The sequence below is a fragment of the Jaculus jaculus genome, chromosome 6 (genome assembly GCF_020740685.1).
Source record: "Jaculus jaculus isolate mJacJac1 chromosome 6, mJacJac1.mat.Y.cur, whole genome shotgun sequence".
In the NCBI taxonomy this organism is placed as follows: Eukaryota; Metazoa; Chordata; class Mammalia; order Rodentia; family Dipodidae; genus Jaculus; species Jaculus jaculus.
In genome coordinates, this window is record NC_059107.1 from 95505319 (window position 1) to 95575750 (window position 70432).

At 48.4% G+C, this 70432-nt stretch overlaps 3 protein-coding genes across 5 annotated transcripts in view; all 3 read right to left on the reverse strand.

The window, feature by feature from the left end:
* Positions 1–3511, reverse strand: part of LOC101595185 (keratin, type II cytoskeletal 72) — a 12605-nt gene extending 9094 nt beyond the window's left edge. For both annotated transcript variants that reach the window (XM_004649867.2, XM_004649866.2), the window contains exons 1-2: positions 3053–3511; positions 887–1101 (exon numbers count right to left, since the gene is read on the reverse strand). In XM_004649867.2, the coding sequence (XP_004649924.2) occupies positions 887–1101; positions 3053–3511 (674 nt within the window). The remainder of the gene's footprint in view (positions 1–886; positions 1102–3052) is intronic.
* Positions 3512–10382: 6871 nt separating this feature from the next.
* LOC101595676 (keratin, type II cytoskeletal 73) lies at positions 10383–21039 on the reverse strand. Its single transcript, XM_004649868.2, has 9 exons — positions 20593–21039; positions 18924–19138; positions 18080–18140; positions 17468–17563; positions 16731–16895; positions 15068–15193; positions 14494–14714; positions 12933–12967; positions 10383–10639 (listed from the first exon to the last, which is right to left on the reverse strand). The coding sequence occupies exons 1-9, from the start codon at positions 21037–21039 to the stop codon at positions 10383–10385; spliced, it is 1623 nt and encodes a 540-aa protein (XP_004649925.2).
* Positions 21040–33409: 12370 nt separating this feature from the next.
* Positions 33410–41039, reverse strand: LOC101595974 (keratin, type II cytoskeletal 2 epidermal). 2 transcript variants are annotated; one of them, XM_045152490.1, is made up of 10 exons: positions 40410–41039; positions 39151–39365; positions 38745–38805; positions 37892–37987; positions 37096–37260; positions 36718–36843; positions 35751–35971; positions 34118–34152; positions 33814–34017; positions 33410–33663 (listed from the first exon to the last, which is right to left on the reverse strand). In XM_045152490.1, exons 1-10 carry the CDS (start codon positions 41037–41039, stop codon positions 33410–33412), a joined length of 2007 nt encoding a protein of 668 aa, XP_045008425.1. The 2 variants fall into 2 exon arrangements, with proteins under 2 accessions (XP_045008425.1, XP_045008424.1); XM_045152489.1 differs by having other exon boundaries at positions 33410–34017.
* Positions 41040–70432: the final 29393 nt, after the last annotated feature.

Below are 70432 nucleotides of genomic sequence, written 5' to 3' on the forward strand. Positions count from 1 at the left end.
CCGAATGTGGAACTTGAGAACGAACTCAACTCTGACTATGTCCACCTTCTAGCATTATGGAAGAAGTCACCTGTCCCCAGAGACCTGACACCTAGAAGCAAACTTTCAAAAAGCCTGAGGCTAGACTCCTTATCCATCCTTGAGGGAGCACCTCTAACCACAGGGCCACCACCCCAACCCCTCCTTACTCTCCATCCGGATTCAAAAATATTCTCAATATTTTTTTTAAACATGGGGTTCCAGGGCTGGACAGATGGCTTAATGGTTAAGTGCTTGCCTGTGAAGCCCGAGGACCCCGGTTTGAGGCTCGATTCCCCAGGACCCATGTTAGCCAGATGCATAAGGGGGCGCACACGTCTGGAGTTCATTTGCAGAGGGTGAGGACCCTGGTATGTCCATTCTCTCTCTGTCTGTCTGTCTCTCTCTCTCTGCCTCTTTCTCTCTCTGTCACTCTCAAATAAATAAACAAAAAATCTTTAAAAGTGGGGTTCCATAGCACAGATACACTTCAACACAAAAGAAGTTTTGAAGATTCACTTTTACTTGTAAAGGTTGTTCTGGAATTGGTTAGATGTTTTACTTTCTGAGAACTGCCATGGAAAACCGCACTCTGTAGGAACAAAGCCACGGGGGCTGTCCAGTTGATTTCAGCCAGTTCTCTTTGCCTGGTTCCACCACTCCCAATGTTAAAAAAAATTGAGCAAGTGTTTCCTAGGCAATGTGGAGCACCATTCCCAGTAGATGTCATCTGTCTAGGTGTCTCCCCCATGACACAGGAAGCAGTAATGGTCTCGGCAAAGGATCTAAGGCAAAACAGGCTGGTTTGAACTTGAAACCTCATCTACAGTCACACCCTCCAATGACACTTTCTCTGCCTTCCACTCACCTCTTCTTGCAGTCCTCCACCACTTCCCGCATGGTCCTCAGCTCCGAGTCCAGCCTCACCCGGTCCCCGGACAGAATTTCCAGCTGCTTCCGCATGTTGCTGATGTGGCCCTCATAAACGGGCTCCAGGTTGTTCCTACCATTGTTCAGGTCCAGCTGCTGCAGCAGCTCCCACTTGGTTTCCAGCACCTGGTTCTGCTGCTCCAGGAAGCGCACCTGGAACCCAAAGGTGGTCATGGTCCGGAGCCCCCCTTCAACTGCCTCTCTCGAGAGTGGGGCAGGAAGGAGTGAGGCGCAGCAGAAGGTGGATTCAGTCAGGGCATGCCATCTGCACCCCCAAGATAAGACACTGTCTAAAAGAAATCAGAAGGTCAGCTTAAGCAAGAGCAATGTCACAGCTGCCTTGGCCATCTGAGTAGCCATGTGACTGGGCAGCTTCTCTTGCTAGAGATGCTGGGATCGGAAAGCAGGCATTCAGTAAGGAGGACATTCCCTTTTTCATGAAGCCTGAATTGGTCTTGGCTGGCAGAGAGACAGAGAGAGAGAGAGAGAGAGAGAGAGAGATTGAGAGAGAGAGGGGGAGAGAGGGAATAATAATGGATGCAGCCAGAGACTTCAGCCACCACAGACGAACTCCAGACGCTCGTGCCACTGTGGGCGATGGAGCCCAAATGGTTAGGCTTTGCAGGCAAGCGCCTTAACCACTGGGCCATCTCTCCAGCCCCGGCTTTTATTCTTGTTCAAAGCAAGTTCTTACATCTTTACAGGGTTCTTCCTATTTCCAGCCCTCCAACATTTCCCTTCTCACCTATCTCTAAACCTGGGGAGCAACACACTTAGAAAGAGGAAGAGGCAAGCTGGGCATGGTGGCACACGCTTTAATCTCAGCACTTGGGAGGCAGACACAGGAGGATCTCTGTGAGTTTGAGGCCACCTGGAGACTACATGGTGAATTCCAGGTCAGCCTGAGCTACAGTGAGACCCTACCTCAACCCCCCCCCCCAAAAAAATTAAGAGGAAGAGGCTGGGTCCTGTCCCGGGAATGAGGGCTGCGTTTCTCATGCTCAGCCTCTCCCCTGAGCCTCAGGCTCCCCTTTTCTCCCCCACTGCAGCAGCCAGGCACAGCCCACATGGACCCGTTCCATCACCTTGGGTTCCTCCCTGACCCACCTGTGCCTCAGGTCCTTGCCTGAGAAAGGCAGTATCCTAACAGAACCCGAAGTTGTGCATTGATAAGTGAGTCACCAGAGCAGCTCCAGGTGTGGCACAACGTCTCCGTCAATGCCAGCAGCTGTTCTTATGTCCGTTATGATGAAACCCATGGCTCAGACGCGCTAGCCCAGCGGTGATGAGAGAAGCCCGTCCCTTCTCTCCTCCCCACTCGCTGGGGTCACTGCTGCTGACTCCAGAAACAAGTTCCCGGTTCCGGTTCCCTTCATTTCTGAGTACACTGGCCTAGTCCACACTGACATGCCTCCCCTCCACGTGTCCCCCACCGCCTGGCTCTTTGATTTTCTGGCTCTCTTCTCTCTCCTCCTCTGGAAACCTGCCTGACCTGCATGACTGCCCACTTGTTCCCTTTTACTTCCTACCACATTGGCTAAGCCTTGTAATATTCCCTGGCCTACGGGCCTTAGGTTCCCCGGCCCTAGATCTGTGTCCCCATATCCTTGTGTGACACTGGGCGCCCTCAAAGGACCCATTCCACAAGTATCCTGCCTCTGGGGCACCACTTCCTTCCCACGGTTTTGTTCCACAAGGAGGAAGGAGGCTTTCCTGGGAGAATGTGCCAGGCACACTGAAAATCCCACATGGGGGGCTGGAGCGATGGCTCAGTGGTTAAGGCGCTTGCCCGCAAAGCCAAAGGATCCAGGTTGGATTCCCCAGGACCCACGTAAGCCAGGTGCGCAGGGGAGCGCATGTGTTTGGAGTTCATCTGCAGTGGCTGGAGGCCCTGGAGCACCCATTCTCTCCCTCTCTCTTTCTCATAAATAAATAAATAATTGAAAGTCCCACATGGCCCTCCTGACCACCCGCTGGGATAAGATCATCACTGTGCCAACTTGACAGCAGATGCAGGAAGGGATTCTCGTTCCTGATTCGCACACAGCTCATCCGTGGTACCCGCCACCCCGAGACGCCAGTACAGATGCTCCACAGGACCCACCTTGTCGATGAAGGAGGCGAACTTGTTGTTCAGAGCCTTGATCTGCTCCCGCTCCTGGGCGCGCACCTTCTGGATCTCGGGGTCCACCTCCACGTTGAGCGGGGCCAGCAGGCTCTTGTTGACGGTGACCTGAGGGATGCCGCCCGGCGGGCACACCGACGGATACGTGGGCCCCAGCCCCGCGCTGCCGAAGACCGTGCCCACGAAGCCTCCGGGCCGCCCGCCGCCCGCGCCCCCGAGGCCCTGCGCCAAGCCTCCGCTGCGCCCCGAGGCCGCGCTGAGCGCCAGGCGCCGGCCGCCCCCGGCGCAGAACAGGCTCCTGCTGCTGAAGGCCAAAGCGCCCTTGGCCCCGGCCCGGAAGGAGGCCGGGCCCCGGCTGAACCGGCCCGAGATGATGGCCGAGCAGCCGCTGAAGCCCAAGCGTTCTGCACCGGGGTACAGGGCCAACTGGCGACTCATAGCTGGCGAGGATCAGGACCGCCGGGGGACAACAGCGGGGCGGCACGGTCAGGCCTGCGACAGACTCAACTGCCCTGCTGGCCCGCTTGCCCCTTAAATAGTCCGGCCTGGACAGACAGGCTGCAATCTGCTAATTTGTATGTCGCTGATCCCTCTTGGGTCACTTGGAACCTCTAGAGGCCTTCATTTAGAAAATTACCATCCGCTCTCCAAGATTTTTGTCTCTGGCATTTGAACTCTCCACAAATCCCCTATAAAATGGCCAAGAACCCAGCATTTCCTTTGCTCACCTCCTGCATCATAATAATTTGAGCACCTTATCTCCACGTGCTTCCTTCCAATTACACAGGTCATCCCTAGCAAAGATCTTCAGTGGAAAATTCCAATGAGACTGGCCGTTGGGCAGGAGACAGGGCACCAAGTGACACAGACCTCCAGGCTGGTTCTGCTCTTGGCTCTTGGCTGAGATGTCTGGATTAACCCTTCCCTCCCCTGCTCCTCAGTGGCTTTCAGGATGACTTTGAAAGAGGCTTGGGACAGGGCTTGGTGTTGGGCTCTTGGCCATGCCATGGAGGTGGGCTCCCTGGCACGGTCACAGGCTGTGGTAACAGTCAAGTTGTCTGCCTGGGTTGCACAATGTGATGGTGCATCTGAGTGCTGACCATGGACTCGGGCACAGAAGGACAAACAGAGAGACTTGAAGTGTTCTCCTAAGGGAAAGATTGGCTCTCCATGCTGGATGAGGGTAGGTATGGGAACCAGGAGCTCCTTCTAGAAGCTTCAGGCTGTGCTTTGCATTATTTCATGAGATCTCCCCAATGCCCCATAATTTTAGCTAGGTTTCCCCCCAACAAGATCAAGAAAGAACTTACCAGTTTTTGTCATTAAGAACAGAGAAGGAATAAAGGGATCTGAATTGAAAGAGGAGAATCTTTACATGGTATTGGCTTACAAAGGAAATCTTTAAAACATCCTCCCTTCCTTTTCCTTGAAAACCTCTAAGACACTGAGCCACCCATCCTTCTGGAACCGGTAAAATGACCCTTTCTTATCTTCCGGTAAAGGCTCCACTGCTGGGTGAATCAGGAGCTCCCTGGCCCTGACATCACCTTCATTACAGACAGTGGAGAGACAGAGGTGATACATGAGACTTCAGAGGTATCTGATACATGGGGATGTGGGCAGATCAAAGGTGGCTGAGCCCAGAAGGAGGGGATCTCCTGGCATCTCCCTCTGATTACAGCTTGCTGCGTCATTGCAGGCCCTAGTGACCACCTCTACCATCAGCACTTGAGCTAAATCAACCCCAAAGGTTGGCAGACTAAGCCAGAAACATTGTTCTTCAAAACTGGAACTCTACAACAAACAAAACAAGAACAAAAACAAAAAAAGATGAGGGCTGGAGGGATAGCTTAACAGTTAAGGTGCTTACCTGCAAAGCCAAAGGACCTAGGTTTGATTCTCCAGGATACACTTTAGCCAGATGCCCAAGGGGGCTTATGTGTCTGGAGTTCATTCATTTGCAGTGGCTGGAGGCCCTGGTGTGCCCATTCTCTCTCTCTCTGTTCTCTCCACACCCTCCCCCCCGTCAAATAAATAAATAAATAAAAATAAAAATAAACAAATGAAACTACTCTTAGCTAGTACTTGCCCTGGAAACATCATTCTTGGCAAACTAATAGGTATCATATGGGGAAGAAAGGTGTAAGGATAGATTCTGTACTGTTATTTCTTCTTTTTCTTTCTTTCTTTCTTTCTTTCTTTCTTTCTTTCTTTCTTTCTTTGTTGTTTTTTGAGATAGGGTTTCACTGTAGCCCAGCAGACCTGAAATTCACTATTCACTATGTAGTCACAGGGTGGCCTTGAACTCATGGCGATCCTCCTACCTATACCTCCCAAGTGCTGGCATTAAGTGTGCACCACCACGCCCGGGTCCCTGTTATTTCTTTTTAAGTTAAGAAGGTGTCTTATTCCAGGACTATCTATTAATATGCTTACTGCTAGAGGGTGTTTAGTGTAGTGAAATGAATGTATGATGTTATGGTGGCAGATTCATGATAGTTATGAATTTATTCAAGCCCATAGACTTTCCAACAGCAAGAGTGAACCTTCCTGGAAACTATGGACTGCAGAGGCTGGAGAGAGGGCTCAGTGAGCAAGAGTGCTTCCTACACAAGCATGAGGAAGCCCACATCTGCCTGAGTTTGATTCCCCAGTATCCACATAAACTGCTGGGCTTGGTCACACACACATGTCACCCCAGTCCTATGGAGAGCAGAGACCGCAGACTTGCTGGGGCTCATGAAAACAACAACCTCTGAAACCAGTAAGAGACTCTGTCTCAAGGAAACACATGGGTGAGCAATAGAGTGTGTGTGGGTGGGGAGCACCCAATGTTATTTTCTGGTCTTCATCTCATGCACAGAGGTGCACACATCTGCATATATATACATACATACACCACACATTACACACAGCTGCTCTGGACTGTGAGTGAGAAATTAGCCAACCCTTTGTATTAAGATAAGATACTCAGACTTCAGCATTTGTTCGTCGAGGCAGTCAGCATTAATTATTTGATCTAAGCATAGAAGTTAGAAGGCAGAAATGTCTTCTTCTCTTTTTTTTTTTTTTTGATGTGTATGTGTGTGATATGCATGGATATGCATGTGCAGGTTTGCATGTGTGCATGCATGGGTATGGGTGTGGAGGTCAGGGGTCAACATCAGGTGTCATCCTAAATCACTCTTCACCTTATTATTTATTTATTTTATAATATAAAAGTTATAGTCTTGACTTCCGGTCAAGATGGCGACTGCCTAACCGCACCACACCTCCTGGGGAAGGAAAGGCCTGACATTGAGGGTTTATTAGATCTTCTAGGGATGGACACAGATCCTGACAAGAGAATCAGCCCACTGTACCTCGCCAGTGCCCCAGTTGAAACCAAGAGTAATTAGGGAAATGAGCAAGAGTGCTGCTTAATTGGTGAACCTGGTGCCAGCTCAAGGGTGAAGGAGATGGACACAGAGAACACTCATCCCCGACCAAACCAGATATCCAGAGACACAGGGGCTCCTAAGACCTCATCACTGCAGTAGACCTAAAATGAACCCAATATGGCTCAGGGAAATTCGTGGAAGATGAGGCAGAAAGAATGTTTGAGCCATGCATCAGGACATGCACAGACATTGCCTCCTCCTCCTCATAACTGATGGCTACCCCCACAACACATGACCCACATTCCCCAACAAAGAGGGTCCCTGAGGAGGAGGGAGGACAGGGAGGAGGCTAATGATGGTACCAGCATGAGTGTATACACACTGTGTACATAACTAATAAGAAAAAAGAAAAAAAAAAAGTTATAGTCTTCCTACCTCCAAAAACCAAAAAGAGAGAGAGAGACTAATGGAGAGAGGGAGGGGACATGATGGAGAGTGCATTTGTGTAAGGGAAAATGGGGAAAGGGAGGGAATTATCATGCTTATTGTCTGTAAGTATGGAAGCTGTCAATAATAAATAAATAAGTTGAGCCAGGCGTGGTGGCACACGCCTTTAATCCCAGCACTCGGGAGGCAGAGTTGGGAGGATTGCCATGAGCTCAAGGCCACCCTGAGATGACAGAGTTAATTCCAGGTCAGCCTGGACCAGAGTGAGACCCTACCTCGAAAAACCAAAAAACAAAACAAAACAAAAATAAATAAATAAGTTGTAGTCTTATATTCCCCTCCCCACTTTCCCTGAGGGTTCTCAGTATGTTCAGTGTGGGGGTAATTAAGGCCTCAGTCAATGTCTGTGGATGGGGGTGGGCATCAGGAAATTTCTACCACTGCCTCTCCCACCTATGGGCTCTTACAAGGCATTCAGCACCCCGTGTGGTGGCGCACGCCTTTAATCCCAGCACTTGGGAGGCAGAGGTAGGAGGATCACTGTGAGTTTGAGGCCACCCTGAGAGTGAATAGTGAATTCCAGGTCAGCCTGGCCTAGAGTGAGACCCTACCTCAGAAAAAGGAAAAAAAAAAAAAAAAAAAAAAGCACTTAGCACTAAATCACACAGCTAACAGACTAGGCAAGGCTCACCTTCATTTTTGAGGCAGAGAATCTCATTGACCCTGGAGCTTACAGATTCAACTAGAATACCTGACTGCACATCTCAGGGATTCTCCTATCTCTGCATTCCTGGTACTGGTAGTACAGTTGCATACTGCCACACTTATTTTTTTGTATATATATATGCATTTATTTATTTATTTATTTGAAAGAGAGATAAAAGAGAAGAGAGGAAAGAGAGAATATGTGTACACCAGGGCCTCTTGACACTGCGAATGAACCCCAGATGTATGTGCCACTTCGTGCATCTGGCCTTATGTGGGCACTGGAGACTCAAACCCTTGCCAGTAAGCTTTGTGACCAAATGCCTTTAACCTCTGAGTCACCTCCCAGCCCCTGCTTCTACTTTGATGTCTCCTTTTGGGACCCACTGAGTTTAATAAGGTTGTGTGGGCATTGGTAGGAGAGTATTTCCTGGTAACTTACCAGTGGTTACATCATCGACTCAAATGTCTCCCCCCCCCCCCCCGCGCCTCCCCCCCCCCCCCGCCCAGCAAACAGTAACTTCCAAGAACGCCTCGGGGAGCAGTGGGGCCTCATGAGTTTCTCTACCATCCACAACCGAATATTTCTGAGCCCAGCTTCTACACGAGTTGTGTTTCCGAGTTCAAGGCTGAACAATCTCCCCAGTCCCCAGAATATCTTTTTTTAAATATTTTATTTATTTATTTATTTGAGAAAGAAAGAGGGAGAAAGAGAGAGAGAGTGGATGGGTGCGCCAGGGCCTCCAGCCACTGCAAATGAACTCCAGACACATGTGCCACCTTGTGTATCTAACTTACCTGGGTACTGGGGAATTGAACCTGGGTCCTTAGGCTTCAGAGGCAACTCTAAGCACATGAGGGTTTTTTGGAAAGAAAGTTGTGTGTTTAGTGGAGATGACTGTCTACTTAAACACACACACACATACACACACGTGCAGATGTGTTCATACATACACACAAATACATATATATACACACAACCATACTTGACTCAGAGAAAACCTTACTAAGGACCACAAGGACTTAGGTCATTACTTTAAATTTTTTTTGTTCATTTTTTATTTATTTATTTGAGAGCGACAGACATAGAGAGAAAGACAGATGGAGGGAGAGAGAGAGAATGGGCGTGCCAGGGCTTCCAGCCACTGCAAACGAACTCCAGACGCGTGCGCCCCCTTGTGCATCTGGCTAACGTGGGACCTGGAGAACCGAGCCTCGAACCGGGGTCCTTAGGCTTCACAGGCAAGCGCTTAACCGCTAAGCCATCTCTCCAGCCCAGGTCATTACTTTAAAGAGGAGGCTACCTTTGGGTGTTTTTTCAGAGTCTTAGACTTGCTAGAAGTGGCTATCTGCTGCCTCTGACCAGTTTTAAATCTTGCTACCAAACAAATGTTGATTCCCTCTCCCTCTCAATAACCCTAATGTTTCTAAAGATTGTACATTCCTTCACCATTCCCGGAGAAGAGCAGGACTTAGAAGCAGCCCCTGCTGTAGGGTAGAGAGAGGTGCATGCTGGGTATCACGATAGAGTGTCATGGGATCTTCTGGCCTGGGCAGTGTTCTTTTCAAACAGGTCAAAAGATACTCTGGGGACTAGAAAGCTGGTTTGGTTGGTAAATCTGTTGCAGTGCAAGCATGAAGACTTGAGTTCAGATCCCCAGTGCCCACATAAATGCTGGTGTGGTGGCACAGAGCTGAAGAGTCAGAGGAAAAGAGATTCTGGGGTTAGCTAGCTTGTTACACTAGCTCTGGGCTCAGTGACAGAACCTGAGTCAGGAAACGTGGGGAAGCTTGACTGAGGAAGGGACACAATGTTGACCTCTGGTCTCCACATGTAAACACGCATGCACCCACATATAAATATGTGTAAACACACCATAAACACACAAAACAGTTCATGAAAATAAAAATTTTTGCTGGGCACGATGGCATATGCCTTTAATCCTAGGACTCAGGAGGCAGGGGTAGGAGGATCGCTGAGAGTTCAAGGCCACCCTGTGACTATATAGTGAATTCCAGGTCAGCCTGGGCTAGGGTGAGAAAAACCAAAAGTAAATAAATAAATTGAAAGATACTTTGAGACTCTGGATCAGAGGCACCTCGGGGGCTCCACATTCCCGTTCAGCAACCATTCTGCACACAGAAGAAACACAGCCAGACATGAGGAGTCTCTCAGGAAAGAGGCAGCCTGACCCTGTATGAGTTTTATGAGTTTATTGGTGAGACATAGGAGGTGAGGCCAAAACAGGATCAAGAACTTACAGACTGAGAGCCACATTGAGACTGGATGGCAAGTCCCAGCTCTATTATGAACAGTGGTCAGGCCAGATGCAACCTGCGACCAGGCACTTGACCAGAGCTGGAGATGGTCTGACAGGGCACAGTGCTTACAGGACTATCTGTGAACACGCCTAAAGCCTTGGTAGCACGTGGCCAGGGTATGACAGGCAGCAGAATGATTGGGGTCACCCTAGAGAACCTTCCCCTGCAAGGGTATGTGCAAGCTGAGAAACGGTCAGGTCCTCGTGAGGGGAACGGAAGGCTGGGGTAAGAGATCCCTTTCCACGGGGGCAGAGGGATGCACAAAACTACTTGTGCCCTAGAATCCTGATGCTGGGTAAGAAAGGCCACGTCAGAGAGGTCTAAGAGAAGAAGGCAATTTCAGTAGCAGAGGAGAGCAAGAAGGAGGCAATGATGAATGGATTAGAAAACCTTCGTGAAGCAGAGAGTCCAGAACAAGTGAGGGCTGGACAGATGCTAGGAAGCCGGACGTCAGCTTATCTCATGGCTTTCTTGCTTGGTGAGCTCAGAGCCAAGCTCTTCCCTGGCGCATCCTTGAATTCGCTTGCGCTGCCCAGCTTGGTCTTGGTCTCCCCACGGGGGCTACAGTTCCCACTGCCAGTGACACAGCCCCCTGGCAGCATGCCATAGCCCCCACCAACAGAGCTGGGCCGGTAGCCATAGGTGCCAGTGCCACTGAACCCAAAGCCGGTCCCTGTTCCCGCTGTCCCAGCCGTGGAGCTGCTGATGACCGCTGTGAAGGATGGAGAGAAGAGGGGTCAATGTGTGTCCCAAGACAGGGGTGGCCCTACGTCTTCCAGTCCCCAACCCCGTGGAGGTCAAATGTCTCCCTCCTCAGCAAACCCTTCACCTTGACGGTGACCTTAAGTTTAGTGACACATGCTCAGTTTTCCAAATAAGCCAGCTCTCACAGGACCCTAACCAGGCACCTGCTGTTCCTGTGATGAGCAAGAGGAGCAGAGGCTTCTCCCAAAGACGGAGGGGGAGCAAGGACCAGATCAACCAAACGCTTAAACTGAACTTCAAACTCTGGGGTGTGTGTGAGAAAGAGAGAGAGAACGCATGTGTGTGTTCGCATGTGCAGGAACATGCATATATGTGTGTATATGAGACAGAGAGAGAATATATGAGTGTGTTGAAGTGTGCAGGAGCATGTACATATGTGTGTATGTGTGTGACAGAGAGTGCATGTGTGTGTTCACATGTGCAGAAGCATGCATATGTGTGTGTGTGTGTGTAAGAGTGAGAGAATGTATGTGTGTATATGTTTGTGAGAGCGAGTGTGTATGTGTAGATGTGTGCAGGAGCATGCACATATGTGTGTGTAAGAGAGAATTTATGCATGTGTTCATGTACACAGGAGCATTCATATATATATCTACATATGTGAGAAAGAAAATGGACATGTATGTAAACATGTGCAAGAGTATGCACACATGTGTGTGATAGAGAATGTATACATGTGTTTACATGTGCAGGAGCATGCATGTATGTGTGTGAGAGAATGTATATGTGTGTTAACACGTACAGGAGCATGCACATATGTGTATGAGAATGCATGTGTGTGTTTACATGTGTAGGAGTATGCACAAGTGTGTGTGAGAATGTTTGTGTGTGTTTACATGTGCAAAAGCATGCACCTGTGTGTGTGTGTGTGTGTAAGGAGAGAGAGATTCTATTCATATGTTCATGTGTGCAGGAGTATGTGCATGTGTGTGAGAGACAGAACGCATGTGTGTGTTCATGTGTGCAGGAGCATGCACGTGTGTGTGTGAGAGAAAACACATGTGTGTCTATGTGTGTCTGCGTGTGCAGGAGCATGCATGTGAGTGTAAGAGAATGCATGTGTGTGTCTGTGTGTGCAGGAGCATGCATGTGAGTGTAAGAGAATGCATGTGTGTGTTCGTGTGTGCGGGAGCATGCACGTGTGTGTGAGAGAAAACACATGTGTGTGTCTGTGTGTGCAGGAGCACACACATGAGTGTGAGAGAGAGAATGCATGTGTGTTCCTGTGTGCAGCAGCATGCACATATGTGTGTGAGAGAGAACACATATGTATGTTCGTGTGTGCACAGGAACATGCATGTGTGTGTGAGAGGGAGAACACATGTGTGTGTTCATGTGTGCAGGAGCATGCACGTGTGTGAGAGAGAGAACACGTGTGTGTCCATGTGTGCAGGAGCATGCACGTGTGTGTGTGAGAGAGAGAATGCACGTGTGTGTCCGTGTGTGCAGAAGCATGCACGTGTGTGTGTGAGAGAGAACGCATGTGTGTGCTTCTGTGCACAGGAGCATGCACGTGTGATGGGTAAGTGTGAAGGACAAGCTCAGGTCGCATTCCTCAGGCGCTGTGCACCTCTTTAGAGTCAGGGTGTATCACGGGCCTGGAACTCGCTGTGTAGACGAGATTGGCTGACCAGTGAGCCCCAGGGATCTTCCTGACTCCACCTTCCCAATACTAGAATCACAAACCTGTACCAGCACACTCACTTTTTTTTTTAACATGGGTTCTGGGGATAGAACTCAGATCCTCATGCTTGCAAAGTAACCACTGTAATGACTGAGCTATCTTCCCAGCCCTAGACTGCATTCTTGCTTCTTTTACTGATGTTCCTGGTGACTTGAGGTGAGGCGATTGGGTTGGTCCCTCTCTGACTGAACTGTGTGGGGCAGGACTAATACAACCTGTGCTCGGACCTCTGCTCACAGAAAGAAGGGCGACTCTGCCGCTTCCTTCATGAAGGAAAGCTAGGATTGGTGGCAGGAAGGGGAGTCGGGCTGATGAGAGCTTCATCCCAGAACAGGTGGGATTTCTGGAGAAGGGCCAGTGTGCAATGTCGTGACGTGGTAGGAATCTGTGGGAATTCGTGGGGGGGGGGGGCAGGACGGATGCAGCAGTGAATGGTGCAGGGAACAGGAGGCAGAACTCAGGCTGTTGTACGTGAATCCTGACGACAGACACCCACTCATTCACCTGTTTTTGTTGATTGCCTGGAAATATCCCCTCAAACGCATAAGATACTCACAAATGCTCACGGAGTTGGTGTATTCTCCAGACATCCTATGCAGAGAAAGCACAGGGGGATCTCTGTTACACATGGGCCCCCAGGTCTGCCCACCCTGGCTGGAATCATCAGGCAGCCCAGCTCGTCTTCCACAGTGCCCACCAGCCACCACCCAGCCAGAGGGCATCAACTGCCCTTGCTACCTCAAGGCATCTTCCACGCATCCGCAGCCGATTCCTCCCACTTCAGAACCACGCATGCTGCCACCTTGGGGCTCCCACAACAAAGTCAGTGGCAGCGCCACCCCTCCCCTCCTCCGGGGTTTCTCCTAAACCCATTGCTGCGAAGCTGCAGCCTGAATAAGTAGACAGATGAATGGGAAGATGGGCCAACAGAAGGAGCAACTGCTGTCGTGTTACTTTAAACCAGTAACTTCCCTCCTCTGTGTCACAGGATTGCCAAATGTCAATGTTTTGTGTACTATCCTTCCAACTACTTATGATTTAGTATTTTTTTTTTTCAAGGTAGGGTCTCACTCTAGCCCAGGCTGACCTGGAATTCACTATGGTGTCTCAGGGTGGCCTCGAACGCACGGCGATCCTCCTACCTCTGCCTCCCAAGTGCTGGGATTAAAGGCGTGCGCCACCACGCCCGGCTGATTTAGTATTTTTAGCTGCCCTCTATTAGAAAAATGCATTTCTCTGGGCTGGAGAGATGGCTTAGCAGTTAAGGTGCTTGCCTGCAAAGCCAAAGGACCCAGGTTTGAGTCCCCAGGACCCACATAAGCCAGATGCACAAGGTGAGCACATGCGTCTGGAGTTCATTTGCAGCGGCTAGAGGCCCCGGTGTGCTCATTCTCTCTCTTTCTCTCTCTCTCTTCCAAATAAATAAAAATAATAAAAAAGAAAAAATGCATTGCTCGTAAAAGAAAGTTTTGTATCTATAGATAAATGAAAAATCAATATAATAACCAAATAAGGAAAGAAGTATTACTAAAACTAAATATAATGGGGCCGGAGGGATGGCTTAGTGGTTAAGGCGCTTGCCTGCAAAGCCAGAGGACCCAGGTTCAGTTCCCCAGGACCCATGTTAGCCAGATGCACAAGGGGACACACGTGTCTGGAGTTCGTTTGCAGTGGCTGGAGGTCCTGGTACACCCATTCTCTCTTACACACACCTTCTCTCTCTCTCTCTCTCTCTCTATTTCTCCCTCTCTCTCTCTGACTCAAATAAATAAATAAAAATTTAAAAAAATCATTAAGAGGCACATGTTTAAAAACTAACTAAATACATATAATGAAAATAAGGCAATTTAATAGGAGAGGAAGAACTAGATGCTGCTAGCTACTGAAAGACTGTGAACTTGGGGGGCCACTGTCCCTACATTCACAGGAGCTGTTCTGCAAGTGTCTGGGAGGCTTTGAAGACAGCAGCACCGAGCTGAAGAATTTAAAGGAACGTGCTTTCACACTGGCTGGATTTAGTCCGGGCTATTTGCAGATGAACGGAAAAGCATCTGAAGCCCCTCCAATGGGCCCCCCACACTGTAGGAGACAGAGCCACAGTGTCCCCTGCCCCTCACCGGCACTCCTCGCCCTCCAGCAGCTTGCGGTAGGTGGCGATCTCGATGTCCAGGGCCAGCTTCACGCTCATCAGCTCCTGGTGTTCCCGCAGCATCCGGGCCAGCTCCTCCTTGGCCTGCTGCAGGGCACCCTCCAGCTCATCCAACTTGGCTCGAGCATCCTTGAGGGCACATTCACCTCGCTGCTCCGCATCGGCGATGGCTGTCTCCAGGTTGGAGCACTGGGGGAGCAAAAGGTAGTAACTCCCTGAATTCTAAGGCACCCAAGCCTCATTTCACCCACCATGTGCTCATGATGGTTAGACCGTGTCTGTTTGTCCTGTCCCACTTCCTGGAGCAGCCACCTGGCCATATATCTGGTGGGGGGGTCTTCAACCTGACCTGGGGTGGCGTGTTATTCTGAGCTCTGTGACTTTACAAAAAGACACTGTAATGGCTCAAGGCTTTCGCAGAATAGGAGAGGAGAGTGAGGGCTCTCTGAGGAAGGGACACTTCTGAGACCGAGGAGAGAAAGGCAAATGGCCCTAAGGAGTTCACACCTCCCTTGGGAGTGGTGGGAGCCCCGGCGGCCCACCTGCTTTTTTACGCTCTCGATCTCGGAGCGTAACCTCTGGATGAGCCGGGTCAGCTCGGAGATCTCATTCCTGGTGTGTTTCAGGTCATCTCCATGCCGGCCGGCTGCCAGCTGCAGCTCCTGGAACTGTGGAGAGTCAGAAGCAGGGTTGCGCCTTAGGGTCTGGGTTTAGCCCAGACTCAGAGTTAGTGCCATTCCTTGCCAACCAAACAAACATGGCAAATTCCCCAAATTTCTGGAGACCACGTTTTCATCAGAGAATAATTAAAACAATCCCTCATAATAATGCTGTGATTGGAACTCCAAGGACAGCATTCGATTCAGTCAGCCTGTTTCCCTAACTGGAGAGGTAGAGAACTACATATAGAGAACCAGCCGGGTGTGGCCACAACTTTCACCCCAGCACTCGGGAGGCAGCGGTAGGAGGATCACCGTGAGTTCAAGGACACCCTGAGACTCCATAGTGAATTCCAGGTCAGCCTGAGCCAGAGTGAGACCCTACCTCAAAAAAAAAAAAAAAAGTACAGATAAGCAGAAACAGGAAAGGATTCATAATCACATCTGTGCAGACCTGACCATTTCTTCTGAATACGGTGTGGAGGTGACAGCCTGGGGTGAAGCCACATGGCATTCCCATCCTTGTTTTGCCACAGTAATGGTAAAGGAACCGGAGATGGGCATGGAGTCAGAGACTTTATCAAGAAGCCCAGGCCTTGGATATCCATGACCTCACAGTGCCTGACACTACCTACACAAGACCATCAAAGAGGAGGAAAAGATCATGACATCAGAATAAAAGAGAGACTGATTGAGATGGGGAGGGCATATGATGTAGAATGGAGTTTCAAAGGGGAAAGTGGGGGGGGGGTGGTATTACCATGGGATACTTTTTATAATCATGGAAAATGTTAATAAAAATTGAGAAAAAATAAAAATAAAAAAAATAAAACTTTATACTTGGAAAAAAAAGAAGAAGTATAGGCCCTTAGATACCTCCTAGCCCTGAAGGCCTCTCTCCTTCCCCTATAGGCCAAATCTCCCCAGCCCAAGCTGGCAAAGAGACAGGAAGGAAAGATAAGATTTCCCAGGGTGCTATTCTCTAGAGAAAGAGGCTGATAACCAGCAAGGCACAATTAGAAAGTTGTCATCTTGATCTGAGAAACCAGATTCTCTAGTCACCTCCCACCCACACCCATTTGAGGAGCCAAGATCTAAGGGACTCCACACCCCCTTTCCCTTGTAGTTGGACTTGAACAAAAAGGTAAGAGTTGCCTTATCCCAGGGCACACTGAAGAGACCCCTAATTTATTATAATGAATGACAGCGGGGACGTTGACTATTCTGTTTCCCCACCCCCCCCCAACCCAGACATAAGTCAAAGCTCTCTGACTCCAGGAAGTCGGTCCTGCCCTGGCCTATGTGGTCTTTCACCCCTCCTCTGGCCTCTGTGTACCACATTTATTTGCACTCAGAGGTATGTGTCCTCTGATGACTGCCACTGCTCTAAGTAAATGCCAAGACAGAGCTGTGTCTACCCCTTCCTTCCAGCTCCTCCCAATAGGAAGGACAGTGCTATGGCCCAGCCGATCATGACCACAGGAGAGAAATGGCCACCATACCAGATGCCCTGTACATATAGCTGTGGAGAGGTGTGCAGCCCCACCTTGGTCTGGTACAGCGTCTCAGCCTCAGCCTTGCTCTTCAGGGCGATGTCCTCATACTGGGCACGGACCTCAGAGATGATACCATCCAGGTCCAGGTTACGGTTGTTGTCCATGGACAAGATGACTGATGTGTCACTGATGTGGGACTGCATCTGAGCAATCTCCTACAGGAGAGCAAGGAGGCATGAAATGGCTTATTGTGACCAGAGGAAGGACCCGAAGTGTTGGCCCTGTCCCTGTAAGATTACCCCAGACCATCCCAACCAGAGCAAGTTACACTTCCCCCAAATTGTTAAGGACAGAGCCCAAGGGCACCACAGGGAAAAACTGCCCAACAGGTTTGAAGTAAACCAAGAGAAGGAGGGTGTAAAAGGCAGAGGCAAACAACCTCACCACCACATGAGAACACGCAGCGTGTGAGCCACGCATGCTTGGCCAGTAGACTGAGGCTTGAAGCCAGACATTCACAGAGGAAGTACAGAGTATGGACAGTCTGCAGTGTCTTGGAGATCTCTGCCTAAGCCCCAGGAAACACCCCAAGCAACAGAACAAAGGCAAACAGGCACAAGAATATGCTCAGCTGAAGTTCAATGGGAGCCACTTGAGGACCCCTGACTTGCTGGAAGATACAGGCACAGGACAACCAGGGGACCCAGACAAGGACAGATGGACATCTTTCCATCATCACATGCCCAGCTTTCCAGAAGACAGAGGAAGAGGTGAGGGCAAGCCTTACCCCTTCGTACAGGCACTTGAGGAACTTGATCTCCCCATCCAAGGCGTCCACCTTGGCCTGAAGCTCCACCTTGCTCATGTACGCGGCATCCACATCCTAAGAAGAATGCAGAGGCTCCCTGATGGCCTCATTATGGAATGACACTCCACAGGTCTACCAAGTGGCTATGTGCCCCAGGACTAGACTCCAGACCCAGGGGCAGTAACCTGAGTTCCAGACAACAATCCCCACCAGACCTCAGGACAAGTTCCTTGGGCCTTCAAATGCCTTCTGCTGCTTTCTAAAGGGGAGGGCATGAGAGCCTACTCCCCCATGTAGCTAATCACTGGGGCAGCCACTGTGATTTTCCAGAGATGAACAGAGTAAGGGGGAGAAACTCCTGTCCTGTACCCCAGTGAGCATGAGATCCTGTCCTTTTACTCAACACCGCGGAAGCTGACCAAGTGATCCATGCTAGACAATCACCCACTATTCACGATGTTCTGTACAGCCAACCACCATCCCTCGGATTGCCAGCCCCAGGCCCTTCCCTGGGGTGTGCAAGCCTCAGTCCCCCCTCTGCTCTTACCCCTGAGTCCACCCTGGGAGAGCCAGGCCAGGTACCCTCCTCACCTTCTTAAGCACCACAAACTCATTCTCGGCAGTTGTACGCTTGTTTATTTCCTCTTCGTACCTGCAGGAGAAGCCCCAGTGAGCAGGGGTGGGTGGGTGTGTCTGTGTGTCTATGTCTGTGTGTCTGTGTGCCCTCACTGTGAAATGAGGCGAGATGTCCAGATGTGGACCTTTCAACGGGTTTGCTTTCACATCTTTGCAACTGAGCCACTTTGCTAGGACGGCTCATCTGGGTCGTGAGCACAGTCCCGTTCTGATGACTGGGGGGTGGGGGGGGGCGGGATAGATGTGGATCCCCTCTGATGCCTGAGGAATGAGAGCTGGTCCTGACTCTTCTCAGCATCCAAGTAACAGGGGCATGCCAGCAGAAACCCTGCTGCCCAAAGCCTCTACCAATACCTCCACTCCATCCTGAAAAGTGGGAACTGTCCCCAGAACAAGAAGAAGGAACATGAGTTAGATGTTCAGCATCCAGAGCAAATGAGAAAAGAAACCCAGTGGTGAATCCATCTGTGCCCTGCCAGGGTTTCCTTGGAACTTGAGGCACCCTGGGTGAGTTTAGCAACTGGGGCACACGATAAAGGCTCTCTGCTGGGGAGCAGGAAGGTGCCGGCCGGAGAGAGGACTGCCCGCAAGGACCTCCCTCACACTGCCCAAGAGGCTGAGCATCCACTGCCCAGCCCACCTGGTCATGCCCACAAAATCTCTCATTTTGCTTGGGCAGATGAACTCAGATACTTTGCTCTTCCCAAGTTTAGCCCTCTTGAGACCACAGACAAAAACCTCAGGGTCCACTGAGAAGCCCCACCCAGGAAACTACCGTTGGCACAGCATCCCCACTCACCTCTTCTTGCAGTCCTCCACCGCGTCCCGCATGGTCCTCAGCTCCGAGTCCAGCCTCACCCGGTCCCCGGACAGCGCCTCCAGCTGCTTCCGCAGGCTGCTGATGTGGCTCTCATAAATGGGCTCCAGGTTCTTCCTGCAGTTGTTCAGGTCCAGCTGCTGCAGCAGCTCCCACTTGGTCTCCAGCACCTGGTTCTGCTGCTCCAGGAAGCGCACCTGGAACCCGAATCAACAGCCCCCTGGAATCCACTCCATGGTGCACAGGGGTGAAAGAGACTTCCTTACCAGAGAAAAGGAATTGGATTGTCTACTGCTACTTGAGGCATTCAAGCACTCAGGCATTCCCCACCCACACACACACACACACCAAGCTCCCTTCACCTGGCAGAGGCACTTGCCCTGAGCTCTGAGAGCAGGAGGGTCCCAACACACTCATTTCCATCCATTCTATCAAGACCTCCATCCCATTTCCTGCTCCTGCTTAACCCTTCCAGGTCAATGTCCATGCAGAGTGTTGGAGGCCTCTTGCCAGGGAGACCTTTGATGAACAAGCAAGCCTGCCTGGCTTCTTGCTCTCTGCCCCTCTACTCAGGGCCTGGAGGCCTGAACTGTATGTGGCCTGCTCCCTGTGTCCATGTCCCTGTCCAGCTGGAAGGCAGATGCTCAGCTCATGGGGGCCCCGAGCTCCCCTCTGTGGCTTTCTACTCTCAATAAGCATTTTCCCAAGAGAAGAACAAGTACTGTCAACTGACAATTTACAAATGAGGCTGGAGAGATGGCTTCGCGGTCAAGGCGCTTGCCTGAGAAGCCTAAGGACCCAGGTTGGACTCTCCAGATCCCGCATAAGCCAGAGGCACAAAGGCGAGGCAAGTGCAAGGTTGCACATGCCCACTAGGTGGCGCAAGTGTCTGGAGTTCCATTGCAGTGGCTGAGGCCCTGGAGTGCTAATTCTTTCTCCCTCCCTCTCTCTCTCTCTCTCTCTCTCTCCCTCCCCCCCCTTTCTCTCTCTAAAAAAAAATCTATACATGGCAGTTCCATGTATTGATTCATGGTGTTCTTCACAATGTCCCTCCCTGCTTCCCAACACTCCCACAGACGGGAAGGCTCCTCATCCCCAGACAAGTTCTATATACAAGCTACATACACTCTATCTCCTGGGGTTGCCCTTGCCTACCTCCGCCTCTCAGTCTGGAAAAATCCTATTCAGACTTCATCACATGTACCCTGGTGAGTGAGTAGGCCATACTCATTAAGCTGTTCTCCAGATTCCCCTACCATTTGCACCTTGATGGTTCTCAATCTTTAGCCTGCATTAGCATTCTGAGATAGCTTGTTTGTGGGGTCCCGGCCATTTGGCCTCTCCTGCACCTGGCTTCTAAGTCTCATAGTCTCTCCCCGACTCTCTCACTTCACTTTCCCACCCACAGGTCACCTTCTCTGCCTCTTAGACACCTTCCAAACTCAGCTCTCTATTTCCTGTCACCTCTACGGTCCCATGCCTGGATTCTCATCTTCCCAGCATGACTTAGTTCCTTTCTGCTCTGTGCTGGGCTGTGTCTGCATCCAGGGAAAGGGTCCCACCCACCTCTCTCCGGACAGGGAGCCTCTCAAGAGCAGTGAAGGTGGAGGAAGGAGGGAGGCTCTGTGATCAGCTTTCTGCAGAGTCCCACCTTGTCGATGAAGGAGGCGAACTTGTTGTTCAGCGCCTTGATCTGCTCGCGCTCCTGGGCGCGCACCTTCTGGATCTCGGGGTCCAGCTCGACGTTGAGTGGGGCCAGCAGGCTCTTGTTGATGGTGACCTGGTGGATGCCCCCAGGGAGACACACAGCAGGGCTCGAGGTCCCCAGGGCCACACTGCCAAACATGCTGCCAGCAAAGCCACTGGTCCGGCTCCGGCCAAACCCAAAACCTCCTGCATGCCCACTGCCACCAGCTACATTGAAGGAGACATTCCTGGCGCCCCTCAGGCTGTAGAGGCTGCGACTGCTGAATCCTCCACCGAGCCCCTTGACCCCTGCCCGGTAGGAAGACGAGCTGCCCCCGGACAGCACCGCCGAGCAGCCGCTGAAGCCCCTGTTGGAGGCAGCTCCCGGTTTGCAGGTGAATTGGCGGCTCATGTTGGAGAAGCCCGAGAGCTGGGATGAGACAAATACCCGTGGCTGAGAGGAAGTTCACCAGCTTGTGATCTTGGCCTTCCCCTTTATAGGGCCCAGGAGAGAGTTATTGGCCATAATTGGTGGGTTTAGTTTGCCTGAGAGCAAGAAATTATTTTCTCCCAGCAAAATCAGAGACTCTGGCTAACTTGAAAAACCCTCAAAGTGCTGGGCTTGCAAGTCTGGCACATGTAATTGAGTCTTATCTTATTAGCATGGGATAATTAGCCAGGCCGTATTTTATCCACAGCAAGATCTTGGCTGGGAATTTTGTCACAGCCCCAATTGTCCTTGCCCGGGGAGTGGTGGATGCTGGAATAGTGGGGTGCTGAGGAGAGACCTCTAATTGACAGCATCATCAGTGAGTCTGGGCTGGTATCAGATAGTCTGGTTCAGGGATCCAGGCTGAACTGCCTTCATGTGGTTAAGAAGAGTCCCGAGGCCTGACTTCCCAGGGCTATTGGAGACGATTCTCATGGCTGGCTGGCCAGGGACTCAGGACAGAAGGAATCCAGACTCCGCCTTCTGGCTGCCAACCTCCTGCTGTACCCCTGTGCTTTCCTGTGCCAGCCACCTTCACCTGCACACACTGCCTTTGCCCCAACACCCGACTTTGAAATAATGGTCTTTGCCACCATTCACATGACTGACGCAGGAAGAGCATTCTTCAGCATTGGACGAGATCCTGGCACACAGAAGCTTAGTTCATCTATTTAGTTAGACTGCCTGGAGAGGAGTGTGACAGACTACATTTACAAATGGAGAAACTGAGGCTTGGAGAGTTGAAGACAGCATTCCTGTAACAAACATGTAATGATCCCTTTCTTTGTAAGACTCCCAGGGGATGAAACACCCCAGAAAAACATAGGCCTCCACCTTGAGAACTCCCTCCTGGTCTTCTTATTTCCCAGTCAGCGCCACACAGGCCTTATTAGTCATTTGCTCATCCAAGCAGCCAGTCAGCATCTTTTTCTTCATTCATTCATTCATGCAACTAGTTAGTAAACAAACTTCTGATGGCTGACTGCCCCTTGACATTGCGCTAGGTTCTGGAATCTTGAGCTAGGAGACCAAAACCTAGCCCAGAATTCTAGAATTCTTGAATTTCATTTGACTCCTGATATTGCCAAGAATTACACAATTTTCAGATCCTAGGTTTCCATAGTACATAATTCTCTCTATTTAAAGTACCAGTTCTTCAGGAAGATGAGCGTTAGACTGAAGCTTGTCAACTTCTTTTCCATTTCTGTGGTCATAGAGCTCACCCACCTCCTCACACTCTCTCTCTCTTTTATTTTCATGTAAAGCATCTCTATCTAGTTAAGAAGAATCATTTTCATCGAGGTCCCCAGCTTCAGCACAGGCAGTGGCATTTGGCAAACTTTTTCCATCTCTTTGTCCTTTTCCACTGATCACAAAAGTTCTAGTCCTTCGCTGGGTCCTCTATGAGAAAGGCAGGATAAGTGGGGTCCAGCCATGCTGTGATACAGGGCCATTGGCTTTGGTGTCCCTGAGCAGAAGCCCGGTCACTCATTGCCCTGAATTCCTCATTGCCCACATCAGAACTGCTGTCTCCAGAATCCCCAGCTTGAGATTTGGACCCTCAGGGAATATCAGTGTCCCCTAAGGGCCCTCCCAGCCCTGGACACAGGCAAGATGCAGCACAGCCCCCTTCTTACAAAGAGTGTCTGTCCCCAGAGCTAAAGCCAGGCTTGACGCCAGGGTGGAGACACAGAGACAGAGGGAGGTCTGGGGTAGCTCTGGGGCCCTGACTCCTCTCCTTGTCCCTGGACATCCACCTCACACACAGCACTGAAGTGTCCCATAAGGGAGCAAGGACCACTGGCATCAGATTTCCCCTCTATCCACCTGGGCCTCCTCTGCAACCCTCAGGCGGGTCCTGAGGCAGGGTCTCTTCTCCCTTCTGAAAGGAAACATGAAACTATCAATGCAAAGGAACCTTGGGAGTCCTCTACTGTAATCTCCACCAAGTGGCCACAGGACAAGAAGTGACTTATCTGGGGCCACACAGCCAGAACCTACAGACTGCACCAGGCAAAACTAAAGAAAGTAATGCCTCCTCTTTCCCTCATTCTCAATGGCTGGGAACCACCAACCCCACGTTGCCCTCCTGCCCACGAGGAAAATGTAGAGATGGGGAGGTCTACAGCACACAGGGCCAGGACCAGCGCTCACAGTCTGGACAGCCTTCTGAGTGAGGCTCAGCTGACATTTCAGGAGTGGATGAACTACTCTGTTCCTGCGTTAGAGGAACAGCACAGAGACCCTTCCGTGAGTATAGGAAGGACACTTGCCCAGCACGTGCCCTCTGAGTGATGCCTCTGCTCTTCCCCCCACCCCACCTTCAGCAACAATCAGACTAGAACATACCTCCACTGTGCCCTAGTAGCAATACACCGTGTCCAGTGGGAGGAAGTCGCCCACTGTTTTATGCATGGATCTAATTGTCACTTCTGCCACTGTATCACATTCTGCTAATGAGCAGTAGGGACGCCAGGCTTCCTAAAGATGTGCCTCCACAGATGAAGAGCATGTGAGGGTAGAAGGAAGCCACAGGTTGAAACATAAATCACCAAAGTGCTTGGAATGAAGAACTGACTGCACTAGGAGAAAGTCACTTGCTATCTCTCAATATGCCTGTTTGCAGAGTTGGCACCGCTCTCCTCTCAGAGGAGTGACAAGTTCCAAGGAAGCAAAACCCTAGTAATGTCCAGTAGCTGAACAGAGTTTTCATAGGTGATCCTCTTTCTGATCTCCAGAACAAGACACCCAAAGTCAAGTGATCCTAGTAACCGCAGAACAAATAGAGAACTCTTATAAGACAGTTTTCTGGAAGGGCTACAACTGAGCTAACTCTGCTCCCTTTCTCACTTGTGTTTCCCAAGAAGGACAGCAGAATGTTCTGTGAATGCAGACTGAGAAAGGGGTAATAACCCAGGCTCCTCAACCCACTCCACCCTATCCCCCCGCAAAAAAAAAAAAAAAAAGGGGGATGTCCTTCGGTGCTTTAACCCAGCAACTCCCATTGACTAGAAACAGGCAGTCCAAGTCTCACCCATAGTGGAATTGAGAATCCCTGCTGGCAGACAATAATGCCAGGAGATACCTACTTGGCACTGGCTCCCCAACTATCACACTGTGACAGAAGTGATTTAGCTCTGCTATTTGAAGAAATGTCAGGTATGTACATGTGGCCAATGGCAGAGCAATGATACTCCAGCTCTCAGGTGTTAAAATCAATTACATGGAAGATCGTAAAGAACACAGAGGTGCATGGGGTTGATTAAGGCCTGCATGTGGCTACCTATGGCCCAGTCAATTTTGATTCCCAGCAGCATTTGAGAACTAATGGCCTAGATTATGCAGGAAGAGGAAATGTTAAGAAGACACTTATCAATGATCCAGTGAAATAGCTCACTCAGAAATGCTCTATTGCCATTCATTCTGATAACAGAATGCTGTTATCACAGCCATAACTTTCTGATGTGAGCAAAATACTCCATCTCCTCATCCTTATCACTGTCTTCATGGCATTGTAAATGATTTCAAGCAATTTCTGGCAAACTAGAAGAGTGGAACAGGTTGCTTAAGCTTAGTTCTAACTAAAGAACTAACAGATAATGAACTTGTTGGCCATCTTCCTGATAAAGGCTATGAGGCATTTTCTTCCTACATGAATCTCTTCCCCTACCATTTCCAACACTCCCTTAGCCCCCATCTCTCCTCCTTAGAAGCTAACAAAGGATATAACACATCATTGCACAATACACTGGCAAGACTGCCCTAAGCCCAGAACTCTGGAAACACCCACCCACTCAATTGTACTGACTTCTCACTTGTGCCCAGCTCCAAACTCATGAAGAAGTACTAATTCATAGCTATTCCTCCCTGAAGAAGAGCACAGGAGTAAGGTGGGGATCAGTGGAAATCCAGCATTTCTCCATAGCAGTCTAGAGCATCCCACTGAAACAAACTCAAGATACAGCCTTTGACTGTATGTCTATGGCTTAATTGGTTAGTTGGAGCCACTGTTGACTGACTGAAAGATGCAGCCTTCTTGTCTCTTATCTTCCCCAGGGCCTATTCAGTAAGCTTTAATGCAAGGTTGGTTCAAGAGCAGGTCACTGAGCATGACCAATGTTAAAAAAAAAAAAAAAAGGGCTGGAGAGATGGCTTAGCGGTTAAGCACTTGCCTGTGAAGCTTAAGGACCCCGGTTCGAGGCTTGGTTCCCCAGGTCCCACGTTAGCCAGGTGCACAAGGGGGCGCATGCATCTGGAGTTCGTTTGCAGAGGCTGGAAGCCCTGGCACGCCCATTCTCTCTCTCTCCCTCTATCTGTCTTTCTCTCTGTGTCCGTCGCTCTCAAATAAATAAATAAATAATTAAAAAAAAAAAACTCATTGGTATTAAAGCTGGATGAGGTCTGAAGAACAGGATTCCTCCAGGCTATGAATCTAGCTTGTCACTCCTAGCCAGACCAAGAGTTTAAAAGACACCCAATCAAATAATTTGCATTGGTTCCACCCTCCTTTTCCAGAGCTTATTAACTGAAAAAACCTGATTTTGTTTTGAGGTCTCCATTCACTGGTCCAGGTAACAGAAGTACTAGCCAGTTCCACATGCCCTGAGTCCTGTCTTTGTAGACTCACATGGTGACTATGGAGGAATGAACGTTTTGCCAAGGTCTTAGTGTGTATGCTTAGGTAATGCTCACTGACTCGTCTGACTTCTTCCAACATGTTCCAATATCTGCAAACCTTCCCCATTCAATACAGCAGCCCTAGCCCATGTCCGTCTCTGCAGACAGACAAGGCTCAGTGCTCACCTTGGCAATCGAGGAGGCAAAGGTGCTCCTGTGCCTCTTGGTCTGTGCTCATTCCTGCAGCCTTCTCTTGGACCTCAGGGCAATCTTCCCTTCCAGAGGTTCCAACAAGCTTTACTTTCTGACAACTTCTTAGATGCTCCCAGGGTAGACCACAGGACCCACAGACCTGAGACCCCCTACCCCTGTCAAAATGCTGCCAAGCTCACCCTGCTGAGGCTACCCACCACAAAATATCCATGCCCATTTCTCCCCACACTGCATCCGTGCCCCATGCCAGCAGCTCCATGGCCCGGCAAAGCAACAGCCACCTTCCTATAACCCCTCTAGCACCCTCCTGGTAAGATGGCTGAGCTGTAGCTAGAATGTCTGCTCTAGTACCTCAGAATGCAGACCTGCCTGCTCGCAAGTCACTCAAGGGCCACGACCCCAAGCAGGTGGGAAGGAGGTGCTTCAGCGCTGTCCTCTGGGACGCTCAGGTCCCTTTATAACTCCCGGAGTTGGCCGCTGGCCAAGGGCAAACTCATGGGTTTGGATCTCTGAAGCTGAAGTGATAAGAAAGAAAAAAATGACATCTACTTGGGAAGAATTTATTAAATAATCATTGTGTAATTAGCAGATGTTTCTTAAGATTACTTATCTATCAGCTATCTATTGATTATTTATCTATCAGCTTTGCCGAGTTGCTGTCACTATCAGTTCCACGTTGCTGGGACAGACTTCCAACTAGACACACTTTAACAGAAAAAGGGATATTTTTTTTCAGCTTACAAATCCAGGGTAAGTTCTATCAATGGTAGAAGAAGCTGGCCCCCTTTCATAGATCCAAGCAGAGAGAAACCACCAAAACTCCAGCAAACAACAAAAAGCAGCAAGCACAAACCTCCCAGACTGGTTCTCTCTATACCTTTTGGCTGGAATCAGATCCACACCCAGTGTCATGCCCCCTCCAGCAGGCTTCTGGAGACTTAAGCAGAAAGTTTAACCTTAATTAAAAGAAAAGACCTTAGGCTATACATACATTCAGTTCAAAGTGACACTTGGGCAATAGGAAGTATATGCAATTACACCCCAAAAGTTCACAGATATGGTATTTTCTGAGACTCTCGGTAGTTTTAACTTTCAATTGCTTGGTGTTGAAGTTGAAGATATGTCTTCCGAAGGCTTTAGGACAGAGATACTGCTGAATTAGAAGCTACTGTCTAGAAGGTATGGTGATTCAGAGTCCCACCCAGTGAAGTTCTCTAGTGGTAAGAATTACTGCTATCTTCCTACCCAAACATTAAAACATAGATACTATGCATACATGTTTTCCAGGAAAGAGTTCAGAATCATTATCTATTTCCACCAATGGCATATTGTATAGATAATAAAATTCACAGTGTTTATACAAACATAAAAATCTATCTGAATATTAGGCAAGAAAAAGAGAACATTGAGATTAATTATCAGGATGAACATCAAATCTTAGACACCAAAAAGAAAGCCTAGGAGAGGGTTGAAGATACAGGGTGAACATAGCTATATATTTCTTAACCTACTGAAGCTGGATACTTTAGAAAACATGTTCAAAAAGAAAATATTGGAGCTGGGTGTGGTGGCACTCACCTTTAATCCCAGCAATTGGGAAGCAGAGGTAGGAGGATCACTGTGAGTTCAAGGCCACCCTGAGATGACATAGTGAATGTCAGGTAAGCCTGGGCTAGAGTGGGACCCTACCTTGAAAACCAAAAAAAAAAAAAAGAAAAGAAAATATTGGGGCTCAAGAGATAGCATAGTGGTTAAGACACTTGCCTGCAAAGCCTCATGCTTCACCCTCCAGATCCCATGTAGGCCAGACACACAAGGTGATGCAAGCACACAAGATTGTACATGTGCACAAGGTGGCCCACACATCTGGAGTTTGATTACAGTGGCTGGAAGCTCTGACGCACCAATTCTCTCTCTCTCTCTCTCTCTCTCTCTCTCTCATAAAATAAAATATGACTTTAAGAAAAAAGTGACTGACTGGTTTCCTAGACAGAGGCAGAGCACAGCTGTGTAATTCCATCTATTTTTTTTTCTTCCTACTTTTCAGATAAGGAAAAATGTACAGTTATAGTAGTTTGAATTGAATGAGATGTCTTCCATAGCCTCATGTGTTTTCAATGCTTGGTGCCTAGCTGGTGGAATTTGGGAGGTGGAGCCTTGCTATGCTGTGCTGTGCCGTGCTGTGTTGTGTTGTGTTGTGTATGTTGTTGAGGTGGGCTTTGGGTGTTATATCCCAGTTCCCCTTGCCAGCAGCAGCTCAGTTCTCTCTGATGCAGTTTCCTACCAGGTGCTGTGGCAGGGTGGGGTGTCCAACCTCTGCTTGACCTTCCTTTCCCTGCCATCATGAAGCTTTCCCTCGAGACTGCAAGCCAAAATAAACGCTTTCCTCCCATCAGCTGCTTTAAGTCAGGTATTTTGTCTTGACAACATGAAAGTAACTATAACAAAAGTCATTGCTTTAAAAAACAAAAGTCTGGGCTGGAGAGAAGGCTTAGCGGTTAAGAGCTTGCCTGTGAAGCCAAAGGGCCCTGGTTCGAGGCTTGATTCTCCAGGACCCACGTTAGCCAGATGCACAAGAGGGTGCACGCATCTGACCCAAGAAGTGGCACGGGAGTGTTCAGCACTAAGTGAGACATCTCCATCACACTCTCCAAGGCTCGGGGACCATTGGAGAAGAGGGTGGAAAGAAGGGAAGAGCCAAAGGAAGGGGCGGAGTGCTTACAATGCTGTCATCTAGACACAAAGTGGCCTTGAAATTCATGACCTCTCAGTGACTGATGATACCTACACAAGACCTGCATCATAGGAGGGGGAAAAAATGATGCCATCAAAATTGAAGAGAGACTAGAAAGAAGAAGGAATTCAGTGGATGGGGGCTGGGGAGGGGGAAAAGGAAGCATTGGGAGGGGATTATGATCCTGGTATATTGTCGATATTTATGGAGATTAAAAATTAAAGTGAATTAATTAATTAAGAAAATATCTAATCTAAGAGATGAAAAAGCTGGCTGCAAAGATTAAGCTGGCAAGCCCTCCCTGCTCCCAAGTACCACCGTGCGCCCGGAGCCCCTCTTCTAAGCCTCTCTGCTCCAGCCGCCCTGAGGCCTCCAGCGTCCACTCCCTGCAGCCCCAGCACAGAATCTTGTCATGGTCCCTTGTACTCTGCCACAGTGGATATTTGGAAAATGTGAATGTCCATTCACACTTAACTGTGCTCCATAATAAAGTTTAATTCACTGGAGTTCAAAAATACATGCAATTAATAATTCAATTCAATTAATAAGTTCTTTAGACTTTGAGCTGAAGCTTCTCCTGTCACATCTCTGTCAGTGAAAAGTAATCAGACCTTTCAGTACCACTGAGGTACAATCATCATTACCATTTGTATCTGTGAAGATTTTCTTAAGACAGTGTACTATACATAAAAATACAGGAATGCTTCGGATAGCCAGAATGGAGGGATTTTGTAAATACAAAATTACTGAAGATATAAATTTTATTTCCTCTTTCCAACATGTATTTGATATTTCTCTTCCTTATGCTGTTTAGGAATCCCAGTGTATAGTGAACTGAGTCAGTGCACATTTGCTCCCAATCCTATGAGGAAAGCATTAAGACTTTCAGTATTTAATGTTAGTTTTGGGGTTTTATAGATGTCCTTCATAAGGAAAGTTCTCTCGCCCCCTCTCTCAGAACCGGCTCACATGACTGTAGACCCCAAATCTGACAGGGAGATGACAGGCTAGAACAAGCAGTTTGGGTACAGTCTGCAAGGAGCTGAAGTTCAAATTTCTTGTACCAGAGAATTCCCGTCTCCTCTCGGTCATTTAGTTAGCTAGTTTGGTTTAACCATGAGTGTGTGGTCAGCTTTGTCAAATGTCTCGCATCGGTTCAGAGGGTCATGTGTTCTCTTCTACAAGACGGCAAATAATGTAAGTGATTTTTTTTCACTTTTGGAGACTGAACCAAGAAATTGATTCTGAAGCCTTCCACTTCTGGGTAAATCTCATATGGCATAGTACATTATCCATTCTGTATATATCTCAGTCACATTTGCTCATCTTAAAAAAAAATTTAGGCCAGGTGTGTGGCACGTGCCTTTAATCCCAGCACTCGGGAAGCAGAGGTAGGAGGATCTCTGTGAGTTCGAGGCCGCCCTGAGACTACATAGTGAATTCCAGGTCATTGTTTGAAAAACAAACAAACAAACAAAAAAACATTTTTATTTACTTATTGAGAGAAAGTATGATCATGCCATGCCAGGGTCTCTTGCACTGTAAGTAAACTCCAAACATATGCACCACTTCACAAACCTGACTTTAGGTGGGTACTGAGGAATTGAACCTGGCCTCTCAGGCTTTCCAAGCAAGTGCCTTTAACTTCTGAGCCATCTCCCCCACTCAAATTTGCTCATATCTTTTTAAGAACTTTGGAGTCTACGTTTACAAGGAATACCAACATCTTTAGTTTCTTTATAATGTCTTGATGTGAATTGAGGGCTAGGGAGGTTCTAGCCTCATAAAAGAAGATGGAATGTGTTTTATTTTCTATCTTCTGGGAGAGTTTAGATAGAACTGTTAATTATTTTGTAATTAATCAGTGGGCCAGCATAGGTCCTCCAGAGGAAAGATGGTTGTGTGTTATTGTGTGCTACTTCCCAGCTGTTGGATAAATGTGTAACTCAGGACTCAGAATTGCTAAATAACAATTTTTTTTTATTAAGTGCCTGCTGAACCACTTCCAAGATGCCAGGAATTGAGCCCACCGCAGGGCCTGCAGAGCACAGCTCCTCTCCCAGCGCCAGCCACAGGAACTTGTTAACCACGCAGGTTCCAGGCTGCATTGGGAGGCTACAGCCAAGAGTGTTGTTTTACTAAGCACCAGATGGTTTTAGTACCCAAGACCGCTCCCAGGGTAGCTATCATGATAAACTGCATTCTGCTTTTTGTGAATAATTTGTAAACTTCTCATCCATCCCTAACAAAGCCATAGTTTGCTGCAGGATATACTGTTGTTTACCCCACCTAGTCACAGGCAATCCCTCTTCTCCCTTAGGGTGCACGACTTTTTTTTTTTTTTTTTTACTAAAGCAGAATTAGAACAATCTGGAGCTTCTCCTGCTTGCACTCACCCTCAGACAGGGTCTCTACGCCTCCTCAGTGATCCTGAGTCCCAAACTGTCAGCAATGGGGAAGCTGGAGGAAGTACAGACTGCACGCTCACCAGCCAGGCTGCGGGATCTGTAGAGATGACCTCTTTCTACCTCCCTAAAGTCATACAGCAATCACAGCTCAAGAGCAGAAACAGTTCACCCGATGTCACACAAGTCATCCAAAGCTAAAACTCAGCATGCAAGTTTCCCAGTCCCCAGGCCCAGGCTTCTCCGCTGGACAGCGGGCCGAAGCCTGAATGTTCCGTTCCAGTGGAGGAGGTGAGCTGTCCGAGGTCTGTCCTCCACAGTGAGAGGAAAGAGAGTTTGCTGAAGAAGAAGGGAAACTCCTGGTTGAGTTCCTATGGGCCCTCTCGGGAAGAGAGAGGGAGGAGGTTGGGTATCCCAAATACCCTGCACTATCGTCTGTGTGTAAATACATCTTTATCCAGGTTTGCTATGAACAGAACTCTAAAGCCCTTCTGTTTGGGACTCCCTGTCTCGTGGAGCTCAGAACCAGACAAGTCAATCACCAAATTTGGTGGAGGCAGGGAGGGGACAAGACTATGATCAGATCCCGGACTAGCCCTCCACCCTCAGGAGGGACCATTGATTCCCTCTGCAAGGCTAGCCTAGCGCCCAACTAGAACCTCCGAGGGCCGAGGGCCATATCCCCTAGTGAATCTTCAAGGGTCATGAGGCTGTTGGAGTTCCCATATGAAAGCTTCTAGAGTGTGAGTCCCAGGGGTGGGCCGAGGAGCTGGAGCACAGGAGGCTGGGAGACACAGAGCACTGAAAAGTGTGGGAATTAGGGTGGTGGGGGTTCAAGATGACACCTGCCCGGTCTCTCCTCTTCTCCCCTGTGAAGTTAGCAGCTCACTACAGCTCCTAAAGCCTTGACAATGAACAGGAACAGGGAGGTGAAGGCCAGGTTGCAAGGTCTACTTCCTGGGCCTTGTCTGTTTCCTGGCCTAAAGCACACCTTCTCATTCACTGAAAGCTGGAGTCTCCTTCCTCCCTCGCCTGTCTGGGACACCGTCCCTGTTTCAGGGTTGTGTTCATGTTTATACATGTGAACCCTAAGACCACCAATCCCCCCCCCCTCATATTTCCCCTGACCTCCACATGCTCCTCCTACCTGGTGAGGACCTGGGCCTGTTCTGGCAGGCAGATCACCCGAGAACACTCAGCCTCCTGTGTTGGCATTTTGCCACCCACAGCCCGCGGGGCTACCACTGCCAAGCACCCTCTACCCTGCGAGTCAAGCTCCTCTAGGCTGAGGAAGGTAAGTAACTGTTCTCTATAAACACCTTACTCATGTCCCACAGTCACCCGCCACATCCTCCTGGGAGAGGAGGACACTTACGGTTTCACTGAGATATATTTTCCATTGGTACTGACCCACCTAATGCCAACCCAGCCTGCCCAGAAGCTCCAACTGGGTGACGAGGCTTTGGGAGAAGAGGCTGAAATCAGCTGCACAAGGCCGCCTTGAATGGTTGAATGAATCCTTGGGCGGAGGCTACAGGGAGCCCTTGAACTAGGGGCCACGGAGCACTTTGTTGCCCACGTGTGCTGGGGCTACTCTGCTGGGAAAATAACAGCTAGTTATTCTAGAAGCACTCAGGGAGGGAATGACTATAGGGACATGGAGACATCCGGCCTGGGCTGGGCTGAGGTCTCTGCCTGAGGAGCTCAGAGCTGCAGACCCTGGCTGAGCTGGTTTGCCCTGGAAAGAAATGACTTTAGAGCCTTAAGCTGTTGTCTAAGAGTATATTGTAGTGTTGGGGGTGGGGGAGTGTGCGGAGAGTGGTACAGATGATCTGTGGAAAAAGTGCTTCTCAAGAAAGAGAAACATTCTTCCACCTCACCTTGACATCCACCAGACATTACAAGGTATCAATTGCAAATGAAGTTTATTATGCAGACACCCAGACCACAGCACTCAGAAAGCAGAGTCCACAAGAGGGCTATGTACACAGAAGCATAGTTCTCCTCCTGCCCCCCCCGACCCCCCGGCAGCTGCCAAGGGCTTCCCTGGTGTCCTCAGCAGAATACTGTCTGGAAGGGACACCAAATGGACCCTACAAGGAAGCGTGGGAGGCCAGGGTGGGGCATGACTGGAAAACACACTTAAACAACCTAGATTATTTTTTCCCCAGAACACAATGGGTGTCAACTGGCTCTAATTATTTTTAATTATTTTATCTTTTATTCCTCCCCCACCCCAAAATGCTATTAGATGTGATTTTTCTATCAGAGGAGGTATAGCCTTCTACATTCTTCAGTGGAAGAGTTGGGAGAGGGCTCATCTTTATCTAAAAGAGAGGGTCACACCTGAACCACAACCTTCCTCTGAGCCACCCTTTCCAGAGCTAGAGCCTCCTCCAGAGCTGAAGCCTCCAGAGCCGGAACCTCCTCCCCCAGAACCAGAACCTCCTCTGGAGCCTCCTCCAGAGCTGAATCCTCCAGAACCTCCTCTGGAACCTCCTCCAGAGCCTCCTCCAGAGCTGAATCCTCCAGAACCTCCTCTGGAGCCTCCTCCAGAGCCTCCTCCAGAGCTGAATCCTCCAGAACCTCCTCTGGAGCCTCCTCCAGAGCCTCCTCCAGAGCTGAATCCTCCAGAACCCGAACCTCCTCTGGAGCCTCCTCCAGAGCTGAATCCTCCAGAACCAGAACCTCCTCTGGAGCCTCCTCCGGAGCTGAAGCCTCCAGAACCAGAACCTCCTCTGGAGCCGCCGCCTCCCCCACCACCACTTCTGGAGCCAGATCCTCTGCCTCCAGAGCCGTAACTGCTACTTCCAGAGCTGTAACCTCCGCCGCTGCCGCCATAACTGGATCCCCTTCCTCCAGAACCTTGGCCTCCAGAACTAAAGCCAGCCCTGGATGCCACATTTGAAGAAATGGTGCTGCTTGTTACAGCTGCAGGAAAAAGAAGACGTTACACCAGCGGTTCTGACTGCCTCCGCCCATCTCTGCCCCACTCATTAGCCCATAATATAGGCGCATGCCCAGTACTTACACACAGACACATTACTGCTGAATTCTCCAGACATCCTGTCAGGGAGAGAGAAAGGGACTTGTGACAAAGCACCTGGACTCTGCATGCATTTCAGTTTATACCCTCCTCTTACTAATGTGCAGTCTAGCCGCTACAGTCAGCTGGGAGGGTGATACGGCCTACACTCAGACACAGCCTTGCATCACAATCCATCTTGGGTTTTTGCTCCGATTAAAACGAACATTTGCACTGTTGATCACTTCTGACTATGAAATACATCCTGTATTTACAGCTCTCTTAAAGAACCTGTCCTTCAGAATCCATGCCATGTCCAACCTTTTGAAATGAGGCTGTACTGCAAACATTCCCTTCAGAGAGAACTGAACTTCCCTAAAGGCTGCCTCTCCCTTCCTCGCTGACTACTTCCTCTGCCTCCAATGAAATCTTTGCTGTAACATCTCAGAGGTGGGGACAGGAGGCATTCCCTCCCGATAGAATGGGATAACAGATGGGGAACACTGCTTTTTCACCATTCTGGCTACTAATTGTAAGGTGGCTTTACCCCTTACAGTTGCCTCAACCACCTTAAGTCACCACGTGTGGTGGTTTGACTCAGGTGTCCCCCATAAACTTAGGTGTTCTGAATGCTAGGTTCCCAGCTGATTGGGGATTTGGAAATTAACACCTCCAGGAGGCAGTGTGTTGTTGGGGGTGGGCTTATAGATGTTATAGCCAGTGTCCCCTTGCTAGTGTTTGGCACACTCTCCTGTTCCTATTGTCCACCTGATGTTGGCCAGAGGGTGATGTCTTCATTTTCCCTGACATCATGGGGCTTCCCCCTCGAGCCTGTAAGCCAAAATAAACCTCTTTTTCCCAAAAGCTGCTCTTGGTTAGATGATTTCTGCCAGCAATGCGAACCTGACTATAAATACCAAAAGACTGTAAGGAACATAGCAAACAAAGGGCCCCTCTTTGAAGGAGGAAATGATGCTGTTTGCCATTCTGCAAGCCTTCCAAGAACTTGGGTTCCCCCTCTGGTACATCTGAGGCCACCTCCCCATTCTGTGGCACACTGTGGGAGGGAAGAGAGTCACACACCTTATGGGCTTATAGACCATCCCTTCAGATGATGTGGTTTTCACATCACCTTGTTTGCTATTTTAGAAAACAACAGAATGGGGCTGCAGGGATTGCTCAGTGGTTAAGGCATTTGCTCACAAAGCCAAAGGACCCTGGTTTGATTCCCCAGGACCCACAATGGCCAGATGCACAAGGTGGCGCATGTGTCTGGAGTTTGTTTGCAGTGGCTGGAAGCCCTGGTATGCCCATTCTCTCTCTCTCTCTCTCTCTCTCTCTCTCTTTCATACACACACACACACACACACACACACACACACAAATAAATAAAATTTAAGAAAGTTAAAAGGAACAGAATGTTTAAATGGTTATGATAGGCCTTGCTGGTCATTCTGCATTGATGTGAGCACAGCACTGGGGCTGTCTGTCCTGAATTTTTGCATAGAGAGCACAGTAAATGCCACCCTCAGCTGTTAGAAGCCCTGCCCCATCCTTGGCCTCCCTTGCTTTCCCATGTGCCCTGCTTCTAAGGAGAAAATGGACCAAAGTACCCTTCTCCCCTGCCAGTGCCCCTCACCTGCACTCCTCGCCCTCCAGCAGCTTGCGGTAGGTGGCGATCTCCAAATCAAGCGCCAGCTTGACATTCATCAGCTCTTGGTAGTCTCGCAGCAGCCGGGTCAGGTTCTCCCTGGCCTGCTGCAGGGCGTCCTCCAGGTCCACAAGCTTGGTCTTGGCATCTTTGATGGCATGCTCGCCTCGCTGCTCGGCATCCGCAATGGAGTCTTGCACATTCTTGCACTACAAGAGAGGAAGAGAAGGCTCTTATTTGAACAGAGTGGGGTCTACCTAGAAGAGGGGATCAGGGAGCAAGCCAGTCAGCGGAGGAGTCTAGGACTGGTGGTTCTGGATGTCTTGGGTGTGTCCCCGCCACACTGGAGTCAATGGAAGTCACAGACAACAGGTGTTCATTTGCTGCTGACCCCGGGCCATCTTCCTCCCACCTCCCTTTGATTGAATCCATAGGCTTTTTTCCATTATGTCTCCTTTGTTCTCCTCAGCTCAGGGCCAGAATAATTATGCAAATGAATATGCTCAATACAGAAAACTTTGGAGAGCACCTGCTGCTTATGGAGTGGACTTTGCCCTATCTGTACCAATGCTAAGGTCCAACAAGAGACAGCTGCCTTCCACTCATTGGCCCTCTGCGGACCCAGTCAGCCAGTGCTTAGTATATATGCCATTAAGGAACAGGCGGCCATGTCTGCAGTCACAGCAAGTCAAGCCAGCTTTTGCTTATTAACAATCGTTTTACAGGTGTAGACAACCAAAGAGTAACCACAATTCTCTCTTCACTAGTCCTTACTTGGGAACTTTCTTAGACTACTCTGAAAGTTGTTAACAACCTAAAATTATGTTTAGCGGGGAGGGATTGGATTGATATAAAAACTAGATTAGACTTTCTCTGGCTCTCATCTGCCTTTCTCCCACGTACTCACGCACACTCAGATACAACCACCCACGGTACCCGGAGAACCATGCCGCACCTGCTTCTTCACATGTGAGATCTCCGCTTGCAGCCTCTGGATTGTGCGGTTCAGCTCGCTGATCTCCATCTTGAGCTCTTTCAAGCTCTCCCCATGCTTCCCAGCAGTGATCTGGAGCTCCTCGTACTGGTGGAGAAAGTGGATGGTGTTCACAAGGGAACCCAGCCTGGGGGAGGCTCAACATGAGCTAAGGAAAGCCAGGGATGATTGGCCAAGCTGAATGTGATAGCTTAGTGACATTCCCCATGCTCCTCCTAGGGAATGATCCCAACTTTTATTAGACCAACACTCCAGCAACCTTCCCACACATAGTGCAGCTAGGAGTGAAGTCCAGCTTGTTGTAAGGACCTGCGGCTCCCTCCGATTTCTAGGACTTGCCTTGCTATGGTAGAGCTCCTCAGCCTCACTCTTGCTCTTCTGAGTGATCTCTTCATACTGGGCCTGAACGTCAGCAATGATGCTGCCCAGGTCCAGGGTCCGGTTGTTGTCCATGGACAGGATGACATTGGTGTCAGTGACAGTCTGTTGGAGCTGGGACACTTCCTACAAAACACAGGTTGACTGGCTGTGAAGTTCTGCCCACAGCCACAGGCAGTGAGGAGATATCCTTTCCCCACAATCAGGGAAATACAGATCCTCAGACTAAGCATACCTGGATGGGATGAAAAAATGACATCACTACTATTCCTACGCCAATCACAAGATTGTCCTCAGGATTGTTTGGGGTGAGAAGAATGAGCAGCTTATTTCACAGCCTTCAACAACATGCCAGTGGGGCCCCCAGGGGAAAGAAAATAGCTGGTCTATGGAAGAGACCTTAAATACTTCTTACTTCGGAAAGGGTTCAGAAGGGGGATAATCAGCTTTAACCTCTAGAGTACAATGAATATAGGAATTGACACAGGAGTGGCCTCTTCCTAAGAGGAACAGGACGTTATGGAGATATAAGGACAGGAAATTGAACTGGCATTTTCTGACTCTCACTTGATGTGAAGTAGAAATTCCTCTCCCCTGATACCTGCAACTAGAGAAGCTCCCTAGAGGGCTGGATTGGTGGCACATTGAAGCCAGCCAGTCCACAGACCCCATTCCTGAGCCTTCTCGTCAATTGGATAAGACTTTGCTTTGGTGAGAAGGGTAGGAAGCAAGGGTCTGTCTAGGTCCACCTCCTTACCGCATCATAGAGTGTCCTCAGGAATTCAGTCTCCTGGTTCAAAATGTCTGCCTTGGCCTGCAGCTCTACCTTGTCCATGTAGCAGCCATCCACATCCTGCAAGGACGGCAAAGGCCTCTAGAGAAACTCATACTCACCCCCTTTGAATGACTCCCTATGCAGGTCTCGGCTTCTCTCTGCCACTCTCTTCTACCCAGTGTGTTCTAGCTGTTCTCCAACATCTGAGGCCCTTCCAGGTGAGCCAAACATCCATGGGTCATCATTTCGCATGCAATCCACCAAACATCTCTGCAGAAGGCTCCATGCTCAGGTCCCATGCTCACACCCTCAACACCATGAAAACTTGCTTCCAGCTTGAGACATGGTATGTTCCTTTGATGGGTACAATGGTCTCTGAGCCTTTCCACAGTCTAACCCTCCTATCCTGTCTGTCTACCAAGTCTCTCCAGAACTTCCCTGGACTGTACCACAAAGCTCTTGCAGGACCCAGGTCAACCACCTCTACTTTCAACCTTTGTCAGCTCGACCCAATCATAAGCAGGCATTTTGAGGAAAGTCCATTCCTCCCCAGCTCTTTGGAAAAATAAAGTTCTTTCTGCATGTTCATGATAGGCTTTAAGTGGGTTATATTGATGGGGAATGCTCTACCAAGCACACAGAGCATCTCAGAAAAAAAATCACCACCTAAAGTCAGAAGTACAGAGACCCTAAGAGACTGGACTGCAGACATGCCCCACCCTTCTCTCCATCTGCGCGGTGTGCACTCTTAGTTTTTTTCCAGTCTGACTGTCTGAGCACAGTAGGATATGAAGCACGCCTGTTCCCACCCTGCAATTGACAGCCTCTTGCTCACCTTTTTAAGTGTCACAAAATCATTCTCAGCCGATGTACGCTTGTTGATTTCATCCTCATACCTGTTGGAACCCAGATGACACAACAGTCAGCTGCGTTTTAGTTTGTTGGGGTTTTCCTTTCCTTTTCCTTTTCTACTGGATTCATCTAAAATATTCCTTTCTGTAGGAATCTTAAACTCCTTAAATGCCTAAATTCAAATTATGGGATCCAAATGAGGGTAGACTTCCATAAATGAACTTAAGCATAAAAAAAAAAGTATGATCTCTGAGCCCTAAAGTTTTCTTCACAAATAGTCAACAAAGATCTACATCCCTGCTTCTTCATTGTAATTGCAGCTGGGACATGAGTGAGTGGATGGTACCAGCCAGTATCTATCCCCACCCAGCGTTCCCTCAGCCACCTACTTCTTCTTAAAATCCTCTACAAGGTCTTGCATGTTGTTCAGCTCCGAATCCTGTGAGGTTCTTTCTGCACAGAGGCTGTCCACCCGTTTCTTGAGCATGCCGATGTAGGCCTGGAAGATGGGGTCCAGGCGGGTGGTGCGGGTGCTCACATCTAACTGCTGAAGAATCTCCCATTTGGTCTGTAGCACCTGGTTCTGCTGCTCCAGGAAGCGCACCTGCAGAAGCCAGAGGAAGAACACCTAAGGTCTGGGCCACCTTTCACATTAGTGGGGCACACAGAGGCCCCAGGCGCTACTCCAGGAGGTACGCAAGCCAGGATGCTACCTCCTTGCCAGCCACAGGAGGCTGGAAAGTATGGGCAGAGCTTCTAAGCTCCCCGTCTTCACATGTGGAAAGCTCTACTTAATGCTGTCTCTTGCCCTCTCCACTCGCAGATCTCTCTCCCTCCCACTTCTCACCCTCTGTTTGGTTTCCAGCTGCTCCAAGACTCCAGGCTGTTCCCTCCCCCACCCTAATTGTGCTCTGCCAAGGTTCCATAAATTCTGGAGAAACCCAAAAGCAGGCGTCACAGGCGTCAACTGGCACTGAAGCTGAGGTCGCTGACTGTGAGAGTCCTGGAGGGCAGGCAGGGCTCCTCGGCCTGCTTTTTAAGAGCCTTGTAAATTCCTGTCTAATTCAAGGCAGAGGAACCTGTTCAAATAAGAGAAAGCCCAGCGACACCTCACAGGGACACGAATAAAGATTTTATGGGTCACCAAACTGAGAGTGCTTCTCTTCCAGGCTAAAATTTCATTTATCCCGAAGCAGAATTTAATAGACTAGTAACATTCAAGAGGAAGGAGCAGCTACCTCAGAAGAAGATCTCTCACCTATTACTTTAAAATCACACTGTCACCTGATCACACTGTCACCTGGCCTGGCCCACTCAGTCCATTGCTTGATACTCGCCTATGTCACCTTTCCTATGATTGTCAGAAGGTCCCATCAACATTATTTACTTGGACTAAAAAATTAAAGCCAGCATTTAAGCTAGAAATTAAAATAAAGAAACTTAGGATTCCTAGCTGCAGACTATTGTGGAGCGCATAGCCTGCAAAGCCAGCGGGTCTCCCATTTGAAATTTACGAATGCCCCAGATGGCCATGGCCACACCGATGGCTCCTAAGAGATGAGTGTGTGCCACCTCCTCTTCCACCTTTCACACCGCACAGTGGGCACAGCGTGCAGAGCGTGAGGAGGAGCCACGTCTCCTCACGCACCTTGTCGATGAAGGTCGCGAACTTGTTGTTGAGGTCTTTGATCTGCTCGCGCTCCTGCGACTTCACATTCTGGATCTCTGGGTCAACTTTCACATCCAGAGGCTGCAGGAGGCTCTGGTTGACAGAGACTTCATGGATGCCTCCACCAGGGAATCCTCCAGGCCCGGAGCCACCAGGGAATCCTCCAGGCCTGGAGCCACCAGGTCCCCCCAAAGCTCCAAAGCTACCACCACCTCCAAAGCTGCCACCTCCGAAGCCACTGCCACCTCCGAAGCCACTGCCACCTCCGAAGCCACTGCCACCTCCAAATCCTCTGCCTCCTCCGAAGCTGCTGCCACCTCCAAATCCTCTGCCTCCTCCAAAGCCACCTCCTCCGAAGCCAAGTCCACCACCGTAGCCAGCCACGCTAGTAGAGATGCTCTTGTATCCTCCCAGGCCAACCAGGCTCCGGCTACCAAAGCCACCTCCGCCTTTGCCACCACCATGGCGGCTCAAACAGGAGAAGCTGGTGGTCGACCTCCGACTCCCACCAGTGACCACAGCTGAGCCACTGCTGAAGCCCCGGAATCCTCCTCCTCCTCCTCCTCCTCCTCCTCTTCTTTGAGATTTGCACGAGATCTGACAGCTCATGATGCTATTGCCCAGCAAGAAGAGTGGAAGGTTCTTGAGCAAATCCGAGGGCAAGAGACTAAACTGTGCTGTTGGGAGGCTCACAGGGTCCTCTTATATACCTGACAGGTAGGTGTTGGTAAGTATGGGTGTGGACCCGCTTATGCATGGGTTTGGTCTACCTGGAAGCTATTCCTGGTGAGTGATTATCAACCTAATAGCCATTAAAAATCTACTAATCAGCTCCCTTCCAGAACTTGCTTTGATTGCGAACTTCTGTTTATCGGCGCATCTGTCACATAATTTAATTTTTGTAAAATCATCAGAAGAGGAGATTAGGATTTGTGTTTCTCAACCTGAACAAAAACAACAACAAAAAAAAGACCTTCTGTGGAATGCTACTCCCTATTCTGGACCAAGCTACAGGAAGCTGGCTACCACCCAGGCCTGTGCTGCTCACCATCCAGGTCACCCCGGGAGGGAGGGTGGTCAGGTTTGGAGGCTGCGGGAGCTCTCGGTCCAGAAGCTTTCCGGCTCTCTTGCTTTCCTGTTGGCCTAGGAAGAGCTATAAGAAAAGGGGGAAGCCAGGCATGGTGACACACGCCTTTAATCCCAGCACTCAGGAGGCAGAGATAGGAGGATCGCCGTGAGTTCGAGGCCACTCTGAGAATACATAGTGAATTCCAGGTCAGCCTGGGATAAAGTAAAACCCAACCTCGAAAAACCAAAACAAAAAAAAAAGAAAAAGAAAAAGAAAAGGGGGAATCACTACAGAGCATGACTGTGGTGTGGGGAAGTCAACCTTTTCTTACAGAGAGAAGATGGCTGGGATGCTGCAAAAGTCTGCTCAGATGTCAGAATTTCTTGGCTGTCTCCTTCCCATGCCACACCAGAAATGCATATACCCAAGCAGTGGGTAGAGGAACCTTTTCTATCCTGACACCAGAAGCTTCTGTAGCCATCAGATCTGATACATTCCCCATAAAAACACAGAGCATGAGGGAGTAAGGAAACATTCTCTGTCCTGGGGTCTATGTAAATCAGGGTATCCAATGAGGGTGGTACAAAGGTTCTACACAACTTGAAAATCCGAGTATGGACCAACTCTGTCATTCAGGAACCATGTTGTCTAGCCAGAGTCACTACAAGCACGGAGTACTCACACCCAAGGGCCACTGTCTCTCCTCTGTCCATGTGGCTAAGTGGATGGGGCACAATGTGCAGTAATAGAATCAAATGGAAAATCAGATGTTCTAGGTTTGAATCCCAATTTTTCCATCTGTTGACACGACCTTCAATTCAACTATGCTGCTTTGTTTCCTTAGCAATACAATGAGAAAGCCAAATAAAATGATTTTATAACCATGACACACAATGTGAATATTGGACATCTTAGGGAGGCAAAGATAGTTCCTCTTCTTTGCAACCCTTCATTCCATTCTCTCTACTGATGGCTCTGACCTTGAGCTTCACATACACAGCATTAGTTCTAGAACCGGTATGCTCATATCTGAGCACAAAGTCAGCATAAAATAATGTAAACAAAAATAATCAGCTTTTAGCTTAAGTCACAATTTCATTGTATTTTGGATTATTCGGAGTCTTCTTTGAGCCTTGGTTTCTCAGTTTCCTCATCTATAATAAGAGGAGGAGCAGACAAAAGAAGAAGGAGGAAGAGGAGGAGGAGAAAAGGAGAAAGAGGAGAAGAAATGGGCAAAACGCAGCTGGTGGTCACCATGGTCAACTCGGCTCCTTCCATTTACCTTCCCCCGCTTCCCCTCCCAAGGTTGCAACCCAGCGTGGTAACCGCACGGCAAGGATGGCAAGGAAGGGAAAGGGGAGGGAACTTGTCCAGATACTTGATTTGTGTAAAAGAATGCTGAAGAAAGCAAATCCATGGCTCCTTGGGTTTTTTTCCTCTTCCAATCCAGCTTATATAATTATAATCATGCAAATAAACAATAAAAACTAAAAGCTTTGGAGACAGTCCCAATCTAAAGCCAAATGTGTCATTATCTATGGATATCTGAGCAACGCCCTTATTGCCCAGTGCTCCACGTGACTCCACTGAGACCATGCCAACTCCAGGGGGGCTCTTTGTGTCTATAAAGGAAAGGAGCAAGCATCTTGCACACCTCTGCCGTACGCTGTGCTTGTGCCCGGCGCTCTGTAGGCACAGCTGTCTTAATCCTGCTGTCCCCATGTCCTTACCCACCCTACTGAGCATCTTCCCTTTCTGGACCCAGTGTCTGATTTGTGACAGTCAGATTGAAGAGGAAGAGACGTTCTCTCTTGAAATGTGGAGGTAGAATTAATGCAACTTGGGTATTATGTAAGATTGTTTTTCTGCACTTTTAAAAATATTATCTCTCATATGATTTCAATGTGCTTTTTGAACTAGCGTGCCTGCGTTCATTAAGAGAATGATGTGGGGGCTAAGATTCTTGGTCTGGCTGTAATTTGGATGCTAATATCCACTGTGGTCCTCAAGTTCTTTATTTATAAAAATGAGAGCATTTGTGCCACATTTCCACTGTCCTGTGAGGCCACTCACCTGTCTGTGTAGAAGGCTGTACGTGTTCTGTCTCTGAGAAGAACAGGACCCCTACAGAAGAAAACCCTTCTGTCTGCTCGCTGGGTCCTTTGTCAGTGAACTTGACCGGCCAACAAGCCCAAGATCCTGATGTTTCTCGCAGCTTTCAAAAGCCCATCTGCCTGCTGGTGCAGTAGAAAACTGAGCCCCCGGGGCTAAGCAGAGGAGGGTTAACTCTTTAGCAGTTGGAAAATAAAGTCTCAGCCAGGTGTATGTGCTCCTGGCAGATTCTTGAGGCAGAGGAATAAATTCCCCGTCCCTCCCCCGGCCCCCGCCCCATGCTGCCTTGGAAGTCCACGTCCCTTACAACCTCATTCACATAGTCCAGCGTGTGTTGTAATGAGCATGTCCCAGAACTTCTTTCTCTACGAGGCCGAGCAGGGGTCAGATTTCTCTTGACCAGAAACCTCTGTCTCCCCGCATCGAACAGTCATTTCAGAAATAAGCCTATAACCAAAAACTCACTTTGTGTGTTGGGGGAGGGGTTGGAATTGCAGGCTCTTCCTGATGTGGGAAAAGAGTGTCATCACGCTCTGAGTGCACACAGCCTTTCTTATGTGTGGCCCCTAAAGATCCCAGCAGGGCAGGCCCATGAGGAGACTCATCTTGCCTGCCCAAAGACTGCCAACCGGCCAAACAGAGCTGCCAAACTCTCTCAGGACGGAAACCAAGCTTTTACGTTTAAAACACGAAAACATAGTAAATACACGACAGCCCTCTTCCTCCAAGCGCCCCGATACGCAAAGGGCCCAAGATGCAGACAATCCAATCATGTCAGAGAGGAGACTGCAACACCAGAGGTGGAAATGAGCTGTCCAGCTTGGAGCAGAGCCCAGGCCAGGCAGCCAGCATGTCCACACTGCCTGCCGCCTCCTGGGCTTCTATCAGCGCCAACATGCTGCTCCAGAGAGCCCAGCCGCGGCGCCAGTGGCTCCAAGGGAAGGCGGGACACAGGCTGCCAGGCTCCCAACAGGAACCCTTGCTCAACTTGTCCCTCTAGGGCCTTTCTTTGAAAATGATTATTCTAAAGCTGCTTACTCAGCCCAAGACCCAGCCCCTGACCCAGTTCCTCATCTCAGCCTTGGTCTCCCCTCTTGCCTTGTCTTACCTAAGCTGTCCTTTTACAGTGGACTGGGCTATTGTTTGGTTTTCCTTGGACCCCTTTTTTGACAGCAAGATCTGTGCCTGGTGGTTGTAAGGGGCCCGGGCCATACTGGTTGTTAAGGAGAAAGAAGGCTGGCCAGAAGCCAGTTCCAGGAGCAAGATGTTCCCATCACCCCCAGTTTTCAGGATCATCATGCAATGAGGACACTCTTGGGAAAGCAGGTTATGCATGCTGCTCGGGGACAGAAGGATGATGAGGGCAGGGACAGGCTCAATTCTCAATACCTGACTGTGGCATGAATGAAATCATCCAGTTATAGTGACAACCAAATCAATGTATCAGTAAAAGGGGACCTCACCACATCCTAGCCTAAAGTAGGCAATAAATAAATGTCATTTTCTTTTTCCTTGATTGCCTTTTCCAAGGCTGGCCTTGAACTCGGGATCTTCCGGTCAGTGATTACAAGCATGAGCCACTGTGCCCAGCTCTCTGGCCCATAAAATAGGAAACTGTATATTGTAGCTTTGTTCTTCCAAGGTCAGCCAACAGCTGCATCAACTCAGTTTCACTTCCAGGCTTCCTACGGTGTGTGCACACCTGTGTCCTACTTGCTAAAATGCCACGACGCAAATGCGCCATGGTCCTTCGTTCACACCGACAGGGCTGCAAAGGGTTGTCCACGCGCAGCTCCGTTGTTCCCAGCCCCAAGCCTGTTTCCAGCCAAGTGGTTCCCCCAATCCTGTTCTCCCTCGACTCCCACTAAGCCATCTTACTCTTGGCCATAGCCTGCAAGCCACTCAAACGTGCAAGGACCAGAAAGTCCTCAAATACCACATCTCATCCTGGTCATGATTTCAGAGCAGGCCCACCATCCCCACAGCCATGCACTCAGGCCCCCCTCGCCAGGCAGCAGCTTCCCACGCTCCTCCGGATTTCCTGCTGTCTCCTTCTTACCCGACACCCCAGGAGTGGGGAGTCCTCCTGCCGACTCTACACTGGACGGTCACTATTGACAGCCACAATTCACTTCTGGTGCTTCTCTTGGGTTGCCTGCCATTCTTCAGATGCACCCTTTGTCAAGAACACCAAAGGGCTGGAGAGATGGCTTAGCGGTTAAGGCACTTGCCTGGGAAGTCTAAGGACCCAGGTTCGATTCTCCAGGCCCCACGTAAGCCAACTGCACACGGTGGCACATGAGTCTGGAGTTCATTTGCAATGGCTAGAGGCCCTGGCACACCCATTCTCGCTGTTTCTCTCTCTGTCTCTAATAAATAAATAAAAATAAATCTTAAAAAATAACACCCAGCCAGGCGTGGTGGCTCACGCCTTTAATCCCAGCACTCAGAAAGCAGAGGTAGGAGGATTGCCGTGAGTTAGAGGCCACCCTGAGACTCCATAGTGAATTCCAGGTCAGCCTGGACTAGAGTGAGACCCTACCTTGAAAATCCAAAATAAAATAAAGTAACACCCAGAGAGCTCCATCAGATGCATCTCGCCCTTCTCTTCACGACATCCTGCCCATCACTCTAAGCTGGACTCTTTTACTTCTTACCAGGTTTCCTGTGTTGGGTCCCATGGAGATGGTTATAGGAGGAGGCTGATAGAGAGATGCCCCTCACACCCCAAAGGACAGAAAGAATATGCTTTAAAACAACTTTAATTTTGAAAGATCAAATTCAAGTGATTCCCTCCCCTCAGTCTAGCCACAAAGCTCTTAGAGACACTTCCAGACCCGTGGGCCTCCTTAGGTAGAAATGGACACAGGCTTGATTCTGGATTCTGGATAAGAAAATGAGAAGGTAACTGCTTGATCATCTCTGGATGGTTTGTCTTTTTACAATATCAAAAAACATGGGTCTTTCAAATTCTTCTTTAAAAGCCTCTTAAATCCTAAAAAAAGAAAGGAAAGCAAATTAAATCATTGCTAATTAAACAGTTAGCATTTTATAGAGCTAGTATAGTCATTCATGTGAGATTATTAAATTTATGGCATGAGTTTCATTTTTACGAGCCACAGGCACACTTCATAGCCCACTGGGTATGCAGAGACATGTGTGAGCCTCTGCTGAGAAGTCCTTTGACAAGGGAAGCTATGTGATAAACTGGGAAGACAGTGATTAGGAGCAAACATCACGTCCTTGTGCCAGAAGCCAGCGGTACCCCCTGGGCATGTCACTTCCCTCATCTGAGGCTTGGCAGCCATCAGAGATAGGAGGATCATTGAGGAGGAGACGAAAGATTCCAACTTCTGGTCACTCTGGGGCCAGCCCTCAGCCATTCTGGCTTTTGGCTTTCTCCTTTGTGAAAGGAAACACTGGACTAGAAATCCAAAGGGTTCCTCTGGCTCTGGGACCCACCTATGCTTCAGGTATGCTCACAGCTTTGCTCCTTCTCCTTAGGGAAGCCAAGCCTTCTGGGTCAGCATCCGGGTTTCCAAGGACTGCCCAGAAACCGGCTGAGAACTCTTTCTGGTTGCTCCAGGGACTCCTGTTTAAGAACCAAGCTGGGGGCTGGAGAGATGGCTTAGCGGTTAAGCGCTCGCCTGTGAAGCCTAAGGACCCCGGTTCGAGGCTCGGTTCCCCAGGTCCCACGTTAGCCAGATGCACAAGGGGGCGCACGCGTCTGGAGTTCGTTTGCAGAGGCTGGAAGCCCTGGCACGCCCATTCTCTCTCTCTCCCTCTATCTGTCTTTCTCTCTGTGTCTGTCGCTCTCAAATAAATAAATAAATAATTTAAAAAAAAAAAAGAACCAAGCTGGAGAGTCCATGATGTGAGAACCCCAAGTATGGCTGGACCCCTTGAGATCCAGTTCTGGGAAACCTGGAGACAAAACATACAGACACAGCTCTGCTTCTGCTCGATTCTCAGTCAGGGATGAAGGAAGAGTTGGCAGCAAAAATCTAGACAGAGCGACGCCAGAGAGGAAGAGAGGAGGCAGCCAGGTGCAGCTAGGATCAGAGAAGACAGCTTCCTTGTTTGATTCTCCGCCTGTGAAATCCTTAAGGGGTTCATGGCTCACCATGCAGAGAGATAGAGCACACCATCACTAGGGGACCAGGCTCTGCATAGCCTCCTTATCCTAACAGGGACGCTTCCAAATGCCAATCGATAGTTTGTCTCCCTGATTTTGTTTTGTTCTTTTTGACATGGGAGGAGAAAGGGGACAGGTAGGAAAGGAGCTGATCTGTGTGAGAATAAAATCTGTTACACTATTCATATCAAGAGAAAAAGAAATAGTGCACACCTACACACAGCATTCCCTTTGAAACCCTACTTTTTGCCTTCAAAACTGAGCCAAGCAGTTACGACGTAGCTGTTCCTCATCCTGTCCCTTCCTTCAGGATCCGACCTCCCTGTGCACCCAGAGCAGACAGGGAAATCCGTCTTCTCTTCTAGAGCATCTCACCCACCATGCAAGAATATTTTAGAGAAAGCCTTTTTAACCACTGCAGTCAGTCTCTGGGCATGTGCAATCCCAAGCCCTCTGCTCCCTTGGGCAGAAACACCTAGGCTGTGTCTGCCAGTTGCCTCAACACCTTCCTTGTTTGGGTCTATAAGCTTCAGGGCTTCTCCCACATTGAGCAAGATCCAAAAATGCAAATGGCACTGAGTATCAGGCCTCTCTGCGGAAGGCTTAGCTCCATGCAGCTCACAATTAAGCAGAACTAATGCCTCTCTGGTAAGAAAGGCAAATGATAACGTCAGAATTTTACTCTGGCGATGTTAGATCAGGCTTGTCCAGGCAAATTCACGAAACCAGGTCACTGCCAGCATTTCCATCACCCTGTTCTGAGCAGCTGACAATCAAGCACGAGGTCCGTCATCCTTGGAAGCGGGAAGGAGGGTCAGGCTTCACCAAGCAGGTCTCCCTGGAGACTCCTCCCGTTCTAGCAGCAGAGGTAACATCAGGTTACCGTCCCACTGGGGTGGGCTAAAGCAGGTTGTCCGTCTGGCTTTGGCTTGCTTGATGGGATGCATCCTGAAATTTGGGCAGTCCTTCCTTGTGAGTGTGTGCTGGTCTTTACTTTCCTAGTCTCTTCTCAATCTTCTGACAGCCCATGAGAGGAGAACTACTGTGTCGGGGAAAATGAGACATGAAATACTTCGGTAGACGTGTCCAGGGCTTGCGCCCAGAGCATGTGCCTGCTGTGGTCATTCCTGGACTCTCCAATGTCTCTGCGGACTCAAAACGGCCTGCGGGGTGGCATGCCCATCCTCTTGACTTCCTCTGCGAACTTCCTTCTCCCCCGAGGCTTGTCCACTCCAGAGCCCCCCTGCTGAGAGGCCTGATGAGCGTCTGTCTTCTCTTTTCCCTGGCTCCTCACTCTATCACAATTGCACCTTCACAGCTCCATTTCTCTCACCGCAAACATCAGGTGGTCTGGCCATGTTTGGGAGTCTCATAGGGTCTCCCCAGCTGGGTTGTTAAGGAAGAATCCCTGGATCCTCCATGACGAATCCACAGCTAGACTCTGGGCAGCCCCTGCAAACGTGAATGCACCCCTAGAAGCTCAGCTTCCCTGAGGGGAAGGAGCAAAGCCGTGTCATATTCCCACAGGGCCCCGTGACCTAAATATGTTTAGACACCGCTGTCCTAAACTGCCCTCACTTCCTTACGTCTCTCACACCTAGCCCGGGCCCTGTCTCCCAGAGCCAATTTCAGCACATGATGTTGCCCAATCGTCATCTTAATTGGCTGTTCCTTCCCAGGCCTCGGCTCCTCAAGCACACACCGGGACACGTGCAGAAAGGACTTTGCAGTCGGGAAGTTTTCGGTCTCGGCTTAAATACCAGAGGATGGAGGTGATGGGCGGACCAGTACTGAGTGAGCAGGGACTGCTGTGGGTGAGAGAACGACAGGGCTGGGAGGGATAATGGCTGATCACTGGGAAGCCCCACTAGGTCTCAGGACCCCCACCTGTTGTAAATTAGAAGAGATGGAGAATCATATCATCCTTCTCCTCCACAAAGAGAAAGTACAGCTCGCCTCCTCTTGAGTGTGCCATCACCGGGATAATCAGGGAACTGCCATGGGACTTATGAGGGACATGTTTCAGAGGCTCTCATCCTACCATCTTCGGGAACAGAAGCAGACAGCAGAGCAGTTGTACTGGCTTGAGCCCAGCAACAGCCTGAAAAAGGGTTAGCGGGAGAGGCACTGACCTGCCCCAACCCTGAGCCCTGCTCTGGGTGCAGTGGGGGATGAGGCATAAGTCAGGGCGCACCATACTCTACAGGAGAGGGGAACGCATGGGGAGCGAGTGGCTGCTGCTAGCTTTAAATGGGGAGGAAAGACTCCCAGCTGTCCAATCAGTGTTTCCTCAGCTCCACCCTCAAGTTTTGATCTCTTACTCACCAGACATTCTCCTCCTCCTTCTTTCCCAGACAAGCTGAAGAACACTGGGCCCAGATCCAGTCTGAGAGGGATCCACCTGCAGGAGTTGTCTGCTCCAGGCCTCTCACCTGGCCCCATGGCATTGGTGCCTGGCATCCTGGTTCTCTGGGCAGTTGTGGCCTCTCCTGGGTTTCCCAGTGAGCTGAGAGCTTCATACTAGATTGAGTAGCTGCTACTTCACCTTAAAAAAAAAAAAAAGAAAGAAAGAAAAAGGCCAGGCGTGGTGGTGCACGCCTTTAATCCCAGCACTCGGGAGGCAGAGGTATAGGAGGATTGCCAGGAGTTCAAGGCCACCCTGAGACTACACAGTTAATTCCAGGTCAGCCTGGCCAGAGTGAGACCTTACATCAAAAATCCAAAAACATAAATAAATAAACAAACAGATTTGTCTTTAACCTCTAACATAGACATTTGTCTGCAACCGATGGGTTTGCAGTCATTCCCTAAACCCTCCCCCTGAGACCAAAGGGGTCAGGATATAGGTAGACATGGTAAGAAGGTTAGATTCCTTTAGGGTATGTCAGCATGGGCCCTTGCCTGATGTTGGCAGGGAGGTTCATTAGGATCACTGGAGGGTTGGCACCTTACCATCCTCCTTGAAGATGCTACGGGGAGGAGAAACTGAGGGGAGCTTCTAACGCACACAGGCAAAGCTGCCTTGCTCTGAATGGAATGGTAGGAACGCCAGGCCTTCAAACCCTGAGGAAAGAGAGTGTATTCTTGCATCTTGGTGTTTCACCTTGTCCTCTGCCCAATATCAAAACGCTTCCCCGGGGAAAGGATTCTGCAGCATTGTATGTTTAGGGGGAAAACTATGATGGTCTGCCCTCAACCATGGCCCTGCAATGAGCACAGGGTGTGTTGTGCACAAATTAAGGACCTGGATTCCTTCGGCGCACCTGGAGTGAGCCCACCCCACTGACTAGCCTCTTGATCCCGCAAGGGTTGCCTGCCTCCTGGTGGCCTCCATTTTCCCCTATAAGAATAGCCATGCTTGAGCACTTAACATAGTCCCCAGTGCAAAACAAATGCTTCTCCCTTCCATAGCCTGCGTGCAAGTTAAAGGAAAGGCACGGGATTCCAGCAGTCTAAAAATATATACCTGATAAGATCCACTCAGTTACATCTTGCTACCTGACTGTGCACCCCTTACCTATGCTGTGCAAGCCCACCCCCAGGGTCCTCTGGCTCTCTGTCCCCTCTGGGGCTCAGTTCCAGCTAGCTCTCAGCATATCCCTTGGCAGGTGTCATCCATCACAGGGGTAGTGGCAACAGTTTGAGGAGATGGGCCCTCCCTTGATGAATGGTTTTTTTTGGGGGGGGTCTTTTTAAATGAACTTTTCATTTCAAATTTTAGCTTGGTACAGTGCAATGACTGAATGTAAGTGAACAGCGTAAGCTGCTCAAATCAAGGTATTAATATTTCCAGCTCAAACGAGGAGACCTGACTGCCTGGAGACACACAGAAATGAAGGGCAGGAATTCCCAATCTCAGGTCTCCAAAAAAAGTAGTCCTCCCTGGGTAACTCAACTACCCTTCAACCCCATGTTCAGGCCCCTGTCAAACAGGGGCATCCAAGGGTAGGGTAGGGACCAGTCCCTCCATGACCACTGCAGTTCCCCTTTATATCTGTCATTAGCTTTGAAAGCCTCCTTCTGCAATGTTTAGGGTCAATGCTCTGTCCATTTCACACACCAACAAACTAAGCCTCTATGAGAACAGAGAGAACGGCTGAGGATCATAGACGAGGAAGGCAGAAAGAAGATCGAGGGCTCATACGGGTGTCTTCAGACTCTGCGATCCCTGCTTCTGCCCACTCTACTCTCCCCTGACTAATCTGCTCTGAGGAAAAGACTGAACTAAAGTGCTCTGCCCGCCCCATGGACACCTCAGAAACACGCCAAGTGCCACTCTGGCTGATAACTTCACATTTAAAGAGAAAGAGACTTGGCTTGCCCAAGTCACTGACAGAATGAAAGCCCAGCCCAGCAGCTCCCTCAGCAAGCCACATCAACAGCATTGAGTTTCACAGCCAGGGGACAGGGGGAAAAAAGGGTGGGGCTCTTAAAGACCAAAGGCAGGGGCCTAATAATCACTGCAGCCAACACTCAATTATCCATAGTGATGGAACATAGGAAGCAAATTGCTGTGTCCCTTCTAAATCTGTCATTGCAATGCTTGCCTCAGGGCTTTCCAGCCCTTGACCAACCTTTCCTTCCCATTGTCACCTCTGCAGATGAGCCAGGACAGAGCTCAGAGACTGGGTTCAGCGACTAATTGTCCAACATTTATCTTATCAGACACTCAGCAGCCACAGGCTGGTGATGGTTCTGCCATGGGATACACTAATTTCCCCCGGCTTCTGCCAGGCATGCGCCTCTCCATAATGGCACATGGCCGGCCGGAGTATCAGTGCAGCGACATGCGGCTCCTGACCTGCCACCTTGCCTCGCCACAGAAACCTTGCTTATCCATTGTGAAACCAAGAGTCGGTGAATGAGGAGGTACAGCCAAAAGCAGGCCACGCCCCTGGGAACCCAGAGAAGTTTATCTCATCCCATGGACATCCTAGCAGGTAACAGCACAGCGGAGATGACCACAGGCAAATGTTTCTCAGTAACTACTGACCGCGGGTGACTTCACATACCGATCATCTCATTCCTCCTCCAGGAACACAGAGGAAGACATTATGTTCTTTACTTGCCTGGAATGTTCTTCTGGCTCCACCAGGGACAGGACAAAAGGAAATCAACCATGCTGATATCAGGAGAAACTTAAGCCTCCTAACAAAAAGGATCAGCCAACAACCTCACTGCACAGAGTAGAAACATGGAGTACCCAAATGTATAAGATTTGGGTCTAGAAAGCTTAGCCCCCACACCCCTTCCGATATTCCATACAATTGAGGCTGAATGGTGAGCACCTGGAGCTGGGGCAGACACTTCCATCCAAAGTGGAGCCGCCTCCCAGCATCTCCTGAGATGAGAATTGCCTAGGGAGCCTGCCTACCCTTCCCCTGCCCCACTTCCAACAGCCCATCTTCTAAGACCCCCCCTCAAATGTGCTCCCCTCTAGACTGGTGGTGTGCGGGGGTCCCTCCCTTTGTGTTGCTCCAGTGTTTCCTGTCAATCAAATTCACTGAGGAAGAATTCGCTGCTCACCTACAGCACGACCCCCACTCTGCTTCATCCCTGGGATGCTGAAAGAGATCCGTGAGGACGGCCACCAAGCAGATGCATAGCAGCAGGGGTAACGTGCGCTCCAGGGGAAAGGAACGGTCTGCTGTGGAGGTGCCAATTTCACCATAGCTGACTTCAAGCTGTCAGTGTGATACAACTGAACCCAGAACCAGGAAGAACCTGGCACAAGCCGATTTTAGCACACCACCAGACAAGGGACCAGAGGCAAGGAAACGGAAATGAAGAAGTGATACGGGAATCAGGAAGGTGTCCTAGAAGAGCACAAAGGAACTGAATTTGTTTGATTGTTTGTTTTTGTTTTTAGAGGTAGGGTCTTACTCTGGTCCAGGCTGAGCTGGAATTAACTATGTAGTCGCAGGGTGGCCTTGAACTCTCGGCGTTCCTCCTACCTCTGCCTCCCAGGTGCTGGGATTAAAGGCGTGCGCTACCACACCCGGCAGAACTGAATTTTTTAAAAAATATTTTAGGCTGGAAGGATTGCTTAATGGCTAAGGCACTTGCCTGAGAAGCCTAAAGCCCCAAGTTTGATTTTTCAGGTCCCATGTAAGCCAGATGCACGAGGTGGAACATGCATCTGGAGTTCGTTTACAGTGGCTACAGGTCCTGGTGCACCCATTCTCTCTCTCTCTCTCATAAATAAATAAATGTAAAAAATAAAGAAATATTTATTTATTTGAAAAAGAGAGAGAGAGCCGGCCATGGTGGTGCATGCCTTTAATCCCAGCACTCGGGAAGCAAAGGTAGGAGGATCGCCATTAGTTCGAGGCCACCCTGAGACTCCATAGTGAATTCCAGGTCAGCCTGGGCTAGAGTGAAACTCTACCTCAAAAAAAAAAAAGAAAGAAAGAAAAAGAGAGACAGAGAGGAATAGACAGATAAAGAGACATAGAGAATGGGCACTCCAGGGTCTTTAGGCACTGCAAAAAGAACTCCAAATGCATGTGCCACCTGTGAGTCTGGCTTTACGTGGGTTCTGGGGAATGAAACCTGAGTCCTTAAGTCTTTGCAGGCAAGTGCCTTAACCACTGCACCATTTCTCTAGCCCTGGGAACTGGCTCCTAAAAGATAGATAAGTGTTATGCACAGACCAGGAAGAGAGGAGCATCCAGGATAGAGAAACATTTGCAGATTTATCAGCATACAGGTGAATGGGTTTGGTGTGCTTGGGAGCGTGACAATATCACCACCATTCCCTAGACCTGGCCCAGGAAGAAATAAGCTGGTAGTAATGAAAGGCTGGATAGAAAATTTTAAAGTAAACTTAGTGAAGAAACAGCTGGTTGCTAGAGCTAGAGGACAGCCTGAACTGTATATTCAGAAAGGAGTAAATCAAAAATAGGCTAAAAGATAGGCTGCGGATGGCCCAAGATATGGGTTGGTCAGGTCAACCTAAACTTCATGTCCCGGGAAGAGGATAAACAAAAATACAGTTTTGAGAAAAACTAAAATAATAAAATAGTTTCCCACGACAGCTGTACAAGCTTTGCAAATACACTTGTGAACCCCCACCCTTTCCCTTCCTTGCTAAAAAACCCTATAAAAAGAAACACCCAATAGGGCTCAGGGTCGACTCCTCTGTCTCCTGCATGAGATACGTGTCGACCCCAGAGCTCTGGTTTCCCGAATAAAGCCTCATGCTTTTGCAGCAAGTTTGGTCTCCCGTGTGTCTTTGGGTGCGTGCTATCTCAAGACTTGAGTGAAGGTCTCCCTCAGGGGGTCTTTCAATTGGGGGCTCGTTGGGGATTTGCACATCTACCCAGGACTCTAGGGACCCCCTTGGAGGTAAGCAGAATTTTAAAAAGTGTGTCTATGGCGCTGCTTGTCTGAGTGTTTGTCTGAGTGATTTCTGTGATTTCTGTTGCTTTGATACGTTTTTACTTTCAGTTTGGGCAGCTGTTGTTCAGGACCGTGAGGACCTGATAACGGTGGTCGGCGGGACCACAGGCAGCAATCCTGGGGGATGACCTGGGATCTGAGGAGAGTCAGGATGGCCTGGCAGTCTCCTATCTGGTGAAGGAAGATCGTGCATTTCTCCTTCAGGAGAAACCACAGAGGCATCTTCCATCTGAAACTGTATTTGATTTTCTGTTCTGGACGCATTGGAGGCATCACAGTTTTTGGTTGCTTTTTGTCACTATCTATTTGGTGTTTGTTTGTGGACTCTTGTTTCCAATTATGGGACAGACTGTGATGACCCCCCCCCCCGACTCTGACGGAATCTCATTTCTCTGAAGTTAGAAGTAGGGCTCATGACTTGTCTGTAGAAATTAGAAAAGGTAAATAGCAGACTTTCTGCTCCTCTAAGTGGCTGCCAGAGGGAGCATTTGATCTATTATTTCTGCTGTTAAGAATATTGTTTTTCAGAAGGGACCACATTCTCACCCAGATCAACAGCCATACATCCTGGTCTGGGAGAGCCTAGTGACGGATCCCCCGCGTGGGTCAAGCCTTGGATCCACCCCCCACCACGGTCAGGCTCCCGAGTCCTGGCAGTGGCCCAACAAGCCACGAGAAAACCAAGCCGAATGGCCCTGGACCCCTCGGCTCAGCCCAAAATATATCCTGAAATAGAGGACCCTCCCGAGTGGCCCTCTGCCCTGATTCCATCTCCCCCACCTTCCTCCCCTGCTCTCCCCACACCAGCTTTGGCCAAGGAAGGAAGAGATGGGCCCGCTGCAGGGACTAGAAACCGGAGGGCCTGATTCCACCATGGCCCTGCCCCTACGAGCCTTTGGTCCTCCGCCTGCCCCTAGCATGTCCCCGGCCCAAATGAGCAGCCTACCCAGCTGCCAAATGAGATTGATGCGGGATTCCCTCTCACCCGACCTGAATGGAATTACAACTCGGCAGAAGGTAGGGAGTGACTGACAGTCTACCTCCAGGCTCTGATGGCAGGTCTCGGGGGGCTGCCCACCGCCCCACGAATCTGGCTAAGATAAGAGAGGTCCTCCAAGGGCCTACAGAACCTCCCTCTGTCTTTTTAGAACGCTTGATGGAGGCTCACTGGAGATATACTCCTTTTGACCCTACTTCTCCTGGTCAACAGGCAGCGATAACAATGACATTTATAGGGCAGTCCGCTTCAGACATTGAAAAGAAATTATAGTGTCTAGAGGGTTTACAAGATCTAGCTTTGACAGACATAATTAAGGAAGCTGAGAAGGTTTATCATAAGAGAGAGAGAAGAAGAAAAGAAAGAAAGAAAGCAGAAGAGGGGGAAAAAAATAAACGGGAAAGGAGACAAGAAAGGAACTTAAGTAGGATATTGGCCGCAGTGATAGGAGAAAAAGAAAAAGCATCAGGATCAGGAAGGCCTAGACAGCTAGGGTACGTGGGCAACAGGCAAACAAGGAAAAAGGAACCTGAGGGCTTTAGGAAGCCCCTTGAGAAGGATCAATGTGCGTGTTGCAAGGAAAGAGGACATTGGGTTCGCAAATGCCCCAAAAAGAAAGAAACTGGGAAGGAATTTTTCAATGTTGGAACATAGAGTGCTTGTTAAAAATGCCTTTTGAGTGGTACTTAGATCAGAATGTTAAAGTATGTAAATAAAGGTGTGCGGATGTTAAAAAAAAAAAAAGAAAAAGAAATTTTCAGGCTAAAGTATGTTGGGATAGCTTGCTTAAGCTTTATCAAATTTAAGTCATGGGTAAAACATAAAATTGTTTTATGTTAATAAAAATTTCTGTGGTGCATGAAATCAATAGCTATCAAGTTTAAGCCAAAATCATTGGTTGTCAAATAATGTTTTTTCTTTCAAAAAGATTTATCAAGGGTTATATTAATATTTAGCTAGCTGTTTGGGCTCAGAAAAGACCAGATTCTACTCTGTTGTATGTAAAGTAACTGTCTCAATTTTGGCATCTTAAGTCCAGTACTTATAACAAAATCAACCCTTAAGACAGTGGTAAGACCCTATTGCTGAAGACTCCATACGCAGCTGACACGTAAAATGGAATGACATGGCTGGAAGCCAGGAGAGAGTCAGTCCCCAGACAGTCAGCATGTCTAGTGCCAGAAGGCGCTACATAGGCGACTGGGGGAAGTGACCAAGATCTGTCCAAGCAACACATTGTTTAACCTAAGTAGCAATAATTAACCGGATGTGATGCCCACCCAAGTGCAATAGTGGTACACAGCCCTGGTGAGGAATCAATTGCTCTTGATTTGGCTAACTGATCCACTCAGTGGTACTAGACCCTTAGCTGGAGCTGGGAAACAAGTCAGAACCATACCCAAACACAAGCCCACTCTACAATATCAAGCTACCATCAATCACGGGGTATAAGAGGGCCTACACCTATCAAACTGTCTATCAAAAAAGTAAGTGTTATCTCAATTTTCTGGGTGCTAACTTACTCTCCGTTGGAGAATCTGCTTCTCTTTTCCAGATAGATGCAGATCCTAAGAAGAGAGCTGCCCCAACATACCTCAGAAGGGGCCCAACTGAAACTAAGGACAACTGGCGAAATAAGCAAGGGTGATGTTTTCCTGTGAACTGGATACCAGTACAAAGGGGAAGGAGATCAATGCAAAGAAAAATCAACTCCTACCAAATCAGAGAGCCAGAGCCTCAGAGGCCCCCAACACCTCAGCACTGAAGCAGACCAAAAATGAACCCAACATGGCTCAGGGAAATCTTGCGGAAGAGGGGGCGGAAAGAATGTCAGAGTTACATGTTGGGTCATGATTTTCAGAGACATTTATCATACTAATAACTGGGGGCTAACTCCACAATGCACGACCCATTTTCAATAACAAGGAGGGTCTAATGGGAGGGGGTAGATCACAGATGAGCCTAAATAATGGTACCAAACTGCCTGTATTTACTGAAAAGAAAACTAATAAGTTAAATTAAAAAAAAAAAGACATATTCCCTACTTTAGGGCACAGCCTCATGCTCAAACAATGGTCCTCCTCTGAGGAAAAAAAAAAAAAAACTCAAGCTCCATGGTTCTGTTTCCAATGTTCTCTGGGTAATTTGTACCCACACAGGTATCTGAACTAATCAAAGATGTTTTCACACAGGTGCTAAGACCTTATACTGTCTTACTTGTTTTCTAGGTTAAATGAGTTAAGTTTGTAAATCAACTGGTACTGTTTTAAAGACTGGTAACAGGTTCTGCCTATATTTATAAATGTTGGATATTTAAAATATGAGATGTGCCTATTTTCTATACCTCAGATATGTGGTTTATGCTACCACAGTACAACAAAAATTTTAAAGATAGGACAAAATGATTTTAGAAGCCTTTGTGCCATTCTTTAACTAAGTCTATTTCAGTAATTAAATGTGCTCTATATGTACATACATCCAAGCTGGTGTAACTTCCTTTCTAAGTGTGTTAATCACCTATGTAGAAGCTAAAGCCAATTGGAATCATCAGAGTAAAAAGTGTCAATATGTTGGCCTGTGCTCCCATGTCATGAGGCCACTGGAGCTGACGGGACACTTCTACACTGGCCCCCGGTAAGTCACCTGTCTTCCTGAACAGGGAGGATATGGAGACCCAAACAAAACGGGTGTACAATGGGAAACAGGAGAGTCACAATTGAGGAGCAATCAGTTCTCCTGACTTCCCAAAGAAGGGAAAACTACTTGGCCAGCATGGCCTTGACTCATCCTAACAGACAAAAGACACCAGTAAGCTATGGGGCTACTCCTGTGTCCCTAAAGTCTCTTTGGAGAGCCATTAATGACCTCCAAAATTAATCCTTAATTAACTTTTGGCTATCTGCAAGGTCTTAAACACTCAGAGAGAAATGTATAACCAAAGATAAAAAAATACCTTAAATATGTGAATGGCCTATTAAGAGCTGTTCAAGAGGGGAAACAAACATTAAGATATCTTTTCCCCACAGTTCTAATTCTATAATAAAGAAAAACAACTATAGATGTTCAAAGGGTTATTTTCAAATCAAAATATATAAGTTCTGAGACTAAAAAATATATTTGTATAGCCTTTAATGGCACCCAATAGCTCTTTATTATCAAGATTAAATGTTGTGTATATGTTTCTGATAACGCTGCTAACATCTCATCTGTTTTACAAGCCATGTTAAATACTACTGTGCCATTTAATGAACAGTTCTGAAAGAAAATCTCAGCCAGCTCATCCTCAGATGGTCCTGAGATGATCCAAGCCTGTCTACCTGGATTCCCTTGGCCTACAAAAAAGACCAGTTTGCTGTGTGCTCACTTCTCAGTAACTCCTTACTTCTATTCTTTCCAAAGTTCTCTTTCAAGATTATCTTCCTACACTCTGGGGTCCATTAAAATAGTTCCCCTCTCTGGGAGAGATTCTCTAACTGCAACAAGTCTCCACTTCGTGTCCCATTCAGCAGGAAATAGTAAGTGATCTGATGCCTTCAACCCAGTCCCCTAAAGCAGTTGGAGTGTCTTCTCATGAGAGGGAGAAATAAAAGGGGAATAGACTGTCTACACCATACATTCCTGTTGTCATAGATAAAGTTTACTTAAAATAAGTTTATTTAAAGTTCCTCAAATAAGGGCTGGAGAGATGGCTTAGTGGTTAAGCGCTTGCCTGTGAAGCCTAAGGACCCCGGTTCGAGGCTCGGTTCCCCAGGTCCCACGTTAGCCAGATGCACAAGGGGGCGCACGCGTCTGGAGTTCGTTTGCAGAGGCTGGAAGCCCTGGCGCGCCCATTCTCTCTCTCTCCCTCTATCTGTCTTTCTCTCTGTGTCTGTCGCTCTCAAATAAATAAATAAATAAATAAATAAATAAAAAAAAATTTTAAAGTTCCTCAAATAAAATTAAGGAGCTTGATTGGAATGCCATACAGATTACCAATGGATCTGCATCACCTCTGAAACTTACAATGCTAGTTATGAAAATTAGGTCTGGTAATGGACCTGCCTTCGTTGCCCAGGTAAGTCAGGATTTGGCCAAATTCCTGGGGATTAATTGGAAATTATGTTGTGCTTACAGGCCCCAGAGTTCAGGACAGGTAGAGAAGATGAATAGAACTCTAAAAGAGACCTTGACTAAATTAGCCCTGGAGACCAGTGGGAAAGACTAGACAGCCCTCCTTCCCTTTGCCCTGTTCCGGGTCCGAAACACCCCTGGGAAATTTAAACTCATCCCCTATGAAATTCTTTTTGGGGGACCACCCCCACTTACTGTCAGGCGAGATACCTGACCCTAGCATTAATTTCTCTACATCTCTGTTTGCTCACATGAAAGCGCTTGAGGTGGTCAGACACGAGGCATGGGAACAACTCAAAACAGCTTATGAGGTTGGAGATTTAAAGGTACCCCACAAGTTCCAGGTGGGAGAAGCCGTGCTGATTAGAGGACACCGTGCTGGAAATTTAGAACCTCGCTGGAAGGGCCCCTACTTCATCCTACTGACCACACCAACAGCCATAAAAGTTAAAGGAGTACCCACCTGGATCCATGCATCTCATGCTAAGCTCACCCCACCGCCGGACCCCGAATGACAAGCTGAGAGGACGGACAATCCCCTCAAGCTTAGACTTCGCCATGTGGCTTCTCCTTCTCCAGATAAGTGATGTCTCCAACCCACATGCCCCCCAAAAGTTGACTTGGCAGGTGATCTCCCAGACTGGGGATGTGATGATATAGAGCATCTCAAAGGATGCCCCCCCCCCCGGAATTGGTGGCCACCACTGCATCCAGATCTCTGTCAGCTGGCAGCAGACTTAGAACCTTGGGACATACCTGAGGTAGACCCCAGGGAGAGCACTCCGGTATGCCTATCCGGGAGTTGCCCCTGCCCGTCACACGGGATAGGAGGATGGGGGCTCGGCTGTGGTCGCCCACAACTAAGAGCTGAACTCCGAGAACATGACATCTATGTCTGTCCCAGAAACAGGAGAAGTCAAAGTTCAGCTGTCAAATGTGGAGGGGCAGAACAATACTTTTGTAAAAACTGGGGATGTGAAACAACTGGAACTACCTACTCAGTCCAATTGGGATGCCATTACCCTTAATCGGGTATCCTCCCCTGGAAAAGGCCTCCAGAGATCCCATTGCTTAGGGAAAGGGAGCCTGTATCCCTTACCCTAGCAATCATACTTGAGTTAGGGGTGACCGCCGGTGTAGGGACAGGGACTGCAGCCCTGATCGCAGGACCACAACAATTAGAGAGGGGACTTAATGAATTACATGCTGTCATTACTGAGGTTCTCCAAGCCCTAGAAAAATCTGTTAGCAACTTAGAAGAGTCCCTAACCCCCTTGTCTGAGGTAGTCTTACAAAACCGGAGGGGATGGGATTTGCTGTTTCTAAAAGAAGGCAGGTTATGTGCAGCCTTAAGGGAAGAATGTTGCTTTTATGAAGATCACTCAGGAGCTATCAGAGACTCCATGAGCAAACTCTGAGAAAGACTAGAAAAACGTCACAGGGAAAGGGAGGCTAACCAAGAATGGTTTGAAGGATGGTTTAACAAATCCCCCTGGATGACCACTCTGCTCTCTACTCTAATGGGACCATTAATAGTTCTGCTCCTAATGCTTATAATCGGACCTTGCATAATTAATAAGTGTATTACTTTTATCAGGGAGCGAGTGAGTGCAGTCCAGATCATGGTACTTAGACAACAATACAGAGACCTTCCAAACCAAGAAGAAACTGATTTTTAGTCATTGAGTTCTCGTAATTCCAAGAATAAAATTAATAAACCCAGTCTCCCTGAAAAAAGATCAATATAAAAAGAAAAGTTCTGGGCTGGAGAGATGGCTTAGAGGTTAAGCGCTTGCCTGTGAAGCCTAAGGACCCCGGTTCGAGGCTCGGTTCCCCAGGTCCCACGTTAGCCAGATGCACAAGGGGGCGCACGCGTCTGGAGTTTGTTTGCAGAGGCTGGAGGCCCTGGCGCGTCCATTCTCTCTCTCTCCCTCTATCTGTCTTTCTCTCTGTGTCTGTCGCTCTCAAATAAAAAAAAAAAAAAAAAAATTTAAAAAAAAAAAAAAGAAAAGAAAAGTTCTAGGATTAGAACTATTCAGAAAAAGAAGTTGGGAATGAAAGGCAGGATAGAAAATTTTAAAGTAAACTTAGTGAAGAAACAGCTGGTTGCTACAGCTAGGGGACAGCCTGAACTATATGTTCAGAAAGGAGTAAATCAAAAATAGGCAAAAAGATAGGCTGCGGGTAGCCCAAGATATGGGTTGGTTGGATCAACCTAAACTTTATGTCCCAGGAAGAGGATAAACAAAAATACAGTTTTGAGAAAAACCAAAATAATAAAATAGTTTCCCAAGACAGCCTGACCAAGGACTTAAACTCTGGTTATGCACAAATAAGATATGTAGACATAACTGTACAAGCTTTGCAAATACCCTTGTGAAACCCCCTCTTTCCCTTCCTTGCTAAAATCCCTATAAAAAGAAACACCCAATAGGGCTCAGGGTCGACTCCTCTGTCTCCTGCATGAGATACGTGTCGGCCCCAGAGCTCTGGTCATCCAGAATAAAGCCTCATGCTTTTGCAGCAGGTTTGGTCTCCCGTATGTCTTTGGGTGCGTGCTATCTCGAGACTTGAGTGAAGGTCTCCCTCGGGGGGTCTTTCAGTAACAGCTCCAATAGGTGCCCATGGGAAATGGCCCATGTAAGTTCTTAGATAGGACTCTGATAACCCTGCCACCTGCTTCCAACCTGCTACCATCCAACTGACCCCAACAAGGACCAGCTAGCCTCTGTCTCAGTCTTCTGAGAATGAGCCTGGTGTCTCTATCTTCTTGGTGTGTAGCAAAGGACAACAGTCATGGTGACAGCATCCAAAACTGGATGTTTCAAACTAACATCAAATGTTCCTCAGTGTGTTTAATCACTGGTGTCCTGTATTCGTTGCCTTGGAGAAGTCTTCAAAGGAGTGGCACCAAGTCTCTTCCCACAAAGGCCACTCATCCCGGGAGCATAGCTGAAGGCACTATCCATGACTGAGGCTGAATCCCTATGGCCTTTTGTTCAGATCCTCAGCAAGATCAAGGTCAAGAGCCCCACAGCAGCCCTGGAAATCCCTAGGCCATGCTGACTCAACTAACAGCTTTCCCTGTCTAGTTCTAGAACCTACCAATGTAACACCCAGTTTTGCCTCATGACAAACTCCCCCCTGGTGAATGACTATGTAACTGACTGTACACCCCCAGCTTCCTGTCCCAAACCCCACTCACTTTAGGGAAGCATTGACCCTCTGGGGTCTTTCTTAAGAGATTTGGCTCTCGATCCAAGCCCCCTCACCTTAGAGTACCCTTGTCTCCCCAGGGCTGGTTGCTAAGGGACTTCTCTGACCAACAGTGAGCAGCTAGAGCTTTTTTTCTTGGCCAAAAGAACTTGGCCTTACAAGACTGCCTCCCCCACCCAAGTCCAACCACGCAGCCCTTGCCATGGGAAGCAGTGACCTAGCAGTACAAGGCATCATATAAAGCCAGTGAACATTATTTCCTAGGAAAAATTTCAGCACCTGAAACAGTCTGATGACCCACAAAGTAAGAACCTCATGTTTTGATTTTTGTGTGGCTTTTTTGGTGATTTTTTAAAAACGTTGTATTTTATTTATTTATTTGACAGAGACAGAGAGGGAGAGAGAGAGACTGAGAATGGGCCAGGGCCTCCATCCATTGCAAACAAACTCCAGACGCATGCTCCACCTTGTGCATCTGGCTTACGGAGCTCCTGGGAAAGAGAACCTGGATCCTCTGGCTTTGCAGGCAAGCACCTTTAACCGCTAAACCATTTCTACAGCCCTTCTGGTGATTTTTTTAAAATACATTTCATTTGAAAGAATCAGAAATAAATAAACCATGTCCCTACCAACCCATTTAGGGCATCCCAAATTATTCAGACAAGAGTTGTATACTCAGCTAATGTTATATCATGTCATGTCATATCATGTCAAAATGCAGGGGCACAGGCAGGTAAACTGGAATAGAAACACGAAAGAATGCTTTCCTGGTCTTTAGGGTTTCATAGAAGTTGTGGCATTCATGGGCCCTGAATAAAATACCATGTACTGGAGCTGGAGAGATGGTTTAGCGGTTAAGCGCTTGCCTGTGAAGCCTAAGGACCCTGGTTCGAGGCTCGGTTCCCCAGGTCCCACGTTAGCCAGATGCACAAGAGGGCGCACGCGTCTGGAGTTCGTTTGCAGTGGCTGGAAGCCCTGGCGCACCCATTCTCTCTCTCTCCCCCTATCTGTCTTTCTCCCTGTGTCTGTCACTCTCAAATAAATAAAAAATGAACAAAAAAAAATTAAAAAAAAATACCATGTACTGAGAATTGAACCTAGGACCTCATGCATATCAGTCAGGTGTTTCAACACCTCGCTACATCCATCAGCAGCCCTCTTATGACTTTTTCACTAAGTTTCCCAGGCCAACCTTGGACTAGAGATCTTCCTGCCTCAGCCTCCCAAGTAGCTCAGATCACAGGCCTGGGTTGTTAGGCCTGACTGAAAATGCCCATCTCAGACTGGCTAATGATTGTACCTACTTTCAAGTCATGGCTATAGAGTCTGAAATGAACATAGAAATGTAATGTTCCTTAGTAAGAGTACACGTGTGTGTGTGTGTGTGTGTGTGTGTGTGTGTGTGTGTGGTGAGGTGCATGTTAATGCATGTGCAGATACAAGGGTGTGCACAGACTTGTGTGCACACATGGAAACAGAAAACCTTGCATGCCATTCCTCCAGCGCCATCCACCTTTTTAGAGACAGGGTCTCGCATTGTCCTAGAGGGAGACTAGCTGACCAGCGAGCCCCAGAGAATCCATCTGCTTCGCCTCCCTGGTGCTGAGATTACAAGGGTTCACCACCATAGTTGGCTTTTTTACATGGGTTCTGGGACTCGAACTCGGGTCCTCATCCCTGCAAAGACAGTACCTTACTGACTAAGCCCACAAAAATGACGTTTTCATTCACTTTTTATCTCCTTTCATATTATTACAATGTTGTTTGTGTAAAGTTCTAAAATGAGGATTAAAAACAGATCCTAGTAGCCTCAATTGAAGTACTTTTATTCTTTCCCTGTAAATATCTCTATGAGACGACTGGAACATTTCTCTTTTTTTTTTTACTATTTTTTTGTTCATTTTTTATTTATTTATTTGAGAGCGACAGACAGAGAGAGAAAGACAGGTAGAGGGAGAGAGAGAGAATGGGCGTGCCAGGGCTTCCAGCCTCTGCAAAAGAACTCCAGACGCGTGCGCCCTCTTGTGCATCTGGCTAACGTGGGACCTGGGGAACCGAGCCTCGAACCAGGGTCCTTAGGCTTCACAGGCAAGCACTTAACCACTAAGCCATCTCTCCAGCCAGACTGGAACGTTTCTAAGGCTATAAAGAAGTGTGTCGCAATGAGACAGACAGCAGGTGCCGTTGGCCTCCTTTCCTACAGATACCTCCTATTAGCTATGGGGTCCCTTGAGGGTGCAACAGGAACCTGAGCCTGAGTCAAGCAAACCATAAGTGGCCCATGCCCAAAAGCTGACCTCCAACGTGTTTTTATTTTTTTAAGAATAACCAAAAATGGTCTCCAAAACCCTATGAGGTAGCTCAAACCAAGGTTTGGCCTTTATGCTTTTTATAAATAATTGGTCACAATATTCTAGGAGTTGAAATAAGGAACCGGAGAATCTTGGGGAAAGGAAAGAGAATAAGAATGTGAAAGACTTGAGAAGAGAATGGGAACAAACACAGGATCTCAAGGTTGAAAGTGGTCACCTTAGCACCCAGGGCTTGAATTTCCTTGATAGGGCCCCTGTCCAGAGAAATGCCCCTCTACCTGGATATCTCTACTGGAGATGACTCAACCTCTCACAAGCGGGCTTGGGTGAGCAGTCTTCAGAGTGACCCTTGTGATTTCCAAGCAAGAAGCTTGATCGAAATATAATAAGAGTGGTGTGTAGTTCATCTTCCCCCAAAAGTGACTGTCGCGCTCCATCCTCCATCACCTTCTCTGATTTTCTTTAACGTCCCTTAGCTACTTTAGTTCTAAACACATGAGCTTCTCAAGTGGATTTCCCGAAATTCCAAAGTGCTCAGGCATGAGGCCAGTGTCCAAGGACAAGACCGTACTCCCACTATGAGAGACGCCCCCCCACCCACCAAAAATGACTTACTTCTTTCTTATGTCTTCACACCCAATGAACAGAAAGAACTAAGGAAAATTCTTCTTGTTCTGTGGCTGCCAAGAAGCTTTCTGAAGCATCTCAACTATGGAATCTTCCCTCCAACTGTTGCTGGGCTGCCTTGCGGCAATCAATGCAGGTCACGGCATGTCTGTGTGTAAAGACTCCTCTGTCCCAGCAGAGGGCGCTCCACTCTGCCTAGATGGAGTGAACAGGGCCTATTGACAGATTGGAAACTGGGCGTGGGCACCTGGGAGGGGTGGAAACCACCCTGCATGAACCTAGGGAGGTCACAAGTTGACTAAGACGGATCCATTTTTCTGATAATGGGTTGGCAGGGAGTGCCAGGTCTCCGCTAGCAGATATGGGAGGAGCAACCACAGTGACACAGTGTCACATGGCATCTTGGGTATTCATTCAGCTTTCAACAAGCTATCAACAAGCAACTAAAAGCTGCTGGCACGACACAAATGTCTTGTGGGCATCTTTCCTCTCCTCTCTGGCACAAAGTTTCACACAACCATTGCTCCAGAAAGACACTTTACAGAGCACATTTCTGACTTCCAACTATAGTTACCTACTGGCCATGACTTCCTCATGAGGTAGGGGCCTCTAATGTTCACTTTGTCACCCCCACTTACCCACATCGCAACTTCACACTGACTTCTCTTCCAGGCTGTTCCACTATGTATAGTCTCAGGGTGGCCCCGAACTCACAGTGATCCTCCTACCTCTGCCTCCCAAGTGCTGGGAATAAGGGCATGCGCCACCACACCCAGCTCCAGGCTGCCTTTTGGGAGGGTTTTCCCTCTTGGTTTCTATGACAACATGCTCTCTGACTTCTCCCCAACCTCAGTTACCATTACCTTTGTGCCTGGTTTCTTTTGCTGAAGTCTGTAGGCAAAGTTGACCATGGGTTCTGTTCTTTTCTTATTTTTCGAAGTAGGGCCTCAGTCTAGCCCAGGCTGACCTGGAATTCACTATGTAATCTCAGGGTGACCTCAAACTCACAGCAATCCTCCTACCTCTGCCTTGCAAGTGCTGGAAATAAAGATGTGTGTCACCACACCCAGCTTTTTTTTTTCTTTTTGAATATTTTATTTATTTGCAAGCAGAGAGATACAGACAGAGACAGCGAGAGTATGGGTATGCCAGGGCCTCTAGTCACTGCAAACGAACTCCAGATGTATGCCCCACTGTGTGCATCTGGCTTATGTGGATACAGGGGTATTGAACTCAGGTCGTTAGACTTTGCAGAAAGATGCCTTAACCACTGAGCCATCTCTCCAGCACTGGGTTCTGTTTTATTATCATTTTTTTTTTCTTTTAAGAAAATAAGTTGGGCTGGAGAGATGGCTTAGCGGTTAAGCGCTTGCCTGTGAAGCCTAAGGACCCCGGTTCGAGGCTCGGTTCCCCAGGTCCCACGTTAGCCAGATGCACAAGGGGGCGCACGCGTCTGGAGTTCGTTTGCAGAGGCTGGAAGCCCTGGCACGCCCATTCTCTCTCTCTCTCCCTCTATCTGTCTTTCTCTCTGTGTCGCTCTCAAATAAATAAATAAAAAGAATATCGCTATCCTAGGGATCTTTTGGAAAACTCTGAATGTATTGCTTATCAATATGATATGATATGGGGGTGTTACTGACACTTGGTGATAAGGATCCCGATTAGGTTATGCTTCCTGCCCAACTCTTGAATGGCTTACCACATATCTGGCTGATCACATATCCAGCTTCATGTCACATGCAGATGCCAAGCATTTGGGTTGTTTCGTTTTGGTGTGTGTGTGTAGCATTGTGGTATGGCACGTGATACGGTGAGTGTGCAGTGTATGCACATGTATGTGAGCAGATGCGTGTACCTTGTGCTCATACTTGCAGAGGCCAGAGGGGATAACTGAGTACCATCTTCCTTTTGCTCACCCACCTGTTCCCTTGAGAAGAAATCTCTCACTCAAACCAGAGCAGCCATTTCCACTGTTTGTTTGGGTTTTTTATTATTTATTTGTTTGTTTGTTTGTCCAGGAAGGCTCAGCAATTGCAGCACCAGGGTTATGGGAATGCATAGCCATGCCTAGCTATTTACACGGGTGCTGGGGAACTGACTCCACATGATCTCAAGCCCTTATGGCTCTTCATTTTGCAGTTTCCAGATACACTGAGTTATTGAGGAAGATGACTGTTATGCAGAGAAAAGATTCGGTTTTCCTCTCACTTGGGAGCCGCAGAAGTCTATGACCTCTTTGTAAAATTGTGTTGTCAGTGGCAAAAACTACTCAAAGCCTTCTCATTGCCAACAGACACCCTGGCATCAGCTCGCATTCCTGTTGGCCAAGTCCCTGGTGATTCCATGTACAGGTACAAACATTTGACAGCTTCCTTGTGTCTGATTTCTCACTCAGAGAAATATATGTGATAACAATACCAATTTTTCCTGTGTGTCTCCTTTTTGTTAGAGCTGAGACATTATGTGGGATGTTTAAATCATGTGTGATCATAAACTACCCATGCTTTCTCTTCCTGACCATATGTGAAGTGTTGCTTTCATTTTTTTTTTCAATAAGACTTACAACAATGAGACTAATACCTTGAGAATTGCTGACCTAAATAAATAACATTCTAGCCAGGCATGGTGGTTCACACCTATAAAGCCAAGACCTGGGAGGTTGAAGTAGAATTGCCACCAATTCAAGGTCAGCCTAGGCTACATAGAGCTCCAGGCCAGCTAGCATGAAGAGTGAGACTGTCCTAAAAGAAAAAAAAAGATAATGATAATATTTTTTGTCAAAAGAAACGTGTCAATATCATAAAGTCCCTGCTAAGGTTCCAACACATGTTTTTTGTTGTTTGTTTGGTTGGTTGGTCGGTTGGTTTGGTTTTGGTTTGGTTCGGTTTTTCAAGGTAGGGTTTCACTCTAGCCCAGGCTAGCCTGAAATTCACTACAGAGTCTCAGGGTGTCCTTGAACTCACGGCAATCCTCCTACCTCTACCTCCCGAGTGCTGGGATGAAAGGCGTGCGCCACCACGTCCAGCTCCCACACATGTTTTTTGATAGAGCTACACAGTTGTATGAGACTTCCGCAATCTTTACTGTAATGAAGCTTTCTGGAGGGCTTCTAAAACTCCAAGTACATAACAGGTTCAAGTTTAAGGTCATAGTTTGGCACTCTGTCTCCTAAAGTGCTATCATACAGCCCAGGAGCCAGTCAGAACTCACAGGGATGAGTTGGATGGTGGAGCAAGCTAAACCCAATTAGTATGTGAGAGGCAACAAGTCCAAGGAGAGCAGCTGAACCTGTTGTTTCCTCAGGGACATCAAGTGGTTGTGTTGGACCTGACATGATCAGAGAGGAGGCATTGGAGTTGGGGGTGGGGGTTGTGGGAAGTCCATTCTTCTCTAGAGTTAGAAGACACTCAGAGCCCTGCTAGAAAAATAGCTATATAAGGGCTAGAGGGATTGCTTAGCGGTTAAGGCATTTGCCTGCAAAGCCAAAGGACCCAGGTTCAATTACCCAGGACCCACATTAACCAGAAACACAAGGGGCGCATGCATCTGGAGTTTGTTTGCAGTGGCTGGAGGCCCTGGCACGCCCATTCTCTCTCTCTCTCTCTCTCTCTCTCTCTCTCTCTCTCTCTCTCTCTCTCTCAAACAAATAAATAATTTTTTAAAAAGTAATATAGCTGTATAAAATCCATATCATTATGCAGGAAGAAAAGCCTTTGTCCAGTTATAGAAGGAACTACACATACTACACATAGAGCAAACAGTTACCATCTTGTGACCTTTCAAGAAAGAAGAATGGCCCAAGGGAAGGAAGGCATCCCACGGCTCTGGCAGTCACCAAACTGAGGGAGGGATTCTGTGCTTCCACATACTTCCTGTGAGAGACACACTCAGATCTAGACTGGGCAGGGAAATGTTTGAAAACATCTGAAAGTATGGACAAAAATGCAGAAACTGGGTCTGGACTCTCACCTATGGGTAGTGTACCAGTTGTTTCCTCACTGGTGAAACAAAATACCCAATCAG

What these genes read in the sequence shown, in the direction of transcription:
- LOC101595676 (XM_004649868.2), bottom strand. Translation starts at nt 21,039, where the DNA reads ATGAGCCGCCAATTCACCTGCAAACCGGGAGCTGCCTCCAACAGGGGC. An exon ending in TCGCCTCCTTCATCGACAAG is followed by an intron (nt 19,139 to 20,592) that starts GTGGGACTCTGC and finishes TTCGGGTTCCAG; the next exon opens with GTGCGCTTCCTGGAGCAGCA. An exon ending in CTGGAGGGCGAGGAGTGCCG is followed by an intron (nt 12,968 to 14,493) that starts GTGAGGGGCAGG and finishes TTCTCTGCATAG; the next exon opens with GATGTCTGGAGAATACACCA.
- LOC101595974 (XM_045152489.1), bottom strand. Translation starts at nt 41,039, where the DNA reads ATGAGCTGTCAGATCTCGTGCAAATCTCAAAGAAGAGGAGGAGGAGGA. An exon ending in TGAGGACACTCTATGATGCG is followed by an intron (nt 37,261 to 37,891) that starts GTAAGGAGGTGG and finishes TGTGTTTTGTAG; the next exon opens with GAAGTGTCCCAGCTCCAACA. An exon ending in CAGCAGTAATGTGTCTGTGT is followed by an intron (nt 34,018 to 34,117) that starts GTAAGTACTGGG and finishes TTTTTCCTGCAG; the next exon opens with CTGTAACAAGCAGCACCATT.